This window comes from Puccinia triticina, chromosome 13A, assembly GCF_026914185.1.
Source record: "Puccinia triticina chromosome 13A, complete sequence".
NCBI lineage: Eukaryota > Fungi > Basidiomycota > Pucciniomycetes > Pucciniales > Pucciniaceae > Puccinia > Puccinia triticina.
This window is the reverse complement of record NC_070570.1, coordinates 1159478-1231052: the sequence shown is the minus strand read 5'-3', so window position 1 is coordinate 1231052 and position 71575 is coordinate 1159478. Positions and strand designations below refer to the sequence as shown.

At 46.1% G+C, this 71575-nt stretch overlaps 6 protein-coding genes across 6 annotated transcripts; 3 read left to right on the top strand and 3 right to left on the bottom strand.

Annotated features, from left to right (window-relative positions):
• Window positions 1–19802: 19802 nt before the first annotated feature.
• PtA15_13A124 (uncharacterized protein) lies at window positions 19803–22105 on the top strand (the record flags this gene model as incomplete). Its single annotated transcript, XM_053162290.1, has 7 exons — window positions 19803–19967; window positions 20034–20420; window positions 20498–20803; window positions 20868–20944; window positions 21006–21357; window positions 21424–21493; window positions 21561–22105. The coding sequence occupies 7 exons, from the start codon at window positions 19803–19805 to the stop codon at window positions 22103–22105; spliced, it is 1902 nt and encodes a 633-aa protein (XP_053026280.1).
• Window positions 22106–23556: 1451 nt separating this feature from the next.
• PtA15_13A123 (uncharacterized protein) lies at window positions 23557–25753 on the bottom strand (the record flags this gene model as incomplete). The annotated part of the gene is made up of 9 exons (XM_053162289.1): window positions 23557–24214; window positions 24286–24577; window positions 24650–24810; window positions 24966–25041; window positions 25135–25149; window positions 25270–25363; window positions 25435–25449; window positions 25593–25659; window positions 25734–25753. 9 exons carry the CDS (start codon window positions 25751–25753, stop codon window positions 23557–23559), a joined length of 1398 nt encoding a protein of 465 aa, XP_053026279.1.
• Window positions 25754–39876: 14123 nt separating this feature from the next.
• Window positions 39877–40148, top strand: PtA15_13A122 (uncharacterized protein; the record flags this gene model as incomplete). Its single annotated transcript, XM_053162288.1, has 2 exons — window positions 39877–40043; window positions 40121–40148. The coding sequence occupies 2 exons, from the start codon at window positions 39877–39879 to the stop codon at window positions 40146–40148; spliced, it is 195 nt and encodes a 64-aa protein (XP_053026278.1).
• Window positions 40149–44115: 3967 nt separating this feature from the next.
• On the top strand, window positions 44116–44504 carry PtA15_13A121 (uncharacterized protein; the record flags this gene model as incomplete). Its single annotated transcript, XM_053162287.1, has 2 exons — window positions 44116–44329; window positions 44419–44504. The coding sequence occupies 2 exons, from the start codon at window positions 44116–44118 to the stop codon at window positions 44502–44504; spliced, it is 300 nt and encodes a 99-aa protein (XP_053026277.1).
• An 11452-nt stretch (window positions 44505–55956) lies between these two features.
• On the bottom strand, window positions 55957–57218 carry PtA15_13A120 (uncharacterized protein; the record flags this gene model as incomplete). The annotated part of the gene is made up of 2 exons (XM_053162286.1): window positions 55957–56633; window positions 57155–57218. 2 exons carry the CDS (start codon window positions 57216–57218, stop codon window positions 55957–55959), a joined length of 741 nt encoding a protein of 246 aa, XP_053026276.1.
• A 1532-nt stretch (window positions 57219–58750) lies between these two features.
• On the bottom strand, window positions 58751–60865 carry PtA15_13A119 (uncharacterized protein; the record flags this gene model as incomplete). Its single annotated transcript, XM_053162284.1, has 10 exons — window positions 58751–58942; window positions 59077–59172; window positions 59255–59370; window positions 59455–59464; window positions 59533–59676; window positions 59760–59872; window positions 59953–60055; window positions 60162–60259; window positions 60334–60438; window positions 60769–60865. 10 exons carry the CDS (start codon window positions 60863–60865, stop codon window positions 58751–58753), a joined length of 1074 nt encoding a protein of 357 aa, XP_053026275.1.
• Between the last annotated feature and the right edge of the window lie 10710 nt (window positions 60866–71575).

Sequence of the window (71575 nt, the reverse complement as noted above, 5' to 3'; positions counted from 1 at the left end):
AAAAAGGGTCAGCCTTTATGCACACCAAAGAAATACCACATGCACACCATTTTTGGGGTAGAAGGGCAGTTGTTGGCTAATCTTCCAACAGCGGGTCTACAAAGTGGCAGCTGTCAGTGTATCTTCCAACAGCAGCCCCACGGAAGAGTAGCTGTTGGCTGGTCATTGAGCTTCCCCATAACAAAGCTTCCTGATTGGCACTCAAACATCAACCACAACCCTTGTCCCAGCCGTAGTCCCACCACTAACCGCTATCCCAAATCACATTGCACTGCGGGAATCTCAATGTTGCTGCGGTCCGCAGCGACATCTGACAATTCAGTGGGGATTCAAACCCTGTGCGACAATTTGCAGCAACACTTTACCAGCTGATGGACAGCCTGTCAGCCGGCGTACTCGCGTGGAGGACAGGCTGGACAAATTAGTAGTAATTTTTGTATTACTACGACTAAATACAAGATATGATATAAAAGGAAAAGACAAGATAAATTTACAGACTTACTTCGCGCACTGCGAGAAACTCTTCGCGCACTGTGGGGGTCGTCGTCTCGACGTCCCGCCCCCAGTGCGCGCTTTCGCCACGGCTCTTCGCGCACTGTGCATTCCCCCAAAAAAACGGCTTGCATTTCTTGAGATATTTTTTGATGAATCAATAGAATGGCTTTTTATGATCCCCCTAAAAAATAATCAAGTCATTTAGGGGTCTCCTTGAGCCTAGAGAAAATTGACATGAAAAAATCATATTTTAACGCGGCAGGGACCTGTAATATCGCCTCCTGTGCCCCAGTAGCCCCAAAAATTTCACAGTATCATGGTACATGTGCAAATTCATGACCTGATAATTTTCAGAATTTTCACCAGCTTTCCTGTAGCCCAAATAGGTATTGTGTTTATTATTTTGCGTATATGTATAACTTTTTTGTTACACACACCAAAGGCACAAAATTTTGAGAGCACAGAGAAATATGCTTCAAATTAATTCCCCGAAATTTCTAGCAATATTGTGTCATTATAAAATGAGATATAAGGGGTGCGCAGCAGGCTTAGTAGGAAAATTACTGCTAACTGTATAGCTTTTTTGTTACACACCCAAACAGTCCCAAAATTTCAGAAATGTTTTCATTGTGGATATTCTCTGCGCCATAAATTTCTTGGCAATAGTGTGTCATGATAACATGAGATATAAGGGGTGCGCGGAGGGCTTAGTAGGAAAATGGCTGCTACATGTATAGATTTTTTTTTACACGCTGAAACAGTCTGAAACTTTCAGGAATGTTTCAATTTTGCATATTATCCGCGCCATAAAGCTCTTAGCAATAGTTTGTCATTAAAACATGAGATAAGTTAGCAGTCATTTTCCAACTAAGCCCGCCGCACTACATCTCATGTTATCATGACACACTATTGCCAAGAAATTTATTGCGCGGAGAATATCCACAATGAAAACATTCCTGAAATTTTGGGACTGTTTGAGTGTGTAACAAAAAAGCTATACAGTTAGCAGTAATTTTCCTACTAAGCCTGCCGCGCACCCCTTATATCTCTGGGAAAAATTCTGAAAATTATCAGGTCATGAATTTGCACATGTGCCATGATACTGTGAAATTTTTGGGGCTACTGGGGCACAGGAAGCGATATTACAGGTCCCTGCCGCGTTAAAATATGATTTTTTCATGTCAATTTTCTCTAGGCTCAAGGAGACCCCTAAATGACTTGATTATTTTTTAGGGGGATCATAAAAAGCCATTCTATTGATTCATCAAAAAATATCTCAAGAAATGCAATCCGTTTTTTTGAGGGAATGCACAGTGCGCGAAGAGCCGTGGCGAAAGCGCGCACTGGGGGCGGGACGTCGAGACGACGACCCCCACAGTGTGCAAAGAGTTTCTTGCAGTGCGCGAAGTAAGTCCGTAAATTTATTTACATTTAATAATCATATATCCTTAGTCTGGTCTTTTAGAAAGACTGTTCAGCTGGACTGGCCTAGACTCTCTGATTAGAAAAGCTAATGGAGGTTCAATAAAAGATAAGTGTTTGATAGTTTTGGTTTCTTTCCTGGCTTAAATTAGCTCAGTAGGGTTATTACCAAAACAACCAATTATAATTTATTTAGGGAGTTAAAAAATTGACTCCCAAGAATTAATAAATCAACTCCCAAAAGTCATTTACTTTGGGCGGACCGCCTCTGGACGTCTGTCCCCGGTCTGCAGGACCAAATTTTGACCCGCACGCAGTTTGGGAGTCAGAAAATTAATTTTACTCTCCAGAATGGGAGTCAGAATTTTAATTTCACAAAAAATGACGGAAAATAAAGAAAAATTTACACCTCCGCACTGGGGCACCTAAAGCCCCCCAAAATTTTATAGTGGCACTCTGAATAGCACCTGATGAGCTTCACGGCATGGGCACACCCCAGGAAAGGGTCTACATAGTGAACTTCTTGGCAGTAGGAAACCCCAGGAAAGGGGTGTGCTACTAGTACTGTGGGTCTCATTTGGCAGATTTCCTACTAAGGGAATCCGCCAAAGCCTTTGCCACAACGCCCTAAAGTGCACCAAAGTTTTGGATCATGAAATAAAATACACTGTAACCAAATGGTTAGCTGCAAGGCAGTAACACAACAGTATAAAATAATTCTGAGGCACCTGGGGCTTTTGGTCATATCTGCTACTAATTGCCTCCGCAACAGATAATATTCCCTCTGCCACAGTTGATAGCGCCTCCGCAAGAGTTAATAGTGCCTCCGCCACAGTTAATAGTGCCTCCGCCACAGTTATGTGGAGGAAGAATTATTAACTGTGGCAGACGCACAATTGACTGTGCCAGACACACTATTAACTTTGACAGAGGTACAAATAACTGTGGCAGAGGCACTATTAGCTGTGGCGGAGGCACTATTAACTGTGGCGGAGGCACTATTAGCTGTGGTGGAGGCACTATTAACTGTGGCGGAGGCACTATTAACTGTGGCGGAGGGACTGTTATCTGTTGCAGATGCAATTAGTAGCAGAAATGACCAAAAGCCCAGCTCAAGGTGTAAACGGGTCGGGTTTGGGTCAAAAAACAGTGCCCAAACCCAACCCAACATTTAGCTTGGGTCGGGTTGGGTCGGGGCAGATTTTAAAATATGCTGCCTGGACCTGACCCAATGTCATACTTTTTTGGGTTGGGTTGGTTTGGGTCTTAGGTTGAACCAACCTACTAGGCGCCAAAACCCCCCAACTTGACTGTTGGAGGCGCTATAGCTGGGTCGCAGGCTGACCCAATGAGGAAATAGGCTGCCCGGTGTGGAACTACTCAAAGGGGAGAATAGAGCTTGGAAGGTAAATGGATAGCAACACTAGTACTAATGTAAGCTATGCAAGGGTGCTGATGAGGCTGCCTTCCTGACTAATGCTGAGGGGATGAGAGTAACACTAAGAAAAAAGAAGAAAAGGTGTGGCTGATTTCTGCTTGATCTTAGGAGCTAGTACTATGAGCTTTAACTACTGACTACTGAGGGTAAGAGAGATGGAGGATTGATGAGAGTGGGGAACTTATAATTTCTGTATCCAAAATTATCTATAAATTCTGTATATATTTCTCTGCATCAGGTACAAGTGAGGGGGGGGAAGACAATTCTTATAGTAAGGAGGGATGAGCACAGACAATGAAGAGTTCTGGCTATGAGAATGAAGGTTGTACAAATGAGGAAGAGTGATGTGAACATAGTAACAGTATGTAATGATGAGCAATGCTGAAAAGGGAATGCTGGTTATGGGAATAAAAGAATGTACTAATGGGGAAAAGTGATGAGAACATAGTAACTACTTGTAATGATGAGCACTACTGAAAGAGGTAAGCACAGATCTAATGATGTAATGTGTACAATAGCCATAGTACATAATGAGGAATGTATGTAAAGAGTTTAGTATGTGAGAATAAATATGTAAAAGGAATTTACTGTAATGATTCAAGTAGGTTACTAATGAAATGAGTATTGTAACTAATGAAGAATGTAGGTTGTCTGTAAGTCTTATATCCTTTATAACTACTGAACCATTGAAGATAAGGGGGTACTATGTATGAGTGACTATAGGTGAAATTTGGCGTAGAATCTGAATATGCAACAATAATGAGGTATTTGTGAAGGGTTATGGGTAAATGGGCAATGTAATGATGAATATATGTAAAGAAAAGCAATAAAATACTACTTATGGTTTGGAATGGAGCACCACATCCTCCCCCAACTTATTGTCTGTCCCCAGGCAATGCTCCAAAGAGAAGAGTGATCCAGAAAGAGTTGAAGAATGTTGAGTCCAAGAGTCCAAGGTCCAAAGTCCAGTGTTCTTCCTCCAAAAGGTGAAATCCAAAGTCCTGAGTAGCAGTCCAAATCCAGAGTCCAGTGTCCAAAGCCAATTAGAATCCAAGTATAATCCAAGTCCAGTATATCTGCGTCCAAGGTGTCCAAGTCCAATTAAAAGTCCAATAGTCCTATGTATCCAGAGTATCCATAGTCCAGTATCCAATCCAAAGAGTCCAGTATCCAAAAGAAGGTCCAATTATCAATGAGGGTTGAATGTATAAGAAGATCTAACTCTGCTGAAGGGTATATCCTTGAGACAGACACATATTAGACTAATTTCCACTCTGGAGAATAATTTTCCCGCCTAACTGAGGCTAAGGAAGAATGCAATGATTGATGATGATTGATTGATTGATTGATGAGGTTGATAATTGTAATTTCTGAAGGGTGTGAATGATTTGGAATTGAATGACTGGATTTCTGAGTTTCTGAGTATATAATGTAAAGTTCAGTGAAGAGAATTTGAAGTCCAGAGAGGTTGATAAGCTGTCCAAAGAATATTCTTGCTCAAGTTGGGTGGTTTCTGAGCTGCAATGTGTTGGAAGAAATTGTTGGAATACAGGCCCAGGCCCGCAGCAACCAGCCAGGAAGCTAGCGCGGCTCAACCCAGAAATGGACCCAGCCGGAGATAAAGGTAAGCCCTTTTCCCGAGCCCAGACCCACAGCCCTAACAGGCCAGACAGCTGATGCGTATCGCCACGTCGAACACAAACAGTCCCAGCCGAAGTTAGAAACTTACCGGCCCAGAACAAACAAGCCCAAGCAAACCACAGAACCTTGTACGTTCCGGAGGATAGAGATCAACGGATTCAAACAGATAGCTGACTGAATCTTGTTCATACCTAGAACCCTCGCGGAACGACTCGGCACAAAGACCAGGCAAGAGCTACTCAGCAGAATCACGGAAGACACCGATCACCGTAAGTTCCAGAGTAGCTCCCCAGACCAGACATAAACCAGAAACCGAGCTAAGTTGTTACGACGCTCGTGAAAACAGACAGATCCACAGCGGAACCTTTTCGCCAGGACAAAGCGAGATTATTCCAATAATCCGCCGTCTCAACAGTAAGCAAAAAAGCAAACCAGAAAAGAGTAATCAAAACAGACTACAGGGACTGATTGAGATGCGAGCTTTGCCCGGCATGCAGAACTCATAATCAACCACCGAAAGCAGCGCACGCTCAGACCATTCCTCTCCTCCCTGTCATCTCCTACCCCAGACCAGCCATCAGGATCTCGAGTCCTGCCTTCAGGTACATAGAAACACAATCTGCTTGTAATTACAAATAAAGTAAACTGTACCTAACTGGAAATAAAACCTTTAGTTACTCCAATTTTTTCAGAAATTGATTATAATGATGAATGAATGAGTGATTGGATTTGTTGATTGAATAATTCCTAGAATACAGGGTGAAGATGATGAAGAAAATTCCAATATTGTGGTGGTTGGATGTCCAGTAATTGCTATGGGATGGTAAGGAATAATGATGGATGGATGGATTGATTGATGGATGATTGAATTGATTGATGATCCATAATTGATATTAGATGGTAAGGAATAATGATGGATGGATGGATTGATGGATGGATAAAAATGAGTGATGATTCCAGAATGAATTCCTTTTTTCCATGATGATGATTCTTTTTCCTTCCTTTTTCTCCATTATTCTTGAGTACTTGACTCCTTTTAATTTCCCCATGTCCACCACGAAAAAAAGCGTTAATTTTTGTACAGATAAGGAATGGAACATGTGTCGATGCGCGCGTGCTGTCGAAAGAGGGGTCCAGTTGTCTGAGCGGGGGCTCCAAGCGGGAGGCGCGCGTGCGGAATGACGAAAAGAAAAATAGAAATTGATCGACCTGTATCTCCGGAACGGCTCGATGAAAATTCTTGAAACAAAGTTCATTCGAAAGAGGCGATTCTGCAGATTAAAATGGTATATACTGGTTATTTTTAAGGGTTGAGTATCGATTGTGTAGGGCCGGTTAAAGATCCAAGCAAGACCCGCGGGCGCGCGTAGTAGTAAAGCCGTGCAGATTAAGAGACCACTTCCTCCAGATATAACTCAAAAACCCGTCGATGAAATTTTCTAATTACGAGCTCATTTGAAAGGCAAGAAGGAGGAGATGAAACTAGAATAGATTGATATTGAGATTCCTTTCGGCCGATAGGTCGCCGTAAACGTTTAATGAATGGCACCCGCGGGGCCGCGTAAATCCTAGGGAAACTTTGAGGGGTTATAACTTCTAAACGGCTCGATAGAATCGTCCAGAACCGAGTTCAAATGAAAGGCAAGATCGCATTTATGAAGACTGTAATGATCAATATTAAATTTGAAGCCGGCCGACCGATTATTCGAGCGATTAAAGCTTTATTATGATTTTCCGCGGTTTCCATCGTATAGGAGTTGAAGGGAGATGAATACATGATGAAATACTCTTAAGGTAACGCCAAGGAGCTGTCCAATTAGACTCCTGAAGCTGGCCAATCGATTGAAAAAAGTTATAGGCGAAAAGAATGACGTGAAAGCGTTCCAAGAATTTAATTAAACTGGGTCGAACACCAGAGTCAACATTAAAAGAATGAAAGAGAATCCGCGCCACACGATTCTGAAAGGTAAAGGCGTCCATAGTGACGTCATAAAATGAAGAAAAATGAGTATCTATAAGGCCCCAGGTCGTCGGCCAACGGAAAAGTTCCGTTATCGCATTCAATATCCGTAATGTTTGCCTCCAGCGCCACTTCCACGCCCTCATCGCCGAAAGAAAACCTCGATAACTCCTTAGATTATTCTTCAAACACGTCCATAACTTCATCTCAACTCGACGAAGCAGCCGTTATTAGCCCCTCTTTCGATATCCCGTTTTCCATTCGTCGAGCGCACTCGGCCGTAGACAACGTCCACGCATATAACTCCGGCATGCGGGACAGTTTCAAACCCAAAGAAATGTACGCCTTGCGCCACTTTATCCAGCAAGGACTCCTCGCCTTTGCTCGTGAGGACCTCGACGACCCGGTTGCCGCACGAAACACACGTCTGAGGTTGTATAGCCGATTTCACGACGCCTTTGCACATGTATGTTGAGTGGATTCTGTATGTAGATGAATAAGAATTTGAAAAGAAAGAACATTGATTATAATACTGATATTTTTCCCTGTTTCTATTTTGATTTTTAGATGGATACTCATTCCATAATAGATGCCATGATAGAGGAAACTGAGGAAAAGAATGCCCTGGAGTTGTTAAGGGTGAGGGACCAAGTGGAAGAGGAGGAAGATGGTTGGAGGGTAGAAGCAGAAATGGAGAGGATAAGAGCTGAGGGTAAGTTCTATTTTTATTCTTTATTGAGGATTTTTACTAATGTTATGCTTTCTTTTGATGTCTTTTGATTTTTAGATAAGGAGAAGGGAAAAGAGAAGGAGAAAAGTGAAATGGAAGAGGGTGATGTAGTGATAAAAGAAGAAGAGGTGAGCTTTTGATTTTTATATTTAGTTATTTTTATTTGAGAGTGTTTTTGAGACTGATTTATATTGATTTATTTCTGATTTGTTTATAGATTTGATTTTTATTTTGTTGTTATGTTATTGTGTAAGAAGATGAGAAAGAGAAAAGAGAAAAGAGATGAATTGATTATTCCTTATTTGTTTTTACCTGGAGTGGTATTCCTTGACATGAGTTGCAGCAAACCTTCTGGCTAATTCTGTGCCATCCAATTCTTCCAAGATGTAAGATCCTCCTGGGTTTTGAGCTTTGATTCTGTAAGGGCCATTCCATTTATTTTCAAAGAGCTTGCCAAACTGAGAGTCCAAAGATTTGTTATACACTACTACTAATTGACCTTTCTTTAGTGGCTGCCTTGATGTTTTCTTCTTGTTCCAATAGTCCACAGAGTTCTTCCTGGAATCCATAAGCTGCTGGTGTGCTTGCTGCAAGATGGTATCCCTGTTTTCAAGCTGCTGAGTCCTAGCCAATAAAAGATCCTGAGTTGATTCTACCTTTGACCAATCCACTCCAAAGAAGGTTTCCAATTCTAGGTCAATGGGTAAGATGGGGGGCTTTCCAAGAACTAATTCATAAGGTGAGTAACCAGTTGATCTTTTGGTGGAAATTCTGTCTGCAAATAAAACTAAAGGTAAATAATTCCTCCACTTCTTGCCTTCTTTTCCACAGAGCTTGACCAAGGTATCCTTAATTGCCTGATGTCCTCTTTCTACCATACCATTTGCTTCAGGATAATAAGGGGTGGTGACTTTGATTTTGATTCCAGATTCCAGAAGGGATTTTTGAAATTGTTGTCCAAATTCAGATCCTCCATCCACTGTGACTGACCAAGGGGCTCCATATCTGTAGATCCAGTTGTCCAAGAACCACTGAGAGATTTTCTTTGCTTGAATCTTTTCTAGTCCAACTGCCTCTACCCATCCAGAAAGGTCATCTCTTGCAATTACCAGGTATTTCCATTTGCCAGCTTTGATGTGAACTGTATCCAAACTGACTCTTCCAAAGATGGTTGCTGCTCCTGTAGGTTTCTTGGGTTCCATTGGCAATTTTGAACTCCTCTTCTGGCAAGCTTCACAAGACTGGACCCACTTGGTAACACCTCTCTTGAGACTTGGCCACCAAAATCTGAGTTTAATCCTTCTGTAGGTTTCAGCAATACCTCTGTGGCCTAAGGATTCATGAAGGGAATTGAGGATGGAATTCTGAGCTGAAGAGGAGGTGACTACTATCTGGGAGAATGGTTTGTTGATCCTGTGCAAGACTCCATTGGAAAGGAAGAAGTTGGCTGATTTGTGCAAAATGTTCTTGAATTCCAGGCTGCTGCATCCTGGAGGTTTGTTCATGGTTGAAAGGTATTCCTGGAGGTGCTTCCAAATTCCTTGCTGCAAGTTACTTACCCCCTCCCCCAACTTAGCTGATGTCCCCAGAAGCAGGCCAAAAGAAGAATGTTTAGTTCCAAATCCAGGGTGAGGTTTGATCCAGGTTTCATCTTCATCAAAGCTAGGACAATCATCTTCATCAGAATCAGGGGGTCTTCTTGAAAGTCCATCAGGTAAGGTGAAAGTTTTTCCAGGAGTGTGAACAAGGTCATAGGAGAATAACTGAATAAATCCAATCCATCTGTTCATAGGGGCATTGGGAAGTGAAGGGTTGTTGATCATTCCAATAAGGCACTGGGCATCCACTCTGAGTTGAAAATGTTGGCCCCACAGTTTGGTTTGAAGTTTCTTGAGGATCTTGGCAACACCACAGAGTTCTAATTTGGATTGTGAGTATTTTGATTCCCTGGGTGAAAAGACTACTGACTCATATAACACAGGCCTATCCAATCCATCAGAATCCTGTTGAGTAAGAACAGCACCTGCAGCAATAACACTGGAGTCCACTGAGAGTTTGATTAAGCCAGCATCAGGTCCATAGTCCAATTTCTTTAGGGTGATATCAGTTCCAACAATCCTTTTAAGGTCCTCAAAGGCATCCTGGCAATCTTCAGTCCAATCCCAAGAGGAGTCCTTCCTGGTGAGTCTTCTGAGTGGAGCAGTGAGGGTTGAGTAATTTTTAATGAACATTCTAACATATACACAGATACCTAGGAATCCTCTGACATCTGAAGGAGTGGTGGGAGTTGGCCAGGTTTCAATTTTGTTGAGCTTCTTGATGGATATCCTTCTGCCTTCCTTACAAACCACATGGCCAACCAGATCCAGAGCAGGTACACAGCAAGCAAATTTCTTCCCAGAGATGGTGAGTCCAGCTTCTTCAATCCTGAAAAGAATCCTTTCCAGAGTAATGGCATATTCATAGATAAATCTTCTGATCTGGGGGTTGTCCTTTAGAGTTTCTTCATTGTAGTCAGAGGTTGGTCCTTTTATACCTCCATCATCCACAAAGATTCCCATATGTTGAGGTAATTCATCCTGGAGTATCCACATCATTTGGGCCTGGTAAACTGCAACTGAATTGGTGGCTCCTTGGGGTAATCTGGTAAGTTGAAATCTTCCAAGGGGTGTTTCAAAGGTGGTCAAAGGTCTGGATTCTGGAGCTAATTCTCTTTCATCATATCCTCCCATAATATCACCTAGTCCATAGCAAGCCCTTCCAGTGAATGATTCAATGAGTTCCTCTGTCTTTGGTGGTAGTCCAGCGTCCTTAATGGTGACTTTGTTGAGTTTCTGAAGGTCATGTACAATTCTGAGCTTACCATCCTGCTTCTTTACACAAAATATAGGGCTGGAATAACTGGAAAAGGATTGTTCATAGAGGCCAGTGCTGAGTCTTTCCCTTACCAATTCTATAATCTGGTCTTTGATGGGTGCAGGGATTGGAATTGGTTTCTGTTGCCAAGGTTCATGAGGAATGACTGGAATAATATAAGGCTGTCCATAGGTGTGTTTAAGAAGGCCTCTTTCTGTTTCTACAAAAGCCAAAGCACCTTGTCTAATCACAATTACCCATACCAGCAGGAGATATTCTTGAGGAGAAAGCCATCCAGGAGGTCCAAAATTGATGAGGTCCAGCCTTTCTTGAGTAATCTTGGAGGTAGGAGTGAATGGTGGAGGAAAAGGGCTTAAAGGAGTGAGGTAAGGATCTCTTGAGAGTGGTGGCCTTGACAATGGGGGATTGAGAGATAATGGCATTGGTTGGTTTACTGGTTTTATTTTTTTTAGAGTTGATTTATATTTTGCTGAATGAGTGACTACAGTTTGTTGCTTTTGGTTGTTTTCCAGGGTTGCAGTTGCAAGAGAGGGGAACTGAAAACCTGGTCTCAATCTAAAAAATTTAACAGTCCAGAATTGGAAGGTATGCTGGTTTCCCACTTCTGATTACTGGGGAGTATGATTGGAACCAAAAAAGTCTGACCAGCTGAATCCATGATTGAAAGTGCTTCTCCTCTGGCTCCATTGTAGTTGATGTTAGCTGAGACATCCATCAAGAAAGGCTTTCCAATAATCATCTGAACTGGTCCTTTGGCTACCCAGAAATGAACTGTCCTAACTACTTTCCCAATGGTTACCTCCACATCTTCAGCAATTCCAGGTATATCAGTAAGGTGACCTCCAATTCCTTTGAGCTTCATAGATTTGGCAGTGAGTACTAATCCAAGTTTATGAGCAAGAGTTTCAGGAATAATGTTGACCATAGAGCCAGTATCCAAGAGTGCTTGATGTTTCTCTCCTCCAATAGTGATGGTGATGTATCCAAGGGGGCAGGAGTAGTGAGTAGTGGGTTGCTCCTGTGCTGGTTCTTCTCCATCCTCCATGTCTGTGAAGTTTGCTGATTTGACACCATCCAATGGGACCCTTCTGTTGGTTATCTTCTTCCTAATACAGTCAGTAACTCCTGGTGATATAGCAAAGATTTCTCCAAAAGCCAACTCCATCTTTCCTGCAGTCAACATCCTACTAGCCACTTCCTCTTCAATTCCTGGGTACTCCTTGGCCAAAGTCTTCTCCAAATAGGTTTTCTTAATTGGTTTGTCCTTAGGTGCAGTAGTTGAATCCTTGTCCTTATCCTGGAATCTGACTTGAGGGGAGCCTTTTGAAGTAGGGGATTTGGAAGCACTAGGAGTAGGGGGCTGTGTCATGTGAAGTAAGTCCTCTGTATCCATGTCCATTAGGTCCTGTTTCTCCTTCCTGATCCTTTTGTCTGCCTTGGCTGATTCCTCTTCATCCTGATCCTTAGAGTTGTTTCTAGTCCTCTTTCCAAGGTCTGCTTCATAACTATGGGCTTGATAATAGACTGGGTCCTCCTCTAGTTGGCCAAAAGAAGATGTGAGCTTAGTTTTAGAGTACTCTTCCACTGGGGTTCTGATTGGTCTGCTTGGAATCCAGGGAATAACTGATTTGTCTGGAAGTCTGTAATCTCTTCCATCCTTGATAACAGCACCACTAGCCATGTCCTGGGCAAGTTGAGAGCAGCTGTTGGTTCCATGGGTTTCCTGATGACAATAATAGCATTTGAATGGCCAGGTCCTAGCAGGTTTGTCCATGTGGGGAGGTAGTCCTTTGCCAGCAGTGAGAGATGCAAGTTGTTTGGTAAGGAGTTCCACTTGTTTGTCCACAGAAGTAGAAGCAGTAGGAGCAGTTCCCTGAGTAGCAGGTGTAGGTTTGGAGGTCCTAGGTGAGTTGTCCAAAGTGAATTTCTCTTCTGCCCTCCATTCAGTCCTTCTGTTGACCACTGATCTTGAGTAAACTTCCTGGTGAATGTAGGTAAGAAGAGTTTCAGTGTCTGGCAAGATATCACCTCCATCCTTTGAGGCTAGCATTTGATTGTCCCTCATCAAGCTCCTAGTAACTCTTTGATCCAGATCCTTGTGAAGAGTTTCCAAAAGTAGGTGTCTGAATTCCTCCAGGCTAGTACTGTACCCCATCCTTACCAAGTAGTGAGTGATGGTTTCAAACTTGTTTCTGAATGTGTTGAAGGTTTCCAAGGTGCTGATTCCTCCATCCTGGGCAGATTTGTAGACTAGTTTCCTGAGATCCTCCCTGGTATATCTGACCAATGGCTGAGAAGTTCCAAACCTGGTGAGTAGCTGTTTCTTCATGGTTTCCCAATCCAAGTTTTCATGGCCTGACATGTCTTCCACTTCATCCTTTAGGTCCAATCCTTTGATAAAAGCAATGATTTGTCCAGCCAGTTCCTTAGAGTTAGCACCATCATCTCTTCCAGCACTTTCATACCTTCTAATGAATTTCTCCACAGGCATGTTGGTTCCATCAAAGAAGAGCTCTTTGTCCATGGGTTTGATCTTAACTCCTCTGCTGACTGGATCCTGGTACCTTGGCATGGCTGGTTCTCTGTTCAAGAAGTGGGTGTTGGACCTGGTAGAGTGAGTTGAATGATCCCTTTGGCACTGGAATCTGGAAAAGCGGGGTGGTGGAACATTTAAATCCTCTGAATCATCTGATGGCTGATTGGTATCCCTGTATCCTGTGAATCTAGGAGCACTGGAAGTCTGAGGTCTAGGAGGAGGTCTGCAAGAACTGGAGTTGGCCTGTGGAATAGAAGAACCCTGTGGATCTGGAGCATTGGAAGGAGCCCGAGGACCTGGACCAGTAGAAGAAGATTGGTGACCTGGACCATTGAGAGGAACCTGAGTCTGACCAGTGTTGGAAGTGGTGGAGTCCTGAACTGTAGCATTACTGGAAGGATCCACTGGAGGGTAAAGACTGGGGGCAACATTGGCGTTGGGAGATCCTTGGGCAGACATGATTGAAACAGGTAAGTTGAATCTGAATCTGAAGATTGATAATGAAGGTGCTGATAGTGTTACTGTTGGTTGAAGTTGATTCTAAAAGCAGGGAGTTGATTTGTAAAGAGAGGAGTATGAGGAGTGTAGGTGAAGTAGTATGTAGCTGATGGTAAAAGTGTTACTAGAGCTGAAGATATCTGAAGTATAGAAAGGCCACTGTTGGGACACCACTTGTGGAACTACTCAAAGGGGAGAATAGAGCTTGGAAGGTAAATGGATAGCAACACTAGTACTAATGTAAGCTATGCAAGGGTGCTGATGAGGCTGCCTTCCTGACTAATGCTGAGGGGATGAGAGTAACACTAAGAAAAAAGAAGAAAAGGTGTGGCTGATTTCTGCTTGATCTTAGGAGCTAGTACTATGAGCTTTAACTACTGACTACTGAGGGTAAGAGAGATGGAGGATTGATGAGAGTGGGGAACTTATAATTTCTGTATCCAAAATTATCTATAAATTCTGTATATATTTCTCTGCATCAGGTACAAGTGAGGGGGGGGAAGACAATTCTTATAGTAAGGAGGGATGAGCACAGACAATGAAGAGTTCTGGCTATGAGAATGAAGGTTGTACAAATGAGGAAGAGTGATGTGAACATAGTAACAGTATGTAATGATGAGCAATGCTGAAAAGGGAATGCTGGTTATGGGAATAAAAGAATGTACTAATGGGGAAAAGTGATGAGAACATAGTAACTACTTGTAATGATGAGCACTACTGAAAGAGGTAAGCACAGATCTAATGATGTAATGTGTACAATAGCCATAGTACATAATGAGGAATGTATGTAAAGGGTTTAGGATGTGAAAGTAATTATGTAAAATTAATGTACTGTAATGATTCAAGTAAGTTACTAATGAATTGAGTATTGTAACTAATGAAGACTGTAGATTATCTGTAAGTCTTATATCCTCTATAACTATTGAACCATTGAAGATAAGGGTATACTATGTATGAGGGACTATATGTGAAATTTGATGTAGAATCTGAATATGCAATAATAATGAGGTATTTGTGAAGGGTTATGGAGAAATGTTCAATGTAATGATGAATATATGTAAAAGAAAGCAATAAAATACTACTTATGGTTTGGAATGGAGCACCACACCGGACCCAACCCAAAGATTTTACAAGACAGGTTGGGTTGGGTTTGGTTCATGCCATTTTCTTTAAGAACGTGCCCAAACCCGGCCCAAAACCCGACAGGTCTTGGGTTGGTTTTGGGTTGGCCCAACCCATTTGTACCCTGAGCCCCAGCTACATCAGGATTATTTTATACTTGTGTGTTACTGCCTTGCAGCTAACCATTTGGTTATAGTTTATTTTATTTCATGATCCAAAACTTTGGTGCACTTTAGGGCACTGTGGCAAAGGCTTTGGCGGATTTCCTTAGTAGGAAATCCACCAAATTAGACCCACAGTAGCACACCCCTTTCCTGGGGTGCGCCAATGCCGTGAAGCTCATCAAGTGCTATTCAGAGTGCTTTATGGCCGCTGTAAAATTTTGGGGGGCTTTAGGTGCCCCAGTGCGGAGGTGTAAATTTTTCTTTATTTTCCGTCATTTTTTGTAAAATTAAAATTCTGACTCCCATTCTGGAGAGTAGAATTAATTTTCCGACTCCCAAAATGCGCGCGGGTCAAACTTTGGTCCCGCGGACCAGGGACAGACGTCCAGAGGCGGTCCGCGTGACGTAAACAACTTTTGGGAGTCAATTTATTAATTCTTGGGAGTCAATTTTTCAACTCCATTTATTTAAGTAATTTATAATGTATTATGAATTTAAGACAATGATAATAAAGAAATGGGGAGGGTAGGAAGATCAGAATAATATGAAAGGTAAGATGTTTGACCTTTGGTGGGGTTCAACTTACAGAACACGTACCCATCAGCGCAGAATCTAGCAAGTACAAGTTAGTGACAGTGAGTTTGATTAGATCTGTAACTGAGTGAGACAAGAAATAATTTCAGAGTTCAATGGAGTTTGTAATCATGAAAGGTTATGGAAAGGTTATGAGAACTAGTTAAATAAGACTAAGATTTAAGTACACTTTTTGCAAGGTAGTTAAATTTAGTGTTGGTCTAAGTAGGAGTCATACCTTTTCTGGATAACCAAGTAGGATATTGGAATTTATTGATCTAAGTAAAAAAAATTCTCTGGGGGGGAGACTCTCCCTTCTTCATGGTCATTATGAATTTTGTGCTCTTTGCTGATTCCGGTGATGCTTTGGTCATCAGCTTTGATCATCTTGCACAACCAGATTTTCTTGTTTTAGTTTGTGATCTTTTGATTATATTATTGTATCAGAGAAAAGTTTGTTGTTATTACATATTCATTACAACATATTCATTATGTATCTTGTTCTCGCGCGCACCGCGATGTGAGCTTTTTCATTAGTGTTTTGTTTTTGCAACCCTCTTGAGCATTAGTAATGCCTCAAGGGTTGAAACAGCCGGCGGGTATGTACACACACCACACCTCCTGATGGCTGTCACAAGGACTGGTTGTTGGGAGGTTTCCACACTCTTGATGGCCAGCACAAGGACTGGCCATTGGGAGGAGTCCTTGTGCCGGCCATCAAGAGTTGTCCACACTGCTTTCAATGACCAGCATAACAACTGGTCATTGGGAGGAGGAGTTCTCACTCCTCTTGATGACCAGCATAAGTACCGGTCATCGGGAGGAGGAGTCCATACTCCTCTCAATGCCAACACAGACTGGCGTTGAGAGGAGTACATGCACCTCAATGCCCGGTCTGTGCCGTCCATTGAGGAAAGTGTGTATGTACTCCTCCCAATGACCAGGCCTTGGGCCAGCCATTGAGAGGGGTGCATACTCCTCTCAATGACTGGGCCTTGGGACAGCCGTTGAGAGGAGTGCATACGCCTCTCAATGACCGGTGTGGAACTACTCTTTGGGGGAATAGAGCTTAGAGAGGGATGAGTGCGTGAAAAGCTGCCTCTCAGGTTGGGAGAGTAATATGGGACAAGAATAAGAGTATGGACTCTTAAAGAAAAGTGTGGCTGATGAAGTATTGAGAATAGTGCTTTCTAGACGAAATCAAGGGGGAAAAAATACTGTAAAATATGTGGTAAAATAGGCTATGTAATTCTTATTCTGTGACCAGGGATGCAAAGTGACAATCTGATGGGGGACAAACAGAATGGGCCAAAAGGCTCTACATTTATAGTGAGGGGACAACAGGTGGTTCTGAGACGAAGAGAAAGATGGGAACAGGGTACAAAAAGCCTCCAACAAGGTGACAAGGCAACAAACCAACAAGGCATCTACTACATGGCTTGGGATGACATAAGAGGAAAACAATAACCATGGCGCATCAGCCGCCATGCATCTGAGAAAGAGTTACGCCTTGCTGGAATATAGAGGAGTTAATTCTAGTGAACACTCAGGGTCCTTCCTAATAGTCTGGCTCTGTTTGATGGTGGACTTTCTCCCACTTTGACCTGATTTTGTACATATTTTATTACCCATTGTGGAGGGCCATCCATGAAAGTGAATACTGAGAAGTTGAGGCGCCTTGTAGAGATGATTCTAGGCTATTATGAAGTGTCTGTGGGCGTGGATTACATGTACCAGAGTGATTTCTAGAGGGCGTTTGGCGGTGATTCCTTCCTGGTGAGTGTCTGAGTGATGTAATAAGGTTTTGATTAGGCTCACCACACCGGCTGTTGTGCCGGCCATCAAGAAGTGTCTGTACTCCTCTTGACCCCAGTGTGTGCTGGCATCAAGAGGAGTGTGGACTCCTCCCAATGGCCGGTCCATGAGCTGGTCACTGAGAGGAGTGAGAGGAGTGTGTGATCCTCTTGATGGCCGGCACAAGGACTGGTCATTGAGAGGTTGTTATGTACTGCAATGGCCGGCTGTCCAAAGGCAAATCAGCCGGCAAATGTCACTGCATTCTGATATGCAGCTTCATGATGTTGCTGCGGGCCGCAGCAATAGCAAGATGCCTGCAGTGTTATATGTACCAGAGCTGGCTGTTTGTTGTATATGGACAGCAGATCATGTGCCTTGCAGTTATGGTATTCAAAATTGCATAAGATTTTTTTACATAAAATCATAAACTGCAATTTTGGCTGGGAGATGTCACTTGAAGCTTTATGAACACTGACATCTCCCAGCCAAAATTGGTTTTATGATTTTATGTAAATAGTGACATATGCAATTTTGAATACCATAAGTATTCTTAAGGGTGTTCCCCGGGGTTTGGGACGGGGCATGAGGGTCATCCCAAACCCCAGACCCTGACCATGCTCCGGGGCACCCTGAAGCCCCGGGGTATGCCATTTTCTTTTGCCACCAAAGTGAATCCAAGGGATGTGGCCCTGGGACCCACCCAGTATATCATCATTTAGGTTAGATTTTACCCCTGGCACAAGAGCGGAGAGCTTTGAGGCCCAGAGTGTGAAATCTATGCATAGTAACAGTGTGAACTTGGTTTCATTCTATTTTTCTCTGTTTTCAACAACATACTTTTGATCTTCCGCGCTGCTGCCCACAATTTCAAGGAGGTGTTTGGGACGGCCGAGCCTGCTAGCAACCCAAACACAATGCCCCCAGTCTCTGGATCAGGCTCCAACTTCTTTGTAACTGCCTTTTATCATCAACCTGCACTGATTGAGGGGATTGATTCTGAAATCAGTCGCTACTTGAAGGGGGATCCCAAACCGCAAGGCACTAAGATCCTCGCCTATTGGGCCGGTTGACACAAGACTTATCCTATCCTTTTGAAAATGGCTTGTAAATACCTGTCAATCCCGGCAACAAGCGCGGCTTCCAAGCATGTATTCTCCAAAGGCTGACAAATTTTCTCCTGGCAGTGATCCACCCTCAAACCAAGGAACATCAAGCACCTCTTGTGTCTCAAGGGATGGTACCATACTACATATGGCCATTGTAATGACAAAAAAAAAAACACCAAATCCAAAAAAAAGACACCACCCCCAAAGAAATCCTCCTTCTGTGAAAAAACACTGTATGCCCCGGGGTTCGGGGCATTTTTAAGGCCCATCCCAATGCTCTGGACCCTGGGGCATGACCCCGGGGTCATGACCCAAACCCCGCTTTTGGGGCACAGCCTTAAGTATTCTTGTTGAGTTTGGTGGCTTTTTTTCTTGACATGTTCTTTTGTCTTACTTTTTTTTTTTGTAAAATTGGAACTCATGTGTAGCCTCTTTCTCACAGCAAAAGAGGCACATCCAGTTGACTTGATAAAAAAAAAAAAAAGAAAAAGAAGTCCGACCAATTGTTTAGCTAACCCGGACGGCAAGCCGATCATGACTGAGGCTCAACGCAGGTCCAACCAGCTGGCGGCGTCGGCTTGCTCAATTAGACAAGCCTTTGTCCACTGCTGAGTCCTGTTGGACTTGGATTTGGCAGGCGATCAAGCCGACGGAGTCAATCGCGCATGCCCAACCCGATGACGTCGTCGGCCTGCTCGTCAGGGCTGGATGGGGTCGGCTGGGCAATCCATGACCCTTGATCAACACAATGTGTGGGCGGAGTTGGGCGGTGTTGGCTTGACATGCGGGTTGGATGGGTTAGACCCACGTAGTTCTGACCCATCGCCAGCGCCAAACCGTCTCCGTCGTGAAAAGCCGGGCGAGCCCACTCCCTGATTAAAAAAAATTTCGAGCAGTGGTGTACTTGCTATGCGCTGCTGCGGCGCACCTTTTCCCCCTTGACCAGAACATGAGAAATGTGAAAAGCTTCATTTCTATGCGACAGGTCAGAAGATGGTGTAGGGCTCACCCCTAGAATTTTTCTCATGGGGCGGATGGGAGGTTTTGACAGAAAATGAAAAGCGTCCCGAATGGTCGTAGGAGGGAGGAAAGTCTGCAGCTGTGCGCTTGAGACTCCCCTCCGAGGCCATTCAGAGGGCGTGTCTCAGCCCGGACCAGAGCAGGCACTGTCCCACTTGTCGCCTTCATGGACAGGGGGGGAACTCGCCGGTGCCTGCTCGGTCCCCTACAATCTCAGCTCAGGCCCGCCTGGACGCTCAGGCCCCAGGCAGGAGCGTTCCAGCTTGAGGCAAAGAGTTGAAAGATATTTATGCTATCCTGCGTCGACCATCGCCGCCCCATCCCCTCACTCGTGGAAAGAAACACTATCGTTTGCCTTGTCTTTCCTCCTGCTTGCATCTCAAGATCAAAGATTTTTTAATTTCTCAAATCCCAGCACCCTCCATGCGAGTCAACACCATGCAATCCCGCCGCTTGTTAAACGGTCTCACCATTGCTGCAGCCATTTCTCACTCTGGCGTCTCGGCCGGCGCAGCCCCAAACACATTTGAAGTTGTTGGAACCACTGGAGTGTCTGCTCAACAGTTTTTTGTCGGTGGAATCAATAAGGTGAGAGAACCTTGCAACCCAAAACTCAAGCTGAGAATTTCACATTGACCTATAAGATGTTTATAGGTGTACATCTTGGATAAAGCTGAAAACAATCCTCTGAGACTACCTGGTACTAATAAACCGGCATGGGCTACTGAATACGATCTAAGAACCAACACTTTTCGAACGATGGAAGTAGCCACCAATACTTTCTGCGCTGGTGGTGCGGCCCTAGGCAACGGAACATGGATTTCTGTTGGCGGCAATAAAGCCGTTACCTCTGGTGGACTGGACGGCGTCAATCTGGCTGCACCTTATTTCAACGACGATGGTGCCAAGTCAGTCAGGCTTCTGGATCCTTGTGACGATGATACCAAATGCCAGTGGAGTGTCAACCCCGGTGGAGCTCTTTTGCAAGCCAAGCGGTGGTATCCCACTGTTGAGACTCTTGAAGATGGTAGTGTAATTATTGTGAGCATCCCCTGAACTGCAGAGCACCTCAATCGAAACCAAAAGTTGATTGTTTGTGATGTGTGATGGTTTCCCAGATTGGTGGGTGTACCGACGGAGGTTATGTCAACGATGCCAACCAAAATATTCCAACCGTCGAATATTTCCCCTCCAAAGGCCAACCAAACAAATTGAACTTTTTGCTCACGACATTACCGGCCAACTTGTACACACTTACCTGGTTGTTACCGTCAGGGAATCTGTTCCTCCAATCGAATCTGGGTACCGAAATTTATGATTACAAAAACAACGTCGAATACCCTTTGCCTAATATGCCACACGCCGTCCGTACTTATCCGGCATCTGGGGCTACAGCAATGCTTCCTTTAACTCCGAAAAACAATGTGAGGTATTCATCAATACCCACACCTGTACTTCTTTACTGATTAGACTTTTGTGATTTCTCAGTATACCGCTACCATCCTGTTCTGTGGTGGAACCAATCTTCAGCCTGACCAATGGGTTCTAACTTTCAACATTGCTGCGTAAGTCCATTTATAATTGATTCCACAATGGTTTATCTGGCTCAGATTGCTCGTTACTCAGGTATCCTGCCGACAACTCCTGTGTGAAAATGACGCCTGACGTATCGATCACTTGGGAGGAAGAGGACTATCTCTTTGAAGGAAGAAGTATGGGCCAGTTCGTCATGATGCCAGACGGTAGATTATGGATGGGAAATGGTATTGCAAAGGGCACCGCCGGATACGGAAACACCAGTTGGGCGCTTGGCCAATCTTTTGGCTCGAATCCATTGCACTCCCCAGCGTACTATAACCCAAATGCACCGAAAGGGTCTCGATGGTCTCGTCCAAACGCTAATGCCACTGTTTCCCGGCTATATCACTCGGTTGCTTCACTATTAGCTGATGGCTCTATTCTCACAGCTGGCTCGAACGTAAGATCTCCTTACCTTATGCCTTGTTCGGCTCGATAATGATAAAATAAAAACTGTAACCTCTAGCCCAACGCCGACTACATCGCACCTGGCACACCAAACTATCCTTTCCCCACCGAGTATCGTGCAGAGAAATGTGAGTAGGGAGTACAACGCACACAATTAGCCTGAGGTCCATGGTCACTCATTTTCATTTTCGCCAGTTTACCCCGACTATTTCACCCGCACACGGCCAAGCCCGAGTGCCCTGCCTAAAACTTTATCCTATGGAGGCAATTATTTCAACGTCAGCCTGAAGTCCACCGATCTAGGAAAACAATCATCGGCACTTCCCAAGACTATTGTTTCAGTCGTAAGGACCGGCTATTCGACCCATGCCATGAACATGGGCCAGCGATTTTTGCAACTCAACAGCACATACACACTCAACGACGACGGTTCCGGGATGCTACACGTCTCACAGATGCCACCCTGTGTAGCTTGCTTCCCTCCTGGTCCCGCCATGATGTTTGTAGTTGTGGACGGGGTTCCTTCCAACGGCGTCATGGTCATGGTAGGTAACGGTCAAATTGGTACCCAGCCCACTGCTGTTGCTTCAGACTTGCCGGGCACCATCACGGATTGGACCACATCGCAAAACATGCCTTCCCCCTCGAAGAATGCCAAACACAGTTCATCCTCTGTCCTATCTTCACCCTCATCCATCATGACGGTGTTGATCAGTTTAGCAGTCCTTCACCTGATGTGATCCCGTGCGATCTTTATCAATAAGATTTTGCCACCCACAGACACTCAATCCTTCCAGAAGTTTATCTACCCTTTATTCCCAACATTGTTAATATATCCTCGTAGCTATTAACATCTTCTACCATTTGAAGCCTATCTATTTATTTCATTGTAGAAGTATTAAATTATCTTGAAACATATTTATACTCATTTGTCTGCCCAGGAGTTGTGTATGCACTCAGAGGGCAGATTTGAATTTTGAGCCCTGTTTCTTTGCCATCCATTGCAGTCTGAGCATTGATTGGACGGTGAAAAAAATTTACAAGCCACCAATATGTAGTGATTAAAAGCTTTTGCAGTTGAACAATGCATCAAAGACAGTTGACATCTGGTATGATGGGCAAGATCCATGAATTAAGGGGTTTACTATTGAAATTTACACAACTTTGTGACACATTTTAAGGTGTTTATCAACATTTTTTTAAACAGACTTCTTTGTGTTCAATGCAAAAAGCTCTTTGCACAATGTGCAGTGCACAGTTTTCAAACACTTTGCGCACTGTGGATGAAGGAAGCAATGTTTTCAATCTTCTTTTGACCAATCGATAGACCCAAAAAAATCACCAAGGAAAATACCTCTGTGATTTTTTTGGGAGTTTCTTGAAGCTTCCTTGTATGCTTAAAAAACCCACTACAAAACAATACAAGTACAATCATTTGGAGACCTGGAATTCATGTTCCCACATGGCAAAAAATCCAGATAATTTATTGAATCTTGATAAATTTTGGCCACTTTGTGCAAGAAAAAGGCTTTGAAAAATCAGTAAATTTCCCTCAAAACCTGCCAAGTGCACCAGTACGTGGTGAACTTTCCTAATTTTTGAAAGTGCTATCCTTGCACAAAGTGGCCAAAAAGTTCTAAAACATTTGGAAACATGTTTCTCATGATTCAGTAACTTGGGGTTTTTTGACCTGTGGGAACATGGATTCCAGGTCCCCAAATGACAGTACTTGTTTTTTTTCTTAGTGGGATTGTAATTTGTTAAGCATACAAGAAAGCTTTAAAAAACTCTGTTTGAAAAGTGTGCGCACTGCACAGTGCATGAAAATCATTTTGCAGTGCACAAAGTAAGTCCCTATACAAATGATTCAGTAAAAAAGAAAACAAACAAAGTGGATCAAGAAGAAAAGGTGATGGATGGTTCGGGTGTGTGATTGGTTTTGGTGGATGAGAAGGGGTGAAGGGGCAAGATTAGAAAACAAAGACACAGGGTCAGGATAGAGACCTTGAAAAAATTGCATATGTTCCACTGTGGGAGAATTGAAGTGAAATTAAGAGGAAGATTTTAGCTGCGATGTATATACATGATAGGTATACATTTATACCCGTACTCGCATGGATAAAGATATATAAGTATATACGAATTCTTGCATATATTGAGGGGAAAGAATAAAACAAGCCTAGTTTTATGATCAGGAGTGAGGAGATGATTCGTCGGTAGAAGGAAGAGGATTTGGGTTGGTTTCAAGTGGACTGAGACGGCCATCAGGAGCTCTTGTTGTAGGAGAGTGGTCAGGCTTAAGATCCCTTAGAGATGCGATGGGGAATTCAGATTTTCGAGGGCAATCGGGGTGATTTTTGCTAGTTGAACGGTGATGTTGATATAGATCTGGATGAGAATCGTCATCCTCTTCTTCTTCTGAAGTGTTCATGAGGGTCAGGCCGACGCTTTCTTCAGGAAAGGCGTCAAACAGCACGCTATCCTGGCTCCGGTAGGTGCCTAGTTGTCCCTGAGGGGAGGGATGGAAGGGGTTGGCCGAAGAGGGCATGCTCGATCGATGGTAGGACCGATGGATCGGATGATGCGTCAGCGGCTGTTCAGAACTCAAGCTCACCCGAGACGCGTCCAGACTCATACGTCCGCTCTCTAGACTTCGGTCCTGATTTTGTGCTGTCCCAGTCGGGTCGAGCCGGGAAATATTCAGCAGATACACTCCAAGGAAGGTCACAAAAAAGCCCATGAGCAGAGATAACGTGTTGACTGCGTCCTGTGTACCGAAGCCTTGAAAAAGTATCAATGAGGAGACAATCGTAGCCGTCGAGAAACAAACGTAGTAGATCGGATTGACCCTGTTGCATCAGATACAAGTCAACAAGCTGTGCGAAGATTTTAAATGAGGGGATAATGAGGAAGTACGCACACGTTGGTTGAGAACTGGTCGAGGGCTTTGTTGAAGTAATTCATCTGGACGACGATACAGCCAGCAACGACAATAGCAAATACGTAAGTTGGCAGATGGGTCAACTGATTGGATCCGGCCAAGGTCAGTTTGATTGCCACGCCGAATCCCTTGATGGCCATCACGCTGACTGAGCCGACCAATGAGCAAATCGAGATGTATACGATCGGTTCCCGAGATCCATAAGTCGGGGAGACTTTGTAGATCATGAAAACGCTGAACACCAATACGAAAAAACAATAGAACATGAACCCTGTTGACGGTTTGCAGACTTGGTATCAGCTGACTCGCGGTATGCAAATTGATCTTTGGTGAGTTTGCTTACCAGGATGCATGGCATAGCCTAGAATTTCCTCCACCGTTTTGATCTCCTTATCCTCCGGTGCATGCAGGACAATGATGATTGAGCCAAGCAAACACAGAGCACAACCAATTTTACCTATCCTTCCTAGCTTTTCCTGAAGGAAAAACGAAGCCAACACAGCACTTAAACAGAAAAAAAGCGAGGATACATTCATTAGTACACTCGTCTCAAAAAGCACTTATGTGGGGGTATTAATGGGGATAGTAAATGAAAAGAAAGCTTGAAACTGATGAACCCCAGCAAAAGTCAAAGTTGACCAACAGGAGTCGGAGCGTACCCAATAAGCACAGACAGCGCACCAAGTGGAGTTACGAGGATAGGGGGAGCAAACGTATACGCGGCGAAGTTGGCCACTGGAGTCGATTTAGCGGAAACAAATCAGGACCAAGTCGTCAAAGGGGGAAAAAACTCATGCGAAAGTAGGGGGCTAAAGATGTGTAGCTTACCCTCACCGACGACCACTACATTCCAGAGAAATTCAATGCTTGAATATCATTATTATTATTGGGATTTTTTTAGATGTATATCACGCCTTGATTGTGATGATTTTATACTGGAGGCAAACAAAGAATAAGACTAACTAGTTGTCATACCAGCCCACCAGATTGGATTCCTGAGGTATGTATGTGTCTTGGTCGATGGACCTGATTCCCTATCGGCAGCATCGATAAGACCCTGTAGAAACAAGAACGCCACGGTTAGGCCCACATTTTTGAGTGTGCAATTTGAAGGGGGGATATGCTGACTTTTTTGGTTATGATCTGTGTGGATGATTCGTAATTGGCATAGGAAAATGTAAATGAAGATGCATTAGTTGATGGTCCTTCTGTCTCTTTTGTCGCTTCGATATTGCTTGTGATTCAACTGCAGTTTGCAACTGTCTTGAAGGATAGGAGTTCTAAACTGGGAAACCAACAAAAGATGTCCCAATCGCCAAGGAAGAAGAAACGGCGAGCGCAAGGCCTATGTATCTAAGGGGCAACAATAAAGACGATTAGATGATAGCAGGTGGGACTAAGCGATAACGGTAGTGAGATCAACAAACTTGTCTTCAAGAAGACCCATCTTTCGAACGAGCTATCGTGCCTCCTGAAAGTCTGAGGGCTTTGGATTCTTGAGCTGGTCGGGGGCGTTCCAGAAGAGAACAAGTTGGTTTTGAGAGGTAGATGGGGAGGGCGGATTGACTGGCTGATAGTTTGTATGTATGTTGAAGAGGGGTGGCTTATCGGTTGTATTGCTTGTTCTTCTCTTCTTCTTGGTGTGTGGTGGATGGGACCATTCTTGGTTGATGTTGTGTTTTAGGTTTTGTAAGCTGCTGATCTGCTTCTGTTTTGTGTTTGAGTTCGAGTTTGAACTGGTTGAAGTTGTTGGTCCTGGTGGGTGGTGTTCCGTTGGTGACGAGGTGGCTGGAGTGTTTGAGTGTATGCGTGGATGTATGGGCTTAGGCAGCTTAAGTGCATAGATACGCTGGGAGGAGCGCAGGATTGTTGAGAGGGGAAAAAGATTTCCTTGTCGATCAAACGGGTTGCTATGACCGGTCTCCGTACTTTCCTTACCACACATAACTGTTGCAAGCAGGCCGAAGGGCAACGGGCAGGAAGAATGGCCAAGTGATCGTAGTCATATGTTAACCTTCGTCGAGCGAAAGACGGTCAAGTCCCCCCGTTGTCTCCCAAATGGTCAACAGGCAAATCGGTCGCCAGGCTGCCTCACAACGGCCCGAAGCCCGAGCTTAACAGTGAGAGCCCCGAAGGGGCAGCCCCGCAGGGTCTCTGTCTCACAGAGAGGCTTACCTGCAAAAACCTGTATCTGGCCTGAGAGCCCCAGGAATATCAGCCTGTATCAGGCTTTTTTTCACTCTTTTCATTTTTAAACATCAACCATTGGCCCGTTGAGGTTGCCCTTCTGGACTTAAGAAGTGCTTGGGAGTGCGCTTCTTCTGATGCAATTTGGGCCTTGTAGCTGCTGATATAATGCCTGATCCTCCTGGTTGAAATTTCCAATCATGGAGGAAAAGTGGCCATGTAGGGAGTGAAATTTACTGTACAGAACTGTACAACTCTATTAGTCATCTCAAAGGATTCTTGGAAAGGGAGCTCCTTTGAGCCAATCTCCAGCTCATGGGAGGAGGGCAATGGTGGCATGCCTACCACCAATTTGAAGAGGAGATGCAGGTCTTTCACCGGTTCAAGAGGCGGGCAACATGCCCTCTGGGAAGTGGGGGATTTGGGGGCACAAAGTTGGCCACCTGCAAAAAACACCAACTGCACGCGGGGCTCTCACACCAGGAATCGTGGATTGCACGCAAGTCCCTCCCTGACGGGAGGTTGCACTTTGTGCAAGGCGCTTCGCACCCCTGCCCCCCGGCAGGCAAGGGACTTGTGCTAAGTTTGCCCAAAGCCGACTTGAGACCTTACACATCGTGGTTTGAATCTTTGGCCACCCGGATTGACGGTAATCAGCTGGTACATAAGCTGTGCGTGTTCAGCAAGCAGGACATTTTATCCATAAACGTGTTTCATGACCAAGGATGTTGATGATGATGGGGGAGAGAAGAGGAAGAAGGACCTACCCCGACTTACCAATTGGTATTTGGGACACCAAACCCTATCACCTTGATACCGCAAGGCCCTGGAAACCCCTGATAAGTGTGGGTGCATCACCAGAGATCCAAATATCTCCGAAGATTCGCCTGTCAAGCAAGCTAGATGATATTATCCAAGGGCCAAGATGGCAAGGGTTGTCAATGGAACACCTGAACCCAAAAAAAGAGCATCATTAAGGCTTCGTTTGGAGCCGATATAAATATAGGTGATATAATCATTGGTTAATTCAATGAAAACTACAAAATTCAACATAAAGCCTCCAAATATTTTTTCTAGGCAACCTACAATACTGGTCTCTTCAATTATGAAGTCAGATTCAACTGATTCAGCCATATTCAGTACTGTAGTACCATTATATTGCTTTTGACCAAAACAAAGCAATATAATGGTATTATGGTGCTGTAGATGGCTGAATTAGTTAAATCTGACTTCATAGTTGATGAGACCAGTACTGTAGGTTTCCTACAAAAAAAAAATTGGATTCTTTATGTTGAGTTTTGTATTTTTTATTGAATTTACAAGTGATTATATCACCTATATTTATATTGGCTCCAAACAGGGCCTAAGTTTTAACATAAATGTCTGAAAAATTCATCACCATCATGAGATCTGTGATCCTTGAAGTAAGGCCCCTTTGTACATGACTGGTAGGAGAAATGATACTGATTAGATGCTACACTTAACAATAGTAGCAATTACTCATAAGAAATGCTAAACAAGATTGACAATGTTTCCACTTCATCTTTGCTCAAGAGTTGTAACTTGTATGGAAAGCTGCAGTCCATCATCAGCAATCACACCATCACGTTCTACCGCCACTCCGGCTGCAGTCAGCTTGAGAATGCCAAGATTGGAGGACTTCTCTTCAGTTTAAAATACCAGCTAAATGCTATTTTCTATCTTATTTTCTATATTGAAAGGGGAAAAACAGTGGTTTCTATGCTAATAAATAGAAAATAGAAAATAGAAATACAAAATTATGGTGTTCAAAATTGCATAAGATTTTTTTACATAAAATCATAAACTGCAATTTTGGCTGGGAGATGTCACTTTAAGTTTTATGCACGCTGACATCTCCCAGCCAAAATTGGCTTTATGATTTTATGTAAACCGTGACATGCAATTTTGAACACCATAAATACATAATAGCCTGCTTTCTAAATTGGAGGGAAGTCCTCCATTGCAGACAAGCTTCCTGGCTGGGCTGGGGTTGAGTTTGAGATGGGCATGAAGCAGTACTGGATTGATCCATATGTTTTGAATGTTTCTTGTACCAACACTGCAACAAATGCAATACTTGGAGGGTATATGGTAAACATTTTTCATTGAAGATGCATATCTAAATTTCCTATTTTTTGTTTTTAGCCATTATCTGTATTATACACTCCACTAACCTAACACAAGTCCCCCCTTGTGGCTGGCGGCAAAGCCTCCCCTCCTGCCTCATGGGCCAGGTTTCAAACACCAGGGGGGAATTGGTGGCACTCTCTGGAGAGTGCCAAGCTATAATTTTGTCATGGTTTATGTCTGAACTGGGTTTGATGTTGACCTGTAAGTAAGACCCAAGTGAGGTTGAACTGATGTGTAACTTGGATCAAGGGCATGATGGGATCATACTTATGGTATGCGCTTAAGTGGTCATGGGGAGAATTCAAGAAATAGATGATGGTGATCCCATGCAGCCATCTGGAATTCTGTATCCTGTAAGTATAATCTTCCCAAGAATTTCTAAAATACAGGCACCAGCTCAACTGCTGACCCTTCTTTGACCAAGAAATAAGGAGAGGTCATGAACTACCTTTGAGACACTCCCTGAAAGAACAAACTCCAAGAAACTCCAGCTTATCCACCGCTTCTGTCAGGGGTTACACTACCTCTATCATTTGGATATTTTTTGAATTCCTGTGACCGCTCAACTTGATATCTGAGGATCTCAACCCAGTTGCAGCACGATACCCTAGGCCGACCAGCCAGAGGTATGAATATCCACAAGAAACCCCACTCAGGTCGGGGTGCTGACCCCCGAGTTGCCCCATGAACACCAACCCAATACCAAGATTCATTAAACCCAAACCATGGACATCTGCCACTTTCTGAGTGGCTGATGTAGTGTTCATCCAATGGATTGTGGCTACTGCCCGCCTGTTCTGAGGGCAAGACAGCACTGGAGCATGATATGTCACCCGGGTTCTGTGCGGTCGCGGGTTGGTTCTAGGCCAAGTAATTTGTAGCAGATTGTAGCAGTCGGGTTAAACAACTGTGCTCAACATAGCCAACAAGGAGTTTTTCAATATCAACCGGTGTTGAGTACCTCCCGTCAGAAGTGCAACCGGACGCTATGATGAGGCTCCATGGCCCTCTCCTCAAGTTTAGCCCTGCCCCAGCACCAATTACATATATACCATGGTATTCATTTCCATGTACTGCTCTGTTGTTTAGGCTCCTACATGAGGGGAAAGGTTGGGTGATTGACTCTCCTGACAAAGGTGAATTTGACCATACTCCTGACAGCAAAGCCAGTCCCGGAGCCCCCATCTGTATCAGTGTGCGTAGAATTTAAGTCATATCTCACTGTATGTCGCTCAGCTCTTGCTTACATCATGGGATATCAATATCTGCAAGCTTGCTTCAAAGGAACCGTAACATGCAAGGGTTGTGGGCCCACACTTGTGGTATCTGGGTGAGGGCTGGATATTGGGGAAGTGGTCGGATCTTCGCTGGCATCACAAAGCCACACCAAAAACCTGATTGGATTCCACCTGCTCTGATCCTCATCAATCATCGACATAAGCAATCCCGTCGTGCCTCAGCAATGAGTAGGACCTTCTGTCTCAGCCAGTTCATCACCCCGGTATCTGGATCTCTGCCGGCCTCGCATAGTCGTGTACCACAAGCCAGCTTTCTTCAACGAGGTCGACACCGATTTCACGTATACTGTGCACCAAAACTATACATAGGAGATTTGAGCCAGATAGCAAGCGAGCAGCTGTGTCATTTACTTGGGCCTGTGTCGACTTGCTCTACTCCCGTCAACTGCAACGAGATACCACCAACCGATATTGGCCTCATCAAGCTGCGCGCTTTCGTGGTCAACAACGGTGTCCAGGCCGAGATGCGTGGTTGTGTCTTCAGCCGGGAAGAACACATCACCCGGGTTCAACGAGCTTTTGCAGCAGCACAGATTCAGCTCATACCAATCTGGAACTACAACCCAGCTGTGTTCTTCGACATTCCACATCTTGTCATCAACCAGCGAGCGGATGATGCGACAGCACAAAGAGCATGGGCCGAAGGAGCTCTTTGACAATGCCGAACCCAGTTGAAGCCGCATCAGCTTGATGCACTCGATTTCGTAAGAAAAAACGAGTCCTCCGCATTTGACCCATTATCACTCTGGAATCACCCTGCTAATGCGTGGCTCCGTGACTTCATGCATCGATGTCGCGTGAACCTGGGGGACTGGCAAGAATGCAAATCCCGAGGATCGATTCTTGCTGATGACATGGGTCTCGGCAAGACATTGACAACTCTAGCTTACGTGCTGTTGACGAGCGATTTGGCCGCCGAGTTTCATTGGGCCGACTGGGAAAATCACTCAGCCGCTACGCTGATTGTTTGCCCCCTTGCCACCCTATCAAATTGGGAGAATGAAATCAAAATCCACTTTTCAGATTCGACAATTTCTTTTTGTGTTTTCCATGGACCCAACCGGAGGAAGCTAAGTAGAACGGATCTGCAGACGTCAATGGTCGTTCTGACAACTTACGAGATGATTGGAGGGAGGGGGAATCAAGACCAGTCCACAATTCAGTCCCAGAATCTGTCTTGGTTCAGGATTGTACTGGATGAAGCACAGTGCGTAAGAAGTTCATTGCCAACTGTGGAGAGAAACTGATTGCCTGGAATGATTCTAGCCTGATCAGGAATCCAAGTTCGCATCGGACGCATCACATCCAGCAACTGCAGGCGCAGTTTATACTACTTTTAACGGGGACACCGCTCCAAAACCGCCTGGCCGACCTGCAAAGCTTGATAGCAATGTTGAAGTGTACCCCGTGGGACCAAGAACCAATCTGGAAACGATGCCTGATACCAAAAATCGCGGCCGGGGAACCTGAGGCTATTAACAGTCTGACAAAATTGATGCAAGCAATCTGTTTGAGGAGAACAAAGGCTGTGGTGCTGACGCTGCCGGAAAAGGTTGAAAACGGCATACTGGTCCAGAACAGTGCCCAATGGGAGGAAGTCTCACAGCAACTGCATCAAAGCTTTATCCAGAGTTTCGGAAGGCTGAGGACTTCCAAGACGCCGTGGAACCCCTCTGAATTCTTCCGTCAACTGGCAACGATTCGCCAATTCTGTAATCATCCCATCTTCGCCCGACATACAATGCTGCTCCAACCGACCTGGAGATGGCAGGATTCCGGAAAGATTGTCCATCTAGTGAACAGTCTGCAATCATTCCTAACAGGAGACCGCGGAATTCGACATCCCAAGGCAGTAGTATTTTCCAACTTTGTGGCATTTCTTCAAATGTGAGCGGACAGTCATCACAAGTGGTAATGTAACACACTCTGATAGTTCTTTTTTCACAGCATTGAACACGCTCTCAGCAATCATCAAATCCAACTGGCTTGGCTCAATGGAGAGTTGAGTCCCCAACAACGTGATGAGAACCTCGAAAGATTTCGGTCAGACGGAAGTTGCAATGTCTTACTGGCATCCCTCGGAGCGGCAGGGGTAGGAATTGATCTCCGATGAGCACAGAATGTGTACCTGATGGTACATAACAATTGAATGGATTGAACATGGGCCAAGCTAATATACATGTGGGTCGCAGGAACCAAGCTGGAATCCTGCGAGTGAATTTCAGGCTATCGACCGACTCTACCGCTTGGGCCAGACGAATCCGGATTTTGTTTATTGTTACTATGTTCAAGGAACTTTGGAGATGAACATATTTCAGGTACAGAGGCGGAAAGGGGAGTTGGCGTTGTAAGTTTTTTTGTTTTCCTGTTTTTGGTTCGCTGTCAGAGGGGTGGAACTGAGTAGCGGTGCGGGGGCAGGCTGAGCGTACCAACTGGAGGAAATGAACAGTACGAATGTGCTCAGATGTTGATGACCAACCTCCTTGAATGATTTGTATGTATTCAACTCACTGGAGTGATCAGAATTTACCCAATGGTTTCTAAGTGTGGCCATTCGACCGGAGCCTGTGGATTGAGAAGCTGCATGTCCGATTCAGATAGTGCGGACCAGTATGTTGGGGAATAACAGTTGGCCGGGAGGTGACGCGGTACATTTCTGACGCTGGTTGAGGAGGCAGGGCCAGATGGCTGTCTTTGAGCCTCGAGGGTGACCGCATGTACAAAAATCCGTCCATTAGTGGTGATCCTCTTCTGGGTGTATATCCTATCCAACTTCTGAGCAAAATCGGTAAATTGATCTGATTGCCAAGGTAGGGGCACCTTTACCAGAGTCTTGGTGGGTGTCGTTTTGGTGTCAGAGGTAGCTTTGATGTTGTCAAAAAGGTTTTTGACTGCGGGGAGAACCGGAAGTGTATGAAGGGTTTCTTGACGATGTTGCTGAAGCTATAATGAAGCAGATGCGAGGTTAATAGAAATATAACCCTGAGTAGGTGCGGAGGCATACCTGCATGCGCATCTTGGACTTGTGTTCAGAGTGTCGCTTTTTCGTTTTCATTTCTGGAGAAAATTTGCCAAGCCTGAATCCTTCTTGTCTACCGATGAACCACCGATGCAGAAGACCAAGTTGGATGGATGTGCTTGTGGCCTCCGCCGGATCAATAAAGAACTGTTTGAATGCCCCTGCGTGGTAGGCGTTGCGCCAGTGCTTGAGGATGAATTGAGCAAACAGCTGATTCCAGTGGCCGTCCCAAGGAAGATCCCAGACAAAAGAAGAACCGGGGAATTCAGATCTTGAGAGGTCCTCATGGAAGAGCTTGCGAAAAGTCGGGTGGACAGTCTGAGTTTTGGTAAGTAAAGCTTTAGGTGGAATTGGGTTTATGTCGTGGACAAGGACGGAGTTGGGCAAGTTAGACCCAACGTGGAAGCTGTGGGCGGACGGATGGGCCTTCCAATTGACTGAGGGTGTTTTTGAAGGGGAAGTGACTAAATTCAGGAGAGTTCGGAGGAAAGCGGACATGCTTCGAGCGCAAGGAGAGTTGGAGGTTGGGAGGATGGTCGAATACGTGGCATTCAATCTAGCAACTCCACGCGCGGGCTTGCCGTCTAGGAAGTTGCGCTTGGATGGTGGCATTGAGGGCAGGTGATTCGATGGAGGCAGGAACGCCCCAAGGAAGGTGGCATTTATCATATTTTTGTGGCAAGGTGCGAGCTCGTTGGGAACAAGGGATGGTGGTCAATTTGAGCACTGAAAGGGGTGAGGCATACATAATATGCACAATGGGGGGAGTTTGTCATGATTTGGCCTCATGCGGCCGGCATGCAGAGCTTGGTTGGTGAGTGGTACCACGGTGTCCACCCTGACGCCCGGACGAACATCAGGGTGGACACAGGGGCACACCACCATGGGCGTACTGTCAACTGTGACAGCCCAATATGTAAACCAACCGGTGAATGCCGTTGCTGATGAGGTGTCGCACCCTGGCAGATGTCCACCGCCCAGTTCGGCCAAACATGACGGCGGACACGCCCTTGTTAACCGCTCCTGAAACCTGTTGTTGGCTCATTTGTGTTTTTGTGCTGTAACTACTATGGCCTTTTGGACCTGAAGATTGAAACAGAGGAAGTCCCTTGGCCGGCAGCCTCTTGTTTCTTCCACATTGCCCATGAGTCCTTTCAGAAGACACCGCTGGAAGCCCGGACCCAGCTGAACAAGTTGCCCTCCAGCCCAGCCATGCCGGAAACCCAGCATAGTCCTGTTGAAGTCGGGCAATTGTTACTCAAACGGCCAGCCCAGTGGACTCCCTCTAGCATCTGGGACTCCTGGGTTACGACAACCCTTCCCTGCCTGACCTGTCTTAAGATGTTGGGTTCCTGCGTTTGTGATCAGTCAGCTCAAAGCAGAGAGGTTATGTTATGAAGCTAGTGATCGTCAGATCTGAAAAAAGGTCCTCTGATCAGGCCAACGGTCAGCAATGCACGCCATCACCTGGACCTGGCTCGCGCGCTTAGGGGAGCCAGCTTAGCTAATGCAATCCCATGGGCCTGGGTTTTGAGATAGCTGTGCGGCATGCGTATGTAGGTTGTGTGGCGGGGAGAAGTACAACACAGGTGGAGTGCTGCGACAAGCTCTTCTGCACAGCTGACTAGGCAAACGGCCAAGCGGGACAAAGTAGCCGATGGCACCACAACAAGCTCGCTTGTTGCCGGGTAGCACACCTTGGGTGCCAGGCGGCTGCACGAGAGCATAGAGAATACAATTTCCTGGTCATGACACTGTTGCAGATATGCATTTGCCTCGCTCTCCATCACTTGTGAACATGAAACTTGGCAAGCACTACACCATGTTGGCACATGTAGCAGCGACATGAGGAGTTCGTGACATGTTATGCTTGAAGTCATTATTCAACCAACGCTAATTCCGGTTCCCATTGACAAATTTATCGACTGCTTGCAGTTGTGCACTGTATGGGGATTTTGAAGTGGTGAGAAAAGCGGGACTTTGCTTCTGGATAAAAAAAAGAACTTCACCCCCACCCTAGTGTTCCAAATGTTCATTGACACTTCAACTGCGTCCTGGTGTCACTCCCTCAGGGGCAGATACCGTCTCAAAGTTAACCGGACCTGGAGGCGGGAAGTGGATGGGTGAAGATTCTGTCAGTCACTGAGAAGAGGTGGGTCTTCTGCTGCACATACCTCTTCCGGCTTGCATCCTGATTGCGTTCCAGGTCGCTGTCACATTTGGAACTGCCCATCGGGGGATCTTCATTCCATGCGCATCTGCGTACAACTTGCCTTGAAATCGGTAAGCAAGGTTCCAATTGGTCCAGTTGTTATCGTTGGTGGCTGATTCCCTTTTGACGCGGTCCATTTCTGAGTTGACAAGTTTCTGCTTCTCTCGAAGCCATTGAAGCTGACTAGGATTGAACACAGAAGGGTTGTTCATTTCCTGAGTTCGATCTGATGAGTAGAGAGGCACGGTGGATGGGTGATGGATTGGTGTTGGCAGAATGAGCTTTCTCTGATGTTGGGACGAGGTCCTAGTGCGCGGGAGAATATAAACGCCTCTGGCTCCATAACCCCTATTACGTCCTTATCAGAACGGGTCCAGCACACTTACACGATAGGCAAGGGTTCCACAAGGTCAGCTTTTCAATGCCGGGACAAGTGGGGTAGCTAGAGTGGGCCTGAATCTCGTCATCGCGACTCAACTATGTTGAGTGGCCAACGACGAGTTGGTGGAGTTAAAGGCGGTTTTGGCCTGGAGACAGGTTGCGATGACACGAGTGCAACTCATCTCCCCACGTTTAATTGTGTTTGTGTTGAGACATGAGGAGTACAATCATGTGCCAAGCCGGGCAGGCAGCAAGTCATCAGATAGGCTGCCTTGGCTGTGTGTCAATGGCATGATGGACCAAGGGCAGGGGTGCTTTGTGAATCGAAGATTTGCGGAGGCCGTGGAGCTGGCCATAGCAGCACATATTGAGTGGCTATTAGGCAGTTTGTGGTGGTTGTACAATCTTCTACAACACAGCCCACACATGCATTGGCCGAAGTATTAACTGTGGTTTTAGGAGTACAGCAGTGGTCATCCCAGTCCGGCGTGACTTTAATTTGTGATATTTTTCAAGTCAAAATATTTTACTTACCCTCCAAACCTCTATACTCACAGCATAGATTCAAAGTATGGTGAACCCACCCAAGTATGTCTGTCATTGTGAACCCGCCGGGTGCAAGACCATGCAACACGAGGAGGAAGACGGAGTCATTGTCGCGGGCAGGGTCGTGTCCAAAAGGGTTTTTGACAAGCACCAGATGCAAGTGGCCCTGGAGCTGTCCAGGCGCACCGTGGCTCAACCAGCAGATTTCTCAGGACCCTCGAACCAAGATTTAGTGAGTAGAAATCCAAATCAGCATTGCCGAGACTTTGACGTTGAGGATTGGGCAGCTGACCTGGGGACATTTGAAGGGTGCTCCGCAGGCCTCGACTTCTGTTTCAGGAGGCACCCCAAATCCAACACTAGTCTATCTGGATGAGGCCTTTTGCAAACAAGTGATGATCCAAATGGCGTCATCGGTATTCTCCAACAGGCTCAGCAAGGCAGGGGCGGTGGATTTCTTACAAGCTGCCCGTGAAAACGTTGTGTTGCTCGGCCCTTCGGAAAAAAATTGACACGAGCACAATCGTCCGACAAATCCCAAAGACGCAGGAGGCGGTATTCCATCGGCTTGGCTTGAACCCTGAGGTGACCAGTCAAGTATGTTGTGTACGTTGTTTCAAATTGTACCCAATGGCAACCGTACATGGGAAGGGTAAACAATGTACAGAACGTTACCTGTCACCTAAACAAGGTTATTGCAAGTGGGCTGAGTCGCAAAAACTCACTCCAACTTGTGACGAGCCGCTTTACAAGATCAATCAGAGCAGTCACGAAACGCCTGTTCGAACATTCAACTACGTTTCTCTCAAGTCTTGGTTACGGCGACGCCTCCTGGAACCTTCTTTTGAGGCCTTGTTAGAGTTCAGTCTGGCGGCAAACAACTGGCAGGAAGATCAACCCATGGAAGATGTCTGGCACGGTTGTGTGTGGCGCGAATTTCCCAACTCAGATGACGGCACTGGACGATTTACACAAACTTCTGGGAACCTTGTCTTCAGTTTATATCTCGATTGGTTTGGCCCGGAAGGAAGCTCGAATCTGGGAAAACACACAACCGTTGGGGCAATCACTTTAGTCTGCCTGAATCTACCCGCAACTCATCGATACAAACCGGAAAACATTTTCCTCTTCGGAATTATCCCAGGCCCCAAGGAACCTAGACAGGAGCAACTCAACCACGTTTTGCAACCTCTTGTTGATGAGCTGAAGGAATTCTGGAAGGGGGTTGCATTGCAGTCTGCCAGTCTTCCTGTCGTTGGGAGGACCATCCGTGTTGCGGTTTTCCCGCTCATTGCAGATCTACCGGCGCTTTGTAAGACTGCCGGATTTGGAAGTCACGCGGCGACCTTGTTTTGCTCTTTCTGTCTGCTACCAAAATCAGCAATAGATGAGACGGATCCCGACAAGTTTCTTTGTCGGACGGATGATGTTCACCTCCAAAACGCCTCCGAGTGGCAGAAATTGGAAAATTTCACGGAAAGGAAGCGGTTCTCCAAAGAGAAGGGCGCGCGGTGGAGTGTCCTGAACGAGTTGCCCTACTGGCGACCCATTCAACACTGCTCGGTGGAACTGATGCATGCTTTGGTCCTGGGTGATCTGAAAGACCACAGCATGCAGTTCCTGTCTCTGCCCGCAGCGGGGGCACAACTCAAGTCCATGCAAGAGCTAGACGATGCATGGCAGAACAGTAAATCTTACACTGAGCCTCCTTTCAACGAGCGGTTTGGTGTGTCGAGAAAGTCAAAAGGGAAGAGGAAGCTAGATCATTCGGGAACCGCAAGTCCAAGAGCCGAAAGACCTACCAAAAAGAGCCGTTCAAGTGCACCTCATGAGGCTGGTCCGAGTGCCCCCCCTCCTAGTCACTTGGATTCCTCTGGCACCTCCGGAGCCCGGCCCGGGGAAAGCTCTGATTCGGCATCAACACATTCCTATTCGCTGCGCCTAAGGAAGAAGGCACTTTACGAATTGAATCCAGATGAGGATCCGAGCAACAGTGATGAAGAGACCGGCAGTGACTACACTGTCACAGGTATGCAAAGGGGGACTCTCGCCTCAGTCGCAGCGGCTGAAGATAAGGATCACCCCAAGCTTCTGCCGGAGGAACTAGATGTTGTCCGAAGGACCATCCTACATACTGTTCTGCCGTCGTGGATTGATCAAGTGCCTCACAATTTGGGCTCTGTGACTCACGGATCACTGAAGGCAGCCAAGTGGTTGATCCTATATAAGGTCTACTATCCTGTTGCTCTCATTCCGCTCTGGGTAAAGTCTCTCGGGGAAGCTGCTACGCCGGAAAGCAAACAACAAATCTTGGCCCTGCTAGAATCAACCTCCACACTGGGTAAAATTGCCCATTTCCTGACTCTTCCAAGCATTCACGTCCGAGATCTCAGAGAGCTCGATAGCTTGATATTGAGTTACCGAAACTGTCTGCAGAAAGTATGGCCTGGTAAAACCAGCAAACCACATCTGCATCTTACCCAGCACTTCTCCGATGTTATCAGGAGGTTTGGCCCTCCCCGATCAACCGCGGCGTGGGCGCAGGACTGGGTGAACGGGATGTTACAGAGGTTAACCACAAATCATCACCTTGGTTCGTGTAAATTTCTGTCGATGTTACTACGCGGAACAGGTCCTGATGTACTGTTGATGTTTTGCAGACGATATTCCCAGGACGTTGTTGCACAAGTGGCATATCAACTCAAATTTGTGTTTGCTTCGCCGCAACACACAGGGGTTACACTCCTCCGAAGGTGTGGAGGAGGATACAGAAACACCGGTCAAATTAACCCTGGATCAGCCTACGTTGCAAAAGTGGAAACGTGCGGTCTGCGGAAAAGAAGGCACACGAGCCAAACTTGAGTTGACTCCAGCTATGCAAAACCTCGATCCCACGGTGGAAGTGCTCCGAAGCTTTCAGATCAACCGCAAGACCTTCACGGCAGTTGAGCATCATGAAGGTAACAGCATGGTGGAGTTTCACTTGGGCAAGGACCAAAGATTTGGTCAGATAGAGCACATCTTTGAATCTGACCAAACACCTCAGCAGAGGTGGTTCATTGTGAACCCATTCAAGGAACTCCAAAGACTCGAAGATCCATACGGTGACTATCCCGATCTCAACTGTCGTCTGGTCAGGGACGATCATGATGCGTCTGTGGTAGTCGAGGCAAATCGGGTGATTGGGCATGCAGCTATGACGCGCAACATAGGGGGAACATTCGGTATTGCCGCAAAGACAATCAGTGCAGTTGGATTGGGTACCGCGGTGAGTGACCTTGCATGAATGGCCTCTGTTTGTTGTTTTCTCAGTGCCTAATCATGATTGTTTGTGCCTGTGTGGGTCCCCGAAGGGCTGGGAGAGCCTCGTCGAAGACTCCTTGTAGAAAGGGATCAAGGGGAGCAGTTGCGTCTGCGGGGAAGGTTTTTTGGCCAGCCGCGGAGGGCACAATTAGAAGGGGTGGGCGCCTTCAAGAGGTCATCCTCTTCTCCCGAGGGCTACCCGATCCCAGACCAACTTCTTTCCTTCTTCTGTTGTATCTCGGCTGCAACTGTGTCTTGACTTTATAATTATCCAGATATTGCATTGTTCCGCCTAAGTTGCAACATATTTATTCCCCCATTGGGCCCCAGCTTTGTTTCTGATCTTTTCAGGTTGGATTATAAGTTACAACAGGCACACATTCCCCCCAAGCAGATCCATCCCACGGCCTTCTTCACCACCATCGACCTAGCCTCTGGTGGCCCTGCCTACTACTGCCATACACACTTCGTAGATGAATAACCCAACCACTCCCGCTGATCAGCAGGGTGATCCCCCCCCCAGTCCTGATCAAGACGTCCAATGGATCTCTGCCCTGGTTGATCGTCTGGTCCCCGAGTTTAAAGATAGGGCCACGAATCCGGAGGGTCAATCCGCGATGAACACCGATGCTGAGGGCAAGTCGAGGTCCTATCTGAGAATGTACCCAGCAATTAAAATTACAGCACGAGTCAGCTGATCTGTTGCCTCTTTTTTAGGTGGTGGTCGTGGGGAGGCCCAGAATAAACCAGTGGAGGTCGGCGATAGCTCACAATTGGACCCAAAGTTTGTAGTGGAGAATGCTAGGAAAGGAAGGATGGAAGCGGAGGAGATGAACGGCAAACGACGATCCGGGCGTCGTGCGAAAGGAATAGCTGAAAAGGGCGCGCTCACCAAGCACTGCAACAAATATTCGCGGGATATCCAAGGATTTGTCAAGTTTTTCCTTGGCTATCCGGAAAAACCACAAGATTACCCCCAAACTCCTACTGAAAAAGAACTAGCTGATCTATACTGGGTTGAAAAGAGAAGTCAGGCTATAATAACCCAGCTCGATCGACTTCGTGAAGCACTATCCGGCAAGAGCCCCGCGGAAATCAACCATTTTGTTGCCACTGCCGAAAAAGAGATACGGCGCCATGCGGTCTCACCACCATTCACTTCGGTTGTTGTCAAACGTGCAGCCAAAGGCTGCAAGCCAATCAGCCCCCAAACCCAAGCTGATGTCGAAAGGTCCCTGGCATTCGCGGGCATAAGTAGGATGACCTTTGAATGGGCGAAGGGACCGGGGGACAGCTCTGGATGGAATTCAGCAGTTGTTGAGCTACTAGCTGTCAAGGCTGTCGAGTGGATTCGCCGAACAACCCAAGTCAGTGACGCGCAAGCCGGCGAAGCCCCGGCGATCATCCATCGGTGGCTCCAGACTAAAGCACGAGAGCTGCGGGACTATCAAGATATGCCGCTTGACGTGTACGATCAGATGAAGGGCGAGAAATCGGCGAAGGGACAATACCAACGCTGGAAGAAGAAGGTAAGTAACTCCAAGATCCAGAGAGGAGATTTTCCCGGCCTTGCAAATCTGTATATTGACCAATCATCATCTCGCGAAACGCAGATCAAGGAAAACAGATGCGGAGCAGTAGACAAGCTGTTTCCCAAAAATATCGCGCTGGCACACATCGTGGAGCAGAAAGAGTGCGGCTCTGACATAGAAGATGGCGGCCCAAATAACCACCCGATCAGCCTTGTGCCTGAATGGCGGAGCGACGACCTCACGACAATCCTCCACTGCATCAACAAGATGGTCCAAGCCCAGGCAAAGCACCGCCAAACGATTGCAACCCATGCCAAGATGTATCCTCGCTCACGACGCAACTTCAAACCGACAAAGGGAATCATTGGAGTCACCCGAGGATTGCCGCTCGATTGCTATAGGAAAGAATACTGGTCGAAACTCAGCACTTATGAGCAGGAGACTGTGTCGACGGTAGCAGCAATAGACCTCAGTACGATCGCAAAAAACCTAGAAGATATCTGCTTCCGACACACTAGCACCACTGGCACGAGTTCATCCGCCCAAGCGCCAAATTCCACCGGCCTACCACCGGCGGGGCCCAGTGGGTCAGCTCCAAATCCCGCTGTGATATCGACGGGCATGATGCAGGTGGACACTTGAAGGGCTGTCCCATGCAGGGATGGAGCCTCCACGAAGCGGTATAATTCATAATTCCCTTTATATAAATCTTGTAGTTGTAACCTCTTTATGAGTGCCCTCAGAGACGATGACAATACACGCGTCACCCCTGAGTGAGGCTCAGGCTGACTTTCCACCCATCCTTGCTACATGGCCCTCGGGCAGAGGCAGGACTCCGAGGCCACCCTGCTCGTGTCCACCCTCACGTCCGGCCGAACGTTGGGGGAGACAACCATGTGGGCACTGTGGGCATGACCGGGTTCTTGCCCTATACGCTGTCCACCACAACCATCGGCCAAAGGTCGGGGTGGACAAGCACAGGATGTCACCCCTCCTGCGGCGCACCTATCACCCTTGCTGCCTACAGCAATGACATCTCATCACCCAAGAGCCGATGGAGTTGCTCCTTTGCGCACGCGCTTACAGGCCACGCGAGAGGTGTGGGTTCATGAATTTGGGGTGTTGGCCGGGGCAGCCCTTCACCACCGGAGTGAGGTTGCTTGCACAAGCAATCATTGGTCCCCGACACGGGGCCACATTCCCAGTCTTCATCTGCCCTTCCTATTCTACCCAAACACGCTCAAGATGGGACCTCCTGGCTAGCTGGTGGGTCATGTTATGGCTGAAGAGGGTGGGGAGCCCACAATGTGTGCGGTGCACAACCCTCTGGTTTCATTGGTTGTCTCGCATCGGTGTCAGTAATGATTGATAAGCACCACCAGAGGCACTGCGCTCAATCATCGCTCCTTCCGCAATGCAGTTGGGTCGGCTTCACGTGTCTCCCAAACCCAAGCACCTCTGCCAATAATGCTGTGGGTGCGCATTGATAGGGTCATGTGGGGCCGTCAGAGTTATACAGAGATCGGCTGAAGCACCAACAATCGGTGGCGGGGTTGTGATATGTGCTTGTGACTTGTCCACGCCGGCCGGCATCTGATGCACACCATGACGCTCGGCCGAACGTCAGGGTGGACAAATGCCAAATGATCAGCCGGGCCTGATGTCTCAACCATGTGGCAGATCAAGCCTACCAAGGCCCCACCCCAATGAGCTTTCAGGCGTGCCTGAATCATCTCGACACCCAAGTTGTGCTATTCTCCGCGTACCGAAGGATCCAACTGCAGGACCCACTGTCAACGCCTGCCCAGGGAGCTCATTCACCACTTCAAGATCTATCCACCTGCTGACCCAAGCCGTCGCCACGCTGCCAAAGTGTCACACTACGGATAATCTAGGCAACTATGTTGTCCACTGTGACGTTTGGTAGAACATCTGGAAGACTGAGCATGCAGCACCGAGTGCTACATACATGCTCAGTCCTCCCCCTACATTTACCCTGCCACAGCACAGATCCGGCCGCGCTGCCCTTGAACCAAGTCACGTCCTCACCCCGCAATATCATTGCCCTGATCAAGGATCTCTCCCTGGCCTATCACCGGGAGGAGCCACATTGTGCACGCTGAGCATGGGGGTGGGAACGGATCTCCCATGCTCAGCGTGCGTCACGCTTGCCCAATTACATATCATCATGTGCAAATAAGGGAAGCCATCATCAGCAGCGGGGTATTCGGTCACCCAAAGCCAACATTCTTGTAGATCTTCTCAAAGGGAGAAGTTGAAAGTGACCCCACACAGCTCCCATACAATTGGGGCCCCACAAAGGACAAGTGCCCCCTTCTTCTGTCGCCCATAAATACCGGGTTCTCCTGACCCTGCCCTCGCTCTTTTGCCCACTCATCGTCCTCCGCTTTCCTCACATTCCGCCACTCTCAAACCCATTCTTCCTCTTCAGATTTAATCCACACCCACCAACATGAGTGATCGCCCTCCATCAAACCCGTCCGACCAGTCTACACCCACCCCTCCTACCAGTGATCGGCTGTCTGCCACTCCACCTCCCAGTAAGTCAAATCTCAGCCATTCCTGCTTGTCCTGCCGTGCCAAAGCTGATTTGGCGTTGCATCAGCTGAACAGGACCTCCGTCAGAACTATCCGGGGCTTCTGACCGCCCCACCTTCATTCTCCCAGTTTGCCCTTCAGAACCTCCCGTTGGTATCCTCCGCCTCCCTTGAACCTCAAGAATCCATTCTGTCAACCGAGATCCAGGAGATTACCGCGGATGAGTTTGATCGCAGCATTGGAGCTGCCGAGCAACAAACTCTAGCAATCCTTGCCCTCAAGTTACCCCGTAGCTGCAAACGCAAAGCTCAAGATCTAGCATTTTCCATCAGACGGAGCAGACAAAGTGGGTCGTCCTGTATCCTCATGATCCACCAATTCAATGCCTTGCAACTCACCACCCACCTTCTCCCTACAGAATGGGAACAAACCGGCATTGTCCCCGATGACGAGGATATCAGAATTGCCCAACCCACCAGCCCCTCAACCACAGCGGTTTCAATGGGGAAGCCATTCCACAAGCGGCCACCCATCAAACGAGGACCAAAGGAGAAATTGGTTAAGGTGGTCAATCTCCTTGACAAGACTCCAGCATCGGCCAGCACTTCCCTAGCGCCAATCATGACTCCTCAGACAACCCTAGCCGGCCTCCCACCTACCGACTCGCTGGACAAGGACCAATTCTCCTGGGAAGACGTGGTCCCCGCCGGCGCTGAGCCATCCTTTTGGGCAGCCCTTGGCAACCAGCAGCCCAACGCCGTTGCCGACAAAACTAGCCAAAATCTACGTCTTGCCAGACCTGACGACGACCCATCTCAAGTCACACTGCCCGGTGGTGCGCAACCAGACGCTTCCACACACCCTCAATTGAGCGATCCCACCGCCGAGGGATCAACTACTTCCGAACACGGTTTGGCCCCCCAGCAATCCCTATCCCCCGCGCCTCACAAAGACGCTACAGCGAATCAGACATCTGGGGAGCCTCAATCCCTCCCGCTTCCTACGGCTGAGCATGGCCCCACTCCTGCTGCTAGTGGTCCCTCGAATTCGACCACAACTCATACTGATCAGCGTCCAACTGAATCATCCGAACAGACCACCACCTCTCCACTTCCTCACCTCACGATCATTAAGTCTGACCAGATCCGAGCACAAGTGGTTTCTATCACTCTGGAGTGGGCTGGATCGAAACCGTCCTGGTCCAAGTATGTGGCCACTTGGAATTCTCTCTCCCATTTGCTCGAAAACTGCGCCCAGGGTCTGCACAATCCACCTCTGGCCGCTCCCTCCTTCCAATTGGGACGCATCTCCTGCTCCTATTCCTCTTGGATCCAGACAATAACATCTCTGGGTGAGTTTGACTGCTGGTCGATGGTGCGACTTGATTTACAACAGCTGACAGTCTCCTTCTACCTCAGCCAATGAATTCCTCAGCCCCTCTCATCAGGAGCAGTGGTATTGCCCGGATTTGCTCGACTTCCCACTGCTAACTGAGTTTGGCAATAAGAACAATGACCTCGCGCCTGGCTCCTTCATTCCCCCTTTCAAAAGAACTCAACACCCGGAGTCCACTCTTGTCCGTTGCTTGTACCGATTGCACTACCCCCCCCAATACGTCACCGCCGAATGGGCCAAGGTTGTCGCCGCCTCCGTTGAACTGATGGCTGATAGTTTTTTCATCCCGCCACCAATCAACTCCCAACCAACGGACAATCACGTCACAAGGGGCGTCGAAGCACTTTGAAAAACTCATCATCCACCTTCGACCCGCCCTCAGATCAGAGCGACCGTTCTCTTCAGCCCAACCAGCGCATGCACTCCGTCGATCTCCTTCATGACTTCCGCAACGTTATCATAGATGTTCTGATGGCCTATATCATAATGCAAACGCACTCCCTGAGTGAGGCTCCCTTGACGGCAGCGCAAAAGAAGGCAAACACCCGTGCCAATCAAGCTTCCACCAACAACTCAGACAAACAACTCTCTCCTACCGAGCCGGATCCATCGGCTCTGACTCAGTTCCCCGAAGCAGCAGTCCGAAAGCTCCAAAAGTATCAGAAGAAGCAGAACTTCCAGCCCCTTGTTTACTTCATCCTTGCTGGAGTTCGCGGACTCTTCATTACATCACGGGATCATCGCATAGCTGGAGTGTTGACGTGCATGTCATTCATTCAGGCAATCTCTATCATCAAGCAGCACTCTTCAACGTCACACACCTGCAAAGAAACCATTTGGCGTAGCCTTTCCGCACTTCTGGTCAAGATGCTCGCTCCTGTCTTCCAGTCTCCGGACAAGCTTTGCTCTCTTGCCTCGGTCCAAGTCCCCACCCGATACCAGCTTGCCCAGGCAATAACTACCGACTTCCTCAATCATTGGAATACGTTGAAACCTACTTCTCCCTTTCTTATGCCACACACCCCCCATCAAATTACACGTAAATAAACCTATGTTGTTAACTAGAACTTGCGAGTGCACCTGAGCGCATGTATCTTTGTCCCAATTCTTACTGAAGGAGCACATCGCTGAATTGTAAATAAGGCGACAATTTCTTCTTTTGATGCTGTCTTTACCCACCCATTCTCTGTGAGATATGAAAAATACACAGAAGAGATTTAAACCCACTGTGCCAATGATTTTGGTGTTGCCCTGCGGAGGTTTGCTCGAATACTATTTCACATAAGTTGACACTGCACTGCTCCAGAGGATCAAAGCTTGATCTCAATCATACAATTGAGCAGAACATAGATGCAGCTGCCCAACAACACAAGCTTAATTTCAAACAGCCAGCAGTGTGATTGTTGCTGCCGACACATGCCATCAATTAGAGAACAAACAAAGATGGATCTCAAGGGTCGGGACGAGCAGGAACAAATTCCAAGGGTGTGAAGGGAGTATTCGGGCATATGTGTGCAACTCAGGATATGATCTACTGTGGCCTATCGGATCCAGAGCCTGGAATCAAGGACAATGGATTTTCTTCCGCTGGACTCGTCTCGTCCTTGCAGGTCTGTTCCAATCGCTTACTCGGAGGTTGAAACGTCTCTTCGGGTTGGCTCTTAATTGGTAGGTGGTCTTATCAACTCTTTCAAGCTTGGAGGCACACTCGACCTGTAGAATATGTCAGTCCTCCTTCCAAGGCACTGAAACCGCGGGTGTATACAGCGTACCCTTATGGCCAGTAATCTGCTTCCGTTACTTGATTCATTTGCTGTGATCCCACCGAACCTTATAGTATCCCCCCGGCGAAGAGTTTGAAAGCGCTCGTGTACCAGGGCATTTGTAGCCGACAGCTTCATGTGACCACACTTGCCCTATAGTTCCAAGTCAGTGCCCGCGACTTGCAATCAAAACTAGCCAACAAGAGCAAAAGAAATGCAGAGGGTTTTGACTAAACAAGAGAAGCACACTTACCACCTTCATTTCTGGATTAACAACTTCAACGAACCGCACACAACCAACGATTGGATTCATATGGACTTTAACTACATAAGCTGTACCAGAGGCGTGGGTATCCTCAAATTCATGGGCGAGTGGAAAGTGTCCCCGGTGGACCTGCCATCTGAAATGTTTGACTAGAATCGTGGGGGGCCTCGAATCGGGATGAACAATGAGTTGGCCGCTGAAGAAAACTTGAGTGCAGAAGTCGTATAGAATGGCTGGCACGTCGGCTGAAATTGACTTAAGCACAACGTTGTACTGTTGGTGCGCCGACCTGACGACATCGGAGGGGAGCTGATAAGACACGATGCAAGTCTTGATATGGATCTCATTGTCTACACCACGTATATCATCCTGATTTGTGTTTGACATATGGATATTGCCGGCAAGCTCGATCATGCTGAGGATATTGATGTCGCAGGGTGAGAGGAACCAAACCAGTGAGGCAGATCAGGGAGACAACAGAGAGGACCACTGTCGCAGATTCATCAGCCCAGAATGAGTCATATGACCGGTGTTGGCCAATCATGCCCTTGGAACTGAAACAAAGGGAAAGCATCTTGTGCTTGCTGTTTACCCATGTACGTCATCTGGGAGATGTTTCCCCTTTCTTGCATTCAAACAGTGAGGATACGTCCCCACCACCCTTTGACTCACCCAAACACATCCTGCCAAGCGCGAAAGAAGAATGGTGTCATGGTCTGATGTATGTCCGTATTTGGGGAAGGGTTGAACTGCCCTGATTGCCTGTTGGCCCCGCAATCCTTTCATAGGCCAACTTCTGCAGGTCCTTCATATTCACCTGATCCCTACAAACGCAGGCCAGGGGGGGGGGGGGGAAACCTCGTCTATGTCCACCGTAATGTCCGGCCGTTCATTATGGTAGACTTCTGTGACAGGTGGTTGCTGTGGGACTGTTCCGTTGCTGACAAGGTCAGAATTTTGGCCCCGCCGTTGTGAATCATAGTCAAGCTACTAGCGATCCACGGCTGCTCCACCCTCTGCCCTCAACCCAATTCCTGAGACACCCTGAATGGTTATGATCAGATACAGCTTGTCTGAAGTGGGCCTGGGAGCCAACAGCAGAACTTGCTAAGTCACTAATTCACAAAAACTGCACACCCGCTATGGCATGACTTCCACCTCAGCCGCCATCCTAAGTCCACCACCCGGACCTGAGTCTCCGGTGGCACTTCCAGCCAAGGCACAACTAGAAATCATACAGTCTGAACAGAACTCACATCTCCGTTCAGCCATAGACATCTATCCACCTTCTACAGATCCTCTAACTGGGTCAGGAGGGAAGGTTGCCAACATTTGGGGGGATTGATCGTTGATCCTTGCCCGAGATTTCCAGAGAGGTCCAAGAGGAGCCCTGCAATTCACCTCTGTCGGAGCCAGCCATCCCAGGTCAAAGTGAAGAGGTTGTACAGGGGCAGGCAGCAACAGGTTTATATTCCCATCCGGCACTTGCTCAAGCACATCGTCAAGGGCTCAATGGGCCCCACAGAATAGATACACCAGGAAATCCGCACTTCCCCAATTTGCAGCAGCTGATCAACTTTCCATGCTGACGGATTGAGGCATAAGCAAAGCTTAGAAAGGGCTAGATGTTGTGCTGCCTGTCCAAATCAACCCATCTCGACATCACTTTCGCCGTGGTGCTTGAAGGTTTTGGAGTAATGCCTGGCAGATGCGTCTTACAGATGTTGTTTTTCCCTGTGTGTAATTTGAAGTACAAGGGGAGGGAGGGAGTGGATTTGATTTCTATCTCGTGCCAACAACTTGCTCAAGCTGCCACTTCGATGATCTTTCACCCATAAGTAGCTTGGATATAAGCAATAGTAGCATCTCTCCATGAAATTTATTACTTGGAGGCTATACACTCATTCATTCAGGCTCAATTAAAAGCCACCAAAGATCTAGAACAATAGGAAACCCTCTCCTTGACTTTCAGACATCTGCTGATTACCCAGTAAGGAGATCAACAATTCCACAGTGGTTTTGAAGGAGATTGATTTGGCAGGAGTGAAGTCCACAAAATAGTACACCTTGCTCCCAGAAGTCCTGTGGTAGTGACCTGAACAAGAAAGTAGATATGGTTCTTGTTGAATATTGGCAATGGAAGGGTCCCAAGATGGCAACACAGCTTCTTCACACAATTTGCCTGCTCAATGGAATTCACCGTGTTATCCTTCCCCTTTCCGGCTATATAATCCCAGATCAAGCAGGGATTATACAGGGTGAGATCATGGCTGCAACATAGTTGGGGCTCTATTGTGATACTGCCTATCCCATCTTCTTTTCAGTGTTATAATCACACAATAATGACGCGTCTGATCTGACCTAGCTTGTTGAGTTGGCAATGCTTCATGGTATTCTGGGGGCACTTGCCAGGGGTAGATTGATTGTGGTCCGACCATGGATGGCGGTGACATGGTTACCCGGTGTATGGTTCCCGCTTTTCTTACCCTTGTTATATAACCTGCATGAACCCATTTTTCCCATCTCCAAATTATGAAACTGCCTCGCTCATTGCTAGCAATCATGCCCTCTAGCTATTTAAGTATTTTAAGTATGAAAACAGCCCAATATGCATCATCTTCCTTGATCTTGCGGTTTTTTCACTTAGAATTTTTATGTGACACATGGAGGAGGAGGAGGGCTTAGACATTCAAGAATGGGGTAAATTTGGGTTGTGCAGGCAGGAGGGTGGAAGTGAAGTGGTCGGCCATCCAGGATTCACTCCACAATGCACTCAAGACAATATATCCAATCCAGGACCATGTTGCTTGTCTCACAGTGAGGTCACTTAATGTCAGAAAGCAGTAACCTGGATGCATTCTGCCAAAGATCCATTTTTACTTGGAGGATAAAACCTGAACATACAGCGGAATTAGTATCAGATGACACAGTGCTGTGTGGATTTCACCTTCCTTGTCCTGAATGAAGGGAGCCAAGGGGGGCTTTTTGTGCTGTCATAGTTTAGTTTTTGCAGGAGAAACACATATCAACTGGATGAATTCTACAAATACCATTCCTCTACATCAGGAATGGACTGTGTGAATTCAACTTCTCAGACAGGAATTGTGTATCACCAATGATGCTGCTGGAGATTGTAATCTTCTGGTTGATGAGTTTTTACTTATGTTACTAATATGACCTAATTCCACAATTGATTCCACCTTTCCTCTGGCCCTATGCATGTCATGTGTTTTATTTTAGCACATCACCAATCCTCAATCTTTCAATTGGCTTGGCTATCTATCTTGGAAAGAAGAAATGACCTCCACTTACCCCATAGAACGGTGAGATGTTGCCACCTGTGGACATGATTTCTTCTTGCAAGTTGATCTGTGTTGACAAGCTACTACAGAATCTGCACATGGGTCCCACAGGTGGTTCAAGGAAGCCAAAGTGGAAATGATTGAAAAATGACTTACCAATGGTCATCCGGTAAATTTCACTTACCAGATTTCATGCATGAACATAAGATGAAGATAGGCATCAGATCAACACAACATGCAGCTGACTCATGACATAGTCACACATGAGGCCATGGCTTACTTATGGAGCACTTCCCCACATAAATTACGGTCTGGCACTCTCCAGAGAGTGCCACCAATTCCCCCCTGGTGAAAGTTGGACAAAGCCTTCAATTCTGTCAAAATGGTATTGAGGAAACTCTGGGCTGGTGATCATATTGCTGATGTTGGCTGAAAAAAAATCTTATTGAAGGATTCTCTTTGAGTTGATTCTTTCTAGATTCTGGTTTTCTGTACAGAATCAGGTGGTGTGAAATCCTTTTGCTGACTTTGAAGTCATAGATCAGGACAGCATACCATGATAAGCTCAGAAAGCTTTATTCTAGGGTCAGTGATAGGTTTCAGATTTGATAAAATGAGCCAGAGGAGTAAATGTTGTGATGTGTGTGTGTGACCTGTTGTGATGTATGTGTGATCTATTGTGATGTGTGCAGAGATTTCTATAAAAAATATAATAGGGGGTTTCACAATAAGGAAACCCAGGAAAGAGTTTGGGAGCTTGCAAGTATTGTTATGAGGTTGCTCAGGGTAATTTCTTGGTGGACTTCACACCAGATTTTAAGCAAGTAGCTCACCTGCAAGTAAGCAGATCTTATGCTATGGGAAGCATGAATTCTTATTTTGAAACCCCCCAATGCATGCAAAGATTGTCATGGTTCCTGTAAATATTGTGCAATAGCTATTATAGTATATTCAAAGGTTGTTGTGGTGCACCTTACTGTGTACCATGCCTGTTATGATGTGTGTTGAGTGTTTTGGTACGTTGTGATGAACAAAATTGGTCACTGCGTAGAAATTTCAGGACCCCGCCGCTCCAAGATGATTCCCAGGTAAAGTCGGGTGATCTGGAGAAACTCCTCTCCAAAGCTCCGCCGCGTTGTAGGGCTCTGAGTGGGATAATTAAAGTAAAGCACGTAAAATAATCTAGCTCCACAAAAGTAAATAGTAAAATAAAGCTCCGCCGCATAAAGAAGATAACTCCACAAAAACCGCAAGAAACAGCCGTAAAGCAAACACAAAGCTCCACAAAGCACAACCATAACACATAAAGCAAGTCCACAACGTACCCAAAGTAAAAGAAGCACAACAATCCAAAAAGTAAAGTAAAACCGTAAAAGAGAGTCTGTGGGAGTATGATACAGAATCCTCCCTCCACCACTGTGGTTTTATAGAGAAAAGGAAGAGAACTAAAAGATATCCTCCGCACGCCATCCGCTAACTCTGCTCACACACGCACACTTGTCATCCACCAAGCGCTATACACACGCACGTCATTCCCCAAGCTCCACTCTCACGCCAACTCCTGTCGTCTCCGCCGCTTGCCTTTGACCGCCGTCAAACTCCTCTCTCTAGCTTCCACGCCCCTGTCTAGCCTATGATGTCAGGATCCCACACGCCGACCTTCTGGCTGCCACAGCTTCCCCTAATCACCAACATTGCTATCCAGTCCGCGCTGGCCTGCTTAGTCTGAGTCCAGTTACGCCGTCGAGCTCCGCGTGCCGCTGCCTTCAGTTGTGCGCTCTGTTCCGCACCGTTTTCGCACCGTTTCCGCACTGCCTGTGTGCCGCGCTGATTGCTCCGTGGACAATTTGACACGAGTTCCAGAATTGATCACCACAACATGGTTGTGATGGTGTGTAAAGTTTGATGTGAAATGTGCAATAGATTTTGTGATTTGTGGTGAGTAAATGGTATTGGACTGATAATGACTGAGACCTGGAGGAGGCTTGGGCCCTGATTAAATACAAAGCATTGAGGGATTTTAGCTCCAAGGTACCACAAGAGTAAGGCACTTTAGCTGACCTGATGAAGCATGAAGCATTTTGCCTGGCCTGATGTGGCATTTCAAGCTTTCCTGAACTGTCTCATAAGCTCAACAGACTGACATATTGCAGGCATGCAAAGAAAATAGATCATCTAACTGTGGATTTGATTGGTTTATCATATGCACATCTCTGGCATTAGAGAAATTCCAGGGACTGGAGGACTTCCTGTGCAATCTGGGACCCCCACAGATGTTGATTGAGACCCAAAAATTCTAGACTCTTGCAGGGAAATCTAGCTTTTTGGGCTCTAGCTCACTTCTGGGAGGCCTACATATCTCAACAGGAAGTCATCCACTATAGAGCCAGTTCTTTTTAGTAAACCTAGATTTCCCAGAGGTGAAAGGTTACAGGTATCCTCACCAGGAAAAAACAATTATCACTTGTCAACAAGTGACATAGCAAAGTACAAAGGCCCCTTTGTACTTTTTTATGTCACTTGCAGACAAGTGATCATTGTTTTTTCCTGGTGCCTATAAATCTGGTTTTGTGGCTGCAGAACCCATGTGATATCCTTCATTATTCATCCACAATGTATTATCTATTGATCTGTTAACCCTTAAATTGTGGTGAAGTTTTCTATATGTATGACCTTCAAAGTGGATCAAAATAAGATGTACCAGTTGAGACTTGAGCCCAAAACCTTAGAATAAGTTTTTTCCTGAGGCATATTACCCAGTGCTGTTTATACCCACCACAGCCTGCAAGCAGGTGATGGCAAATCAAATATGCCATTTCTGCAATGTGCAGTGACTGCTCAAGTGATGTTATTATTTTCACATCACCTGCTCCTCCATGCAATATACTACACAATCTGCAAGCAGGTGACAGAATGCAGATTGTTTTGCACTGATATGTAATCTGCCTACAACCTGTCTGAAGTCACTGGGGCTACTTGCACACTGGTCTACAAAACTTGTTGCTGCATACCAAGTTGTTTGAGTGGTAGTGGTCAGGAGACACTTTGTTCCAACAGCTCCCCAGCAATTCACAGTTCACGAACTTAACTAAGTCCCTCCCCCACCTGAGGCTTTGCCAGAGGGACTTATGACTAATCTGCATTTCTCACATGAGAGATATTTTGGTTTTGGTGGTGTTTTCCTTTGAACCCCCAGAACTCAACTCTGACAATACCCAACCTTCTAAGTTTTGGGTGGATGATACACCTGCATCTGCCCCTCCTTTTGATATAATTTCAGACTTTTTTGTGTCCATCTTCCCCCTCATTTTATTTTTCTAAAACATCAATTTCCTCGAGTTTCTTGGAATTTCCACCGGATCAGAAAATAACCGCCCGTGTGCAGTTATCTTGAGGTCCATTTGCTGATACAACATGATATAAGTATGTGTTTCTATTTTTTTTCCACCAATCATCTCTGCTTATTGGGTCAGTGAGCTATGGAAATACTAAATGAATTGTGATGTGCTCAAGAGTCAACATCACAGTGATTTTGTTTTTTATTCTGATTTTTGAATTATTTATTTTAAAGGTAGATGAGCTAGATACATGGAATAAAAAATACATGATAATTTTATTGAGAAGAATGCCATTCAGGAAAAATGGGTCCCGTAAGGAGGGGTTGAGAATTGACTGAGTAATGAGGAATATAATGATGAACGTGGTCAATTATCCGGATCTCTCATGCAAGAAATGCAGATTAGTCATAAGTCCCTCCGGTGTGGTGATTTATATAGGCGAGCGTGGTAGAATTTCCACTCGGGGATAGCGCAGGCAGGAATGCACAGAGCGGCACAGGCAGAGTGCTTTCTGGTGACATAAGCACTGAGGATGATGTCAGAAAAGCATGCTAGGAAAGCTTACGGAAAGTCATGCGTGGACCGGAATGCACGGATTGCGGATCATGGACTTTGGATCGGGTATTCAGATCAGAGCGGAAAAGACAGGGCTGGACTGCGGCGGACTACACATGTGGACTGGTAGCAGCGGCGCTTCAGCGGGTGAGCCACAACAGCCAAAGCGGGTTCCACCCGCTTGGGGTGGAGGCGGTGGCGAGAGACCAACTGGTGGGGGCTAGACAGAGGACGGTGGGGGGTCAAGCGTTGGAGATGAGCGGAGTCTGGGAGAGTGATGTACGGAAGAGCGGGCGGAGCTGGAGGACTAGTGTGGGAAGGTGTTAGAAGTGCAGGATTGGGTGGGAACGGTGATGTGCGTGGAGGGAAGGATGGGAAAAAAGGCTGAGGGAATTCTTTTGGGGGGGATTATCCTATCATCTTATGGATGGCTCATTATGGTACTTACAACTTACGGACGTACTAGAGCTATTAGGAGATATACATGACCCTTATCTTTACTTTCAGAAGTTACTTGTGGATTCTGTGCTTACGGAGTGTGGAGATTTATTCACCTGCGGATTATTATGCTATAGATCAGGCCCAGAGAGGAGCGCTGAAGGCTAGCGGATAGTAGCAGTGCGGAGCCAAGTCACTGACAATCACACAGCCCAGTGTAAGGGTCACGTGGACCCTCACTGAAGAGAGGAGGAAACGGAGCTTGGGACGGGCCGGAGCCGACGAGTTCTAGTTCCAAACGGTGGGGCTTTTGGATTTCAAGGGCTAGCCGGGAGAGAGGGAAGCTCTCTTGTAAGTACAATTAGACAGAATGAGAGAAAGTGGAAAGGAGCTTACCTAGCCGGGAGAGAGGGAAGCTCTCTGCTGGACAAAGGAAGCAGAGGGTGAAGACTAAGTACAAGGGAGAACTAGGCTTATGTAATCTGGTGACATGTCTGTGTAAGCCTATGAGGAGCAGGGCTTACACCCAGACACTAATATTCTTGAAGAAGGCGGTTAGCAGACATTTCCACCGACTTACCAGCTTTTATTCTCACACTGGCAAAGCCTCAGGCGGGGGAGGGACTTAGTTAAGTTTGCACAGTTCCCCACTCTGAATTGCAAGGGCCAAATACTACCTCATTGGAAAAGGAAACTTTTGGTGGATCATGGCAAGAAGCAACAGCAGTAACAGTTATATGCGTGTGTATATGGATGCATTACAAAGAGAAATATTAGTATTATGATTCAAAGAAGACAACGACTTGAAATACAGCTTCCTACAAGTATGTAATCAAAGCATTGAGAATGTTATTAGTGAAAGCTAGCTTTCCAAGACAAAACAGGCATACATGCACCAGCGTGCATCTTTTCCAACACAGATTGTCATGGAATAAATTAATAATGAAGACAAATGTGGAGTACATGCAGAAGATGCGCTACTCTGGGGTTATGATTTCTTGTTTTTGCTGTTCAGTGTTCCGAAAAATGGGTCAAGAAAAAAAAAGTTGGGCGGGTGCAAGAGATTTGATTTCTGTTAGGCTGCAAGTGGATTTTCTCGATCACAGGATGATTTGAAGAAATAGGTTATGCTGTTTATGAAATACATGCTGACAGTCTCTGAAAATTCATTAAATCCCAGTTCGACTACCCAACCACGGTTCACTTTCTTTTTGTATTAAGCGATTACAAGATTAAAGCAGTCAAAAAACGATTTACGCCGCATTCTAAATCGAGAGGAAGGGAACCAGTTGACAGCCTAGCGTCACGATATCCAGGAGAGGCGCCGAGTCAGAAATGCAAGTGTGAGAAAAGGTAGTTGAAGAGTCGAATGATAACAGGAATCCATTAATGAGAGGTGATTACTGTCAACAGGTAGTAGAGCTCCAGGGGGCATTAAGATTTTTGGGGGTTTTGAGGCAGTTCAGACTCTCCAGTGGCGACGACACTAGGACGGGGACGACAGGGCGAATGACGAGCTGGGTGGGTGTTTTATCGTGGTTGGTGGGGCTGATGGCAATTTTGGAGTGACGATGCAAGCTCAGATAATCAAACGGGTTTGATGTGCGGCGGCTGTTGGAATGGCCATTGTAGGGTTGAGGAGAGGTGCGGCGATTAGGATGGAGTTCGATAGCGGAGAAAGGTGAAACGGTGATCATCGAGAGGCGTTTTCGCCGGGTTGGGGTTCGTTGGCCTTGCTGGAACATCGACTGCAAGCAGCCATGCTGAAGACGACGTGACCAGCGAGTTCCGAATCGCGACGTGGTAGGCTGACTGTTCTCATCTCCCTCGTCCTCCATCACGTTCGAAATCGACTGCTCATCGATGTCATCCACCGTGTCCCGTTGGGCGTCTCCCGTCTTCCCCAGTCCGGTCGACGAAGTAGCAGACAATGATCCAGAGCTCGAGCCGTCCGGTGTGAAGGGAGAAAAACACGAAACTTCATGTGTCCGTTCGTCTTTTCCGACTCGATCGATTAGAGACGGGATCTGGATGGTCAACAACGGTCGTTTCGCCATGTATCTCGGTATTTTGTGGTGAGGGCCTGGAAGGAAGGAGTTGAGGATTGGAAACAGATTAACACAGATTATTGATGACAAATTCGAGAGGGGCAGGCTAGGCTTCGGTCAGCAAGGCAAAACCGGCCGTATTTAAGTGTGTGCGGGGCAGGGATCACAGCACTGCACATATAGCAGAACCCCGAGACTTCCGCGTGGAGAGAAAGCCGAACACGGGCGTGCATGAGTTCGGACCTCGAAGGCCTGAATTCAATTGAAATTGGCGAATGAATATGAACACCGCCACCCTTGTCTGGACTCGGATCACAGGACAAGGAATATCAATTGCATCTGCTCGGTTGAATACACAATTAGAATCTCATCTGAGCCGCGCTGGGCGGTGGCCCGTGAAAGCCGGTATGAGGGAGCGGAGGAAGAAGAAGGCGGAAGCACGGGAGGGCTTTTGGTTTACGAGTTGGTTATTTGTGTACAATTTGGAAATGAGGAAAGCGGATAGCCCCCGAACAGTGCAGTGCGTCTTGACAGCTTATAGGAGGGCGGTGCTTACTAGCTCTGGACCTCAAGGGGAACGTGGTGCAATGGTCTGGAATAGTCCTGAGTGGCAGCTTCATGCTTGCGGCGGCTTGTGACTTGCTTGACAGTCCTGGCGGAGAGCTGTGGCCTTGTAGATCTGGATGAGCCCCTTGATCCTTCCGATGCGGTTATTCGAGAGTGAGTTGATAGACAGAAGAGCTCGGGTGCTGTACGCCGACTGAGTTGGACCGATTGATGGGCGACGAACTTGATACAGAGAAAAATAAAGGAATTCCAATGATGCCGAGCAGACCACAGGCTCGATGAGGATATATTATAGAAGCTTTAAAATAAAACAGGACTACCAGCAATGCAATAGGATTGGGTTGACCAAAAGAGAATGTAAGGTGCACACGTTACGCATGTATGGCGCTGCTGGGAGAGGAGCGAGGATGAGAGGTTGCTCAAGGAGATGATAATCGAGGGAGGGGGTGTAGACCGTAGTGATGGAAAATTCTTGAGACTTCCACCTTGACTGTGGCGGCGATCCTGGAATCGTTATCTCCTGGGAGTCACCCTGGTCGCAGCCAACGCATTCATCAATAATAAACTTCAGTATGTAGAGCCAACTGAACCAAGAATCCCACCAAGGAGGGATTGACAACAGATGGACATGTGGAAACCGGCGGTGACCGGAACTCGTAGTCCAGCAACCATTAATAATGGGTGTTGTATTTATGTACAAAGACACATTTACTTTAAATATTTCCCTTCATGAGCCATCTTGGCGACAACGAGAAATCAAGAAGGTGGTGAGAAGTTGTCCCATATACGGATTTACGTACATAAACCCGTTGAGATCCCCTCGGAGCATTATGTACTCCGCAGAAAGAACTAGAAACAGAGTTGGGAATGTCCCGGTCTGTCCCGGTAGGTGCCGGTCCATTATGATGTTGAAAGTGTCTAGGCGATGATACCCACAGCAGGCAACTCCAAGACCGTGTAGCCCCGCAATACCATGGCCAGTTGTGTTTCCATGTAAATAAATAGTTTTACTCATCCGAAGCTCCGTGTGTTTACTTCGGGCTCAACTTGAATGGTGATTGCAGGCTTTATCAAAATGGCCTAAAGTTGATCAGACAATTACCTCCCTTCATCCCGAAATTAATCCATCGCTGCAATGGGACCTTACTTCGTGCACTGAATTGCCACTGATAGTGATAGCCCCGTACCTGTCGCATTGCGCCAACCGCAGGGGGCGGCATCCCCCCTCCATACAAAGAGGGACGTAAGTCAGGAAAATAGAAAAGGTACTCGGATTTCTTTGCTTTGCTGGTATTCTGCACCCTTACATGGTCAGAGGATACTTGAACAATAATCATGTTTAGATTTATTTAACAAATCATGGTCAAACCCATTTTGTTATGGATAGGTGCTGGCTATGCTTCATTGGCTTTACATCATACCTCAGACAATGAGTGGTGTAGAGATGGTTACTGTAGAGGATACAAGAGTGACAAAAGATGTAGTGATGGACCAAGAACTTTTGGACGATTTGTACAAATTTGTACAAAGTTACGAGGACTTGGCTCCAAGGGCCAGGTGGCAGGGATTTACCTTCTCACTCCTCTTATGCGACCGTGGCTTGGAGAACACCTCCGTGTTGGGCCACATGGGCTTGCAAGGCTTTCATCTCTTGTTGTTTTGCGAGCCCTTCGGCCTCACCTCCCTCGGGAGCGACTTCCCATTGGACAAACTCGTTGGTGTAGTTGGCAACAAAGTCGGCGGGGACGATACCAAGACGCTTGGAATAGTTGGTCACCTTGTGGGCAGAAAAATGAATCAAGTTATTGGTACATCAGACCTTATGCACCCCATACGAGAGCTAAAAGGTTTCGATACGACAGCCAAAATAGAAACTTGGGTCTTGATAGCGCAGCCAGAATAAAAACTTACTTTGTTCCAGTCCCTGGAGACGTTGCACAAGTCTTGGCTCATGTAGTTGAAGCTGCGATCAAACATCAAGCGGTTCAATGGGGTGTTCATCGCTGGCTATAATTGGCAAAGATGCAACTAATCAATACGACCAGACAGCGGGTATCACAGTGGAAATAAGATGCAATAGGACACTCACCTTGACTTTGCAGTATTCGGCCCAGCTGCCACGGGGATCGGCAAACATATCGTCGGCACCTGCTTTAACGGCCCTCATGAAGGCACCGGCTTCTTTAGGGTGGGCCTTCAACCAATCTGTTTGTACGTGAGGCGAAAAATCCAATATTATTTCAGTTCCCGCAAGAGATTAGTCTCCAAATATTCAAACCTTTAGCTGACCTTCATTTGCCTGTTCGATCACATAGGATAGAAGTAAGTGCACAATTGCACAATGATGTGGCAAAGCGCAATCAATACAGTACTCGGTGCACCACCTAGTAAGACACGTACGATGTATAAGATTGAGCAGAAGCAACAGCAGCCGAGTTCAGCCAGCTCATCGATCCGTAACATTTTGACATCGCTGGCAGGTCGGCCGTTGGCCTTGCACCATTCTTCTAACTAGAATTGACACAAATCAATCTCATCCATTCAATCCCAAATTTTCGAGTGGGACCGGTCAACTCGTAAAACGCGCCACTTACTTCAACTTGTTGAATGTTCTCTAGACCAATACCGGCGTCAATCGTACCCTCGATGATACCCTTGGAGACATTCATACCACATCTGACAGCAGTGTAGTCCTTGGAGGTCATGCCTGCATACAAGACAAAAAACCGCCGCGATCAATAAGAGAAGAGAAAGAGGTAACGAAACTGAGGAAATGGTTTGACCAACCGTAGTACTTGGTCAATTCATCGATTTGAATCTTGCCAAATTCACCCACGTAACCGATCCGCTTACCCTTGAGGGATCTGAAGTCCGAAGTGATCCCAGAGCCCTGTTTAATAGCCAACGTGACAAAATTGTAAGAGGGATGCTATCATCAGCTACCGAGGGGAAAATTCACCGAACTCCTTCAGTCATTTTATTTAGAATTCACGAACCTCCAAGTAGATTACGCCGGTGAACGGCTCATCCATCAAGGTGCCAATACTCTTGATCGGGAAACCTCTGGCTTTACCAGCGAGAGTGTGGATCATAGCTATGGAAGTGTTTGCCTCGGTTCAGCTTTGTTTGCACGAGTTGAAAGATGAACAAATCCATAACTTAACGAACCTTTGCATCCCAGGTCTGCTTTACCGGAACCGATGAGCTCGGTGACGTCGGATGGGTCATTTGGTTCGAGGATAGCTACTTGGATTCCTTCCTTGGCGAAGTAACCTGTAGAATGAATTGGGCTAAATGTTAGTATGAAGCACTGCGAATTCGGTGAATACCATATCGTGAACAGCGTAGATGAAAATAACCGGTAGTATTGTTAGGGGTATCAATCGAGACAAATGTGAAGTCAATCTATGACTCCATCTGACGAGGAATGCTTGTTGGGTTGAATTTTACTTCACATTCAACTGCCCCACAACCGGTAGGGCAAGTTGAGCAAGAAACTAGAAATAATCTAAGGCTCTTGGTGCTCTTGAATACAGATGGAAAGAGGAGGTAAAAAGAAGGAGGGCTTCTCGTAGTCCAACTACGTCAAGTGGCTTAACAAACCTTTAGATTGTGCCACAAAGATGGGCAAATGGTAAGGGGTGGCATGCCAGTTGAGAAGGACAGAGATCTTATCGGTAGACTTCTTATCGGTAGACATCTTATCAAGGACGATTGTGCTTAGAAGTTTGTTGGAGTACGTTGTATGATCAATGGATGGGATGAGTTGGAATTGTGGTGGCGGGGCAGAGAAGGAAGACTTTGGTACGGCTGGCTCGCCCTTATAAAGAACGATCGACGGTTGTCTCCGTTCCGATCGGGCTCGGAGTCGGACAAACACGGCCAAGTAATTCGCAAATGCATTAACCCATAACCTCGGGAGATATGATGTTCTGCACATGTGTTACAGAATGCCCCCCATCCCCTGTAATTCCCCCACACCCTAACTTAACCAAGTCCCTCTATTGGAGGGGGGACGCCGTCCCGCAGGGACCCTCCGCCTCCTTCGGAGGTCGCTTCGCTCCCCTGAGGAGGGAATTAGTTGAGTTAGCCCCACACCCTCTGATAAGCCCCATTATAAGTGGCAAAATCCATAATTCCTGCACCAATTCCGCAGGGCTCGTCCAACAGCAGCAAGCATGTCCAGGTGGCATGACTCTGGTGTTGACTCTCCTCTGTAGCTAACTTAGCTAATTCCCTCCTCGGGGGAGCGAAGCGACCTTCGAAGGAGGCGGAGGGTCCCTGCGGGACGGCGTCCCCCCTCCAATAGAGGGACTTGGTTAAGTGAGGACATGGGGGAATTACAGGGGATGGGGGACTTTGTATTTAGTCTTGGAGCATTTGCATTTGTTGGCTAACTTTTCAGGTTAAGTAATCCTGGGTTCGAGGGCAGATTAGCTAACCTAGGCTAACTAAACCAGGAAAAATCATCTTTTGGGTCAGTTTCAAGATGCCTAGTATGAGGCTTGATTGCAGTTTTAGTCTAGATAAATTTAGCAAGCCTAAAGCTGAAATCACACCTGAGGTTTTTTGACCCAGGGTTAAACTGGACCAATGTGATTGCTGGCTGGGTTAAGCTCCAAGAAATCTTCATCTTAACCCAAAAAATCTGAATGCTTCTACTCTTCTCTAGATACTGTGAGAATTCACGCCTAGGTGAAAGGCATCGATCTCATAAAATAAGAAAGATGCCGGGATCCAAAACAGCTGCGGAGAATGGTAAGAAAAAGCAAACCACATCCGCAGTCCAAATCAGTGCTACGGGATTGTAAACTAAAAGCATCTTTTGATGTATGCAAGATTCAGCTCAAGGGAAATCCTGAAGTGTGACCACTGTTTGAGAGGATCACAACTGCTACCAAAGGTAAGTAGTTTGATCTAAATCAAAGACAGATGGGTAGATAGTTGCTAAAATGCACTATTCAATGTTCTTTAGGCAAAGCCGAAGACAGAAGAACCAAACACACCGATTCCGCTCAAAGAGCCGGAGAAAGACTTGGCAAGTGTTTGTGTTCGAAGCAGTGAATGGAAACAAAAGACTAAGGCCCCGTTTGGCCGCCTGATGTGATATGATAAATTGTGTATTACTTTACATGACACATGTAGCCCGGTTGAAGTTGTCATAGAAACAATAAAACCAAGACAGCGCTTATAACATGTGTGTTTGGTGCAGCCACAAAAAATTTTCTCCTGAGTCCATTTGTCACTGCACTGTTTGGTGTGGCATTGTTCCAAACTATCTACCATACCACAACGTCTCTTCAAAAATGGCTCTATCAAATAATCAGCAATCTCTACAACGAACCCACAAGCAACAACAAATCCGACGCAAGAAAATGATCATCATGGTTGTTATCATCATAGGCCTTCGTCAGTGGTCGAAAACGATCAAAGAGCCGTACAACGATGCTATCTTCACCGGTGAAGCCTACACAAGACACATATTGAATGGAAACAGACTTCAAGCTCAAGCAATGTTCCGACTATCCACTCATGTTTTTGATGTGTGCTCAGAAGAACTGCTCTCGATTGACATCGAACCTGCGTCAAAACTAGTCGGCATGGATGAACAACTGGCGATCTTCTTGTACATTGTCGGCCAGAATGCTACCAACCGGCAGACTCAAGATCGATTCCAACACAGTGGCGAGACAACATCTCGCATCTTCCATCATGTGATCAACCTTTTCCTTCAGCTGCTCAAGAAATACATTGTTCGACCTCCGGTTAATGAAGCACACAAGTCCATCTTGGACAACCCCAAATTTTCACCCTTCTTCAATCGATGTATTGGCGCGATGGATGGCTGTCATGTCCCAGCATGTGTCCCCGAAACGATGGCAGGCCCTTATCGGAATCGGAAAGGGACACTCTCTCAGAATGTACTTGGTGTAGTGGACTTCAACATGAAGTTCACCTACATTATGGTTGGCTGGGAGGGGTCTGCGCATGACTCGAGGGTCCTTGGAAGTGCAATGGCTGAAGATTTCAGCATTCCCAGAGGCTCGTTCTACCTTGCCGATGCGGGTTACTCGCTCTCCAAAGGTATACTGGTTCCTTACCGGGGGGTACGTTATCACCTGCGCGAAAATGCACAGGCAGGTCATAGGTATGCTTTTTGATAAGCTGTGTCTTTTTCTGTAGCTATGAACTGATGAAGATGATTTTTCCAGGCCCGCAAACAAAGAAGAGCTTTTCAACCTGCGGCATTCAATGCTTCGGAACGTCGTTGAGCGGACTTTCGGCACCTGGAAGAAGCGATTCCCAATTCTCGTACATCCTCTAGAGTACAGTCTGGAAACTCAAGGGAAACTCGTCCTTGCGCTAGCGGTTCTACACAATATAATCATTGAAAACCACGGCCAGTCAGATTATTTTAACGACAACGATTACGTGGGCCCAGCACCAGAGGATGATGAGATTCCCGACGATGAAGAAGACGAACCGTCTTTGAGCCGAGCTCAAGAACGAGCTGCACACAAGATCTGGAGGGACTCATTGGCGCAGCAAATGTGGGACCAGTACTGCAATTATGTTAATCAACACGGTCGTTGAAAAATGAGTTTTGTTTTTGATCCTCTTTCATCTTTTACTCTTGATTTGACTGGTATGCATGAGTAGCAAAAAAAGACTCGAGAAAAATTATGAACAACAATTTTCTTTGATTTATTTTTGTGTTTAGAGACATCATTACCTTGCTCAATGTTTGACAAGATGAGTAGAAAAAAAAGCAGCAGCAGAATAACTTGTTGTATTTTGGAATATTTAGCAATCTACACTATTTCATGTTTGTAAATTAAGCCGATGAATCAGTTGCCCAGAGGAAGCTTGGCATTGATCTGCGCGCTCATCCAGCCCCAGGCGTGGTCGTGGTCTCGGATTGCCAGAAAGGCTTTGGCCTTCGCTTCGTTTTCCAAGACGCTAAAACCCGTGACGAGCTCTTCCATACTGAGACCAGTCGCAAAGTGGTCCTGGAACTTCTCAATTGCAGCGTGTATTGATGAGACTTCTTCTTGGTTAAAGGCATCAACAAGTCGATCGATTGAGTTTTCAAAGCAATCACCCGATGTGATCCGATGACGACGAGCAGCTCGGACCCCTGGACGTTGAGCAGGTGTTTGTCGAGCATCCAAGTTTTCGGCAGCATTTTCATCAACACCGGGAGCAGCGGGACCTCCCTCCGCATCTTCAGTCGGGACAGTCGCACCAGATCGACGCAAAACACCAGTAGCTGTGTTCCCCTCGAAAATCACTTGGTAGTCCCTGTATTCGGGAAATGGGGTATTCTTAAATCGTCTGGCATTCGGGTGCGACTAAGAGTTACGAACAAGGAATCATGTGAGCTCGCTCATCTTCCGACTACCAAGTACCAAGCATCCAGGTCAACTTACAACTAAAAAAGCATTCCAGACCTCCTCTGAGGCAGTGACCATACATTCGGCCTCGTTCCACCCAAATCCGCTTGCTCCTTTGCAAGCTGCAAACGCGTCCCAGATCTTTTTGAAAGTCTGGTTGAACTTTGACTTCACCTTTGGGACAGTAAACTCGACACCGGGGAACTCAGTAGCCAGCTCGGTAGCAACTGTTTGGTGGACCTCTGGTTTGAATCCAGCTTCGCCGCGCTTTCCTGACTCGACAGCTTTGACATACATCTCGAGCGCACTACATTCCATGCCGGCGGTCCATACAAGGTTTTTGGTCTTGTCCTTTTCGGGACTATCCTCTGGCTGGGTTTGGGTTCCGATTGGACTATGTTGAGAAGCATTTGGGCCTGATTGTTGAGAACCCATTGGCTGAGATTGAGTTTGACTCCAGGGGATAGGAACTGATTGTTGTGAACTGATTGGTTGCGAGTTCGGAGTACTAGTGGCCTGAGTTGGACGAGATTCCCGCTGAGCTGGAGTAGAAGGAGTCCTTGGAGATTTCAACGGGTTTCGAGGCTTTGTGGAGCGTTTTGGAGTTGGATGAGGATTTTGGGATGATTTTCGTTGAGCCATAATGCAAGTTATTGAGTGTGAGATGAGAGGAGTCAGAATGTACAACCTGGACTTGGGGACGACAAGTGGATTTATCACCCAGAAATACAGGTCCAGACCTCTATTTCCGAAATGGCGGGGATGATAAATTTCCAGTCATGTGCAATCATGTGTTTTATGATATTACTGGCTGCCACAAACACCAAATAAATGTGAGTTATAACCCGGACGACCCCCGTTATAAGTTGCCCGATTTATCATATAACATCGCGCGGCCAAACGGGGCCTAAGAAGGAAATGATAAATATATACAGATAAAGTTGTAACCCTTTGTAGTCGTTTTGCGGAAACTGATTAAGCTTCGGAACCTGCCTGGTCTCTGGATGGATTTAAGTAAGGAACAAAAGAGTTCTATAGAAAAGGAAAAAAGGAAAAGAGGACTGATACTGTGTCTAATAAAGCAGATCAGATCAAATCAGCCTTTGAACCATTGAGGTTCCAATTCCTATTTTTCTCAATTATCTCATTAGTAGAACACGGTCCAGTGTCTTCTTTTAGGTAAAACTCAAATCTATCATTGCTTCTATCAACATTAGTACTTAGAGTAATGGCGAGTCTAACAGGAATACATCTTAGTTCTCTGAAATCTTTCAGATACAAGGCTCTCTCCTCATTCAATGAAACCAATCAACTTTGTGATCCATTCTCAATATTTTATTGTGGAAATCTTAAAATTCAAAGTTCCCCAGACATGTAGTTATCTCTACCAAAGAATTATGCCCTGTTTGGAGCCAATATAATTGTGTGATATAATCTGGATTTTTGTGACATCTGATCAAGTTTTGGCGGACCTGATCAGATGTCACATAGGATGTCAGGCAAAAAAACTCATATGTCACCTGGATTATTGTTAAGATTTCAGCTCAAGGTGATGAGGTGATGGAGGCGTATTGGGAGGTGAAAGAGGAGCTGGTGACTTGACTGGTTAGGGGCTCAGGTTGGTCACTTTGGTTGGGGCTCAGACTCAATGATTTCTATTTCATGTCCAAGGAGCAGACTTTAACCAAACAACTAGAGAGCCCCCCAGCAAGATCCAAAGGGGGGCCTAACAGCAATGACAGGGGACAGGTGACAGGACAGGACAGGACAGGACAGGGTACTGGACAGGTAACTGAACAGGTGACATGGACAGGACAGGAACAGGAACAGGAACAGGGTACTGGACATGTAACTGAACAGGTGACATGGGCAGGACAGGAACAGGAACAGGGTACTGGACAGGTAACTGAACAGGTGACAACAAGACAGGAACAGGAACTGGGACGGGAACTGCAGACAGGAACAGGAAAACAAAGAAAGTGAGTGGACTAAGAGCTCAGATTCTGACAATTATATTGGCTCCAAACGGGGCCTTATTGATCACTGCAAAAAAAAGGTGTTAGCTGTGAGCAGTTGACATGCGGTCACTCTGAGGAAGCTTGTGGTGTATAAAATGTATTTCCAAAATATTAAAAAATGCAAAAAATACAGTGTATTGTATTGGGTGAGAAATGCAATACAAATACAGGGGAATAAAGATAAATGGATTGGATTTGCTGCACAATTGACTCAACCCAAGCTTCAATTCACAGTGACTGTGCACCTTGAACAGGGACTGTGCCAACAAAGGCACTTGTTCATTCAGGTGGAGTTACAATGTCAGCTTGGCTTGAGTATCATGCATGTCTTATTTTGCAGTGGATGTGTATGAGGATTTTCATCTATAAAATCAAGTTTGAATTCTCCATAATCAATTGACATACCACTTTGTGAAAAAGACTCAAAAATCATCTACTTGACTAGAGGCCAAGGCGGCTGCGCCACTGAAATCTGAAGGAGGCGAGTTTGCCATCTTTCTAGCTCTGCACAAGAAAGTTATATAGAGAATCTATCTGAATTTACCAATATGCAGTATTTCAGATAAATGATTTGGTTTTCATGCAAAAATTCAAAAAAGAAAAATGTTGTTCAGTAGACTTGTGATTGGAAGGGTGTTGGGTCCAGTAGGCTGAGTTTGTTGAAGTGGATGTGGTCAATGCCCTGAAGCTCCTAGAGATATGAAGTTGACTCCCTGGAAGCGGCTTCTGGAAAAGCAGAAGAGGGTGGAGAAGACTGCCTGGGCATGGTGTGCCATAACCTGGAATTCAATACTTGACTGATCTTGGTGATCCAGATGGAGGGGGGTACGGCTGTGAGTGCCTAGTAGGAGATAGTCTTGATGACAGAGTTGGGTTTGATAGAGATTATCTGCATGGTGGTGTTAATGTTTTCAAGGGCAATGGCCAGGTAGTGTCATTTCTTGACTACTATTGGCTGGCCATCAAATCCGACAAGGGCATAGTGTATCAACGGTTGTTTCAAATTAAACAAAGAGGATTTTTTGAGAAGCTGGAGGGTTTTGGTTGGGTGTGACTGGGTGGCATGTTGTTGACAAGGGTATGGTGGATGTGACGCTGGATGCAGCAAGATTATTTGAGTGAGTCATGACTTGCCCCTATGGATGGTCTGAGCTTGAGTATATAAGCAGGGGGCTGGTGTTGATTGTCCCCCCAGGGGTTCCGGTTCTGTCCTGACCCCTCCCTGCAGGCCCCCTCCTTTGCTTGTATAGGCCCCTGCTTGATTTTAAAAAATGCTGGCCCCTTTTTTCTTGTTGCACTGTTACAAGCCGGAGGGTCTAGACTCTATCCATGGAACATAGTGTTTGGGGGTAATATATTCAAAAGTGGCCATCATGTGGCTGCATGCTAATAATTAGATCTTTTATGCCATGTTTTTGTGAATTTAATGGAATTGGATGCCTGCATTGGGTAGATCATAGATGCGATTTGGACTGCTAAACTGCTTTCAGTCAGTAGTTTAGCATAATTTGGCGGAGCCACACTAATGCTGATGGGTTTTCATGTTAGCAGTCAGTGATTTAACTACTGGTAACATTCTCTCCCAGAAATAAAGGGAGGAACCTCTATCAATGCTAGAAGTGCTATTTAACTGCTGAAAGATAAATAGTGCTGTTGGTGCTTGAAGCACCACTTATGGGAAATTCCAAGTTGGCCAGGTGCAACTTCAATGAAATCTTGCGAGTGAACAAGTTGGTGTTCAAGGCTGTATGTATGTACATACTTTAAAATTTTGCACTTATCTTTGTGAACCAAGCATCCATCATTTATCAATTTGAGACATGGCTTGTCATCTGTAAAAAAGCTGACCATTTCGGTAAGACTTCATAGGTAGTACAGATAATATATGCCCTACCAACAATGGCATGTTGTTACAGCCTCAGGATGAAGCACATCTCAGAAAACAGAGACTGGTGTATAAATGGGATGGGGTTCCCAAGGCATAAGTGATCAGAACCACCCAAATAAGACTCCTTGTGATCAAAAATTTATCCATTTGCAAAATTTCCATCCTTAGAATTACTCAAAAGAAATTATATATTTCTCTGTTTGCATGTATGAATCTTTCAACAGCTCTTTCAGCCATGCAGCCATCAGAGGGATCACACTATTATGCTGAATGGCTGAAATCTGTTAACCACTTCCACGACCCCTTTCCCAAACATATTGAAGACCAGCTCAGAGAGGCCTCAAGCATTTTTGCTTTGACCATTGATTCCAATCCAGGATTGACCTCCACTTCCCATAGTCATAGTGATCTCTCAAATACCAGATCTTCAACCTTTGGTATAGATAGTCACCTTTCAAGCTCAGCAGACAAAAATAGTATAGTACTGTATGATCCCAGTCCCATTCAGCAGCGCAAGATAACATTTTTGGAGCAAAGTGAACATGATCCACGCTTGTTTAGATATCGCAAGGCTTTTGCAGAGGAAATCAAGAGGGTTGATGAATTGGTAGGAGATGATTGGCATAAATGGGATCATCCAGTGTATTCAATTTCAATGTTCACCTCGCCAGATGGCTCTAAACAAGTGATCAAAATTTCAGATCCTCAAAAATATCCAGATGGCCACAAGATCAAGAAATTGCGTTCAGTCTCACTCCGCTATCAGAAGTTGATAACTGCAATGTATGAATTACAAATGCAGAAATTTGGGAATGTTGAAGGCCGAAATGATCATCACACACACTTCAATAACCTATTTGAATGGCTGAAGAATCAAATTTGTTCAACAAAGAACAGTCTTCCATTTTGGGGCTCCTATAAATTCAAGGATGGATTCCCAATGATTGAAGCAGAATTTTCAGAAACTACACTAGAAGTGAAATATGAGATTCTTCTAGATTGTTTAGCCTCAGATAGTACAGATTTCCCATGGGAAGTGGCCAGTATTCTGAGGGATTCTTACTATAGTCAGCTTGTCTGGGCTTAATATGTTACCTTCTTCAGCCTAATTTTAAACTGTTTTAACTTATACCCTCATTATTCTATATCTTTAAATACCCATTGAAGCTTGAATTTCTGAATCATATCAAAAAAAGAATCACATTCAATATTAACATGACAGTTTTCATAGATAAAAATTTGATTTGAATCACACTATTGGGAAGGAATTTTTCAAATCAAATTCATCATAAACTAGAATGTTGGAATCTGGATTTATCCGTGACACACAAAGAGCACAAGAGAGTGAGCTCGGTGGCTTGAGAGTGGGGAACAGTGAGGAATGGTCTCTCATCGGATGCAGCTCAGGTTGTGGTGCAAAAAAAAATGGAAAAGAACCAATGAGGGCTTGATTGCTGGTAGGAGGCTACTACTGATAGATTCTAGACTATCTAGAGGCAATCAAGTTGTGGTTGAGATGAAAAGAATAGAAACCGCTGGGAATCTCAGAGTTCACAAGAAACTAGTATCTGTCACAGGCAGAGCACGCGCACACACAAGGAAAGCAGTAATCAAGGAAAGCTAACAGTCTATTCTGAGCAGGGATTGATTTCTACAAAATCAGTAAGAAAAGCAGCATGGCCAAGTATTAAAAGAAAACCATGGTGAGTGAAAAAAGCATAAGAGTGAGCATACAAAGGAATCAAGGGAGTGATCAGGGATGAGAGGAGTGAGGCAGAAGGCAGAAGAGAGGAGAGGCAAGAGGTCAAAAATCCAACAACTAGAACAAAATATTGAATGGTAACATGGCCATAAGTAAAATTGATTTCAAGAGGATTGAATCTCCTATAGTACATATCTAATCTCTCCCTTCATTTAATTCTGAATTTACAAGATTTTCTCATTCTTTAAACAACCCATTGGAAATTTAGGCGCATAAAGTGACTTTTCTGCATATATTAGGCCCCATTTGGCAGCAGCAATGCTATGTAATAGCCACTGTTTTTCTATACCCAGGGCTCACCATTCCAAGTCCCATATTGTATTGGCATGTTTGAGAAGTGATGAGGGTCATCATGAATTACCTCATCACTGCTTGTAATCCCAGCCATTTCCCATATATTAGGGAGTCTCAAAGTAGACCCGTGTGTGCATGTGATGCAGGTCACTTTGCATAACCCAGCTTTGCAGGGAGACTGCAAGTCTATGTTCAACATTTGAGTTGAACACCGGCCTGCCTTGCCTTGCAAGTTGCATGCGCAGGTCTACTTTGAAACCCCTTATTGCCATTGGGGGTGTATTTGAAGTCAAATCAGCACCCAAGACAACTGGCTACAGCTTGCCTTGATGGCTTGTATGGAGCTCCTATGGTTTCAGAACTTAGGCAGTGTGTTGAGGGGAAAGTGCTATTGAGATGCCCTTGTGGTGGTCTGTAACATCTCAAGCAGGAAAATGATCAAAACAATGATAGCGTAGGTGGGAGTAGATTTTTGTGAGATGAAGGAGGGAGTGGATCCCCTTGGTGACACTGAAGGTGTAGAAATGAGAATCAGAGGAATAAGGTCCAAAAACCGGTTTTGGAGAGGCAGAGAAGGGATGCACAAGGTTCAAAACTATGAAAATGGTGGGATTGGAGGTTGGAGATGCGCAAAGGAATCAGGGAATAGGTCCAAAGGCTTGGTGGAACTTGGGAAGAATCAGGATCAGGCTCAATAATGCTCCAAAAAATGATGGTATCCAACTTGATCAGGATGGAAATTGCATGGGAGACCTTGTCCAAGCTCAGGCAGAACTTGAACTACAGTCTGAGGATGAGCGGTGTGTGCCTGACCCTTGTGTATGATGCACATGCACGGCTATGACAACAACAATCATTGGAAAAAACTGTGGGTTGGTCTTATGTTTATAATTGCCTCATACTTATCTGACCTGTATCAAATCTTGCTGGATATGGTGAGTCAAACTCAACCAATGGGTTTCTCCACTCAGCGGCCAGCACACAGTGAAGAAGAAGAACAGTCAGAATGTTCAGAAGAGGAAAAGCCAGCCCCAGAGGAGAAATCCTGCCCGAT